General features: G+C 40.2%; 1 protein-coding gene across 4 annotated transcripts; it reads left to right on the top strand.

Moving 5' to 3' along the window:
- Window positions 1-26641: 26641 nt before the first annotated feature.
- MSH2 (MUTS homolog 2) lies at window positions 26642-64180 on the top strand. Of its 4 annotated transcripts, none has more exons than XM_087695961.1 (13): window positions 26644-26947; window positions 27074-27123; window positions 27207-27239; window positions 27324-28397; window positions 28686-29240; window positions 29321-29452; window positions 58412-58501; window positions 58598-58669; window positions 58835-58945; window positions 59091-59217; window positions 62689-62897; window positions 63124-63276; window positions 63480-64180. In XM_087695961.1, the coding sequence occupies exons 1-13, from the start codon at window positions 26872-26874 to the stop codon at window positions 63690-63692; spliced, it is 2895 nt and encodes a 964-aa protein (XP_087552087.1). In that variant the 5' UTR covers window positions 26644-26871; the 3' UTR covers window positions 63693-64180. The 4 variants fall into 4 exon arrangements, with proteins under 4 accessions (XP_087552089.1, XP_087552087.1, XP_087552090.1 ...); XM_087695962.1 differs by having other exon boundaries at window positions 26645-26947; window positions 29342-29452; XM_087695963.1 differs by lacking the exons at window positions 58412-58501; window positions 58598-58669; window positions 58835-58945 and having other exon boundaries at window positions 26642-26947.
- The last annotated feature ends 7909 nt before the right edge of the window (window positions 64181-72089 follow it).

The raw sequence follows: 72089 nt of genomic DNA, 5'->3' as shown, positions 1-72089 counted from the left end.
CTTGGCTTGGAGCAATGGTGGCTTGTGGATTGAAGAGGAAATGAGACCCCCTTGAGGATTGCATTACTCAATTTGTGAGACCACCAACACCTGCTCCTCTATTGTCACAATAAGGGGAGACAAGTGTAGTGAGACAAAAAACTGATATTTTTCATGTCCCAATTACCATTTTAATCCCATTTGTTTTGAATTAAAGGTTTTTTGGCATGACAATGGGAGAGAGGTAAGTGTGGCGGGTTTGTTGCAACTCATGAGATGCTTTACTTTTTGTTGCTTCATCGGCAAAAAAAAGAAATTAATATTCAATCTTGTGTGAGCATTGATTTGAAATTTTTATCAAAATAAAAGAAATTAATCTTTAATCTTATGTAAGCATTGATTTGGAATTCTTATCAAAGGTTTGCTTCTTGCACAGATTGAGAGCTTGCATTGACATATCTAGTTGAGGGCATAGACTGACATTATCCTTGGTTTCTTGATTGGTTGGGTCTCCAAGAATGTATGTCTATCCACCACTATACAATCTCTAATATTGTGCATCACAACTATATGGGCATCTTGTGAGTAGCACTTTATTGTCTTATCACTCAAGGAACTATTGCTTTATCATTCCAAAGAATTATGGAATGAGTGTGTACATATATAGTTAGGGTTAGTATGAATAAGTTGGCTACCAATTACATTGGCCTTTACCCCAACAACCTCCCACTTAAGGTAAATATGCCTTTAAAGGAGACAAAAGAATAAGAGAATGTGTGAGGTAAATATAAATGAGTTAGCCTTACCCTATCTCCAATAACTCCATACAATGTGCAAACCTTTCAAAGGGAAACTCTTAGTAAGAAGGTTTTTAGGGTTATTATCGATATGAACTTTGACAAGCCCAACTCCCTTGTTTTCAAGCACTTGACAAATGAATTGATACCTCACTTCTATATGTCTAGTTTTCACATGAAACAGAAGATTCTTTGCCAATACGATGACACTATGACTATGAATGTGCATTAATGGTATGTCTTCATGGAGGCCCAAGTCTCCCACTAGATGAGTAAGCCATATGGTGTCTTTGTATGCCTTTTTGGTTGCAACAATATGCTCAACTTTAGTGGTAGATAATGCTATGCATTTATACAAAGGAGACATTCATGAGACTGCACCACCATACAAGGTAAATACATATGTAGTGATTGACTTTTTTGTTAACATTCCCTACATGGTTTGCATCTCTATACCCAAACTCCTCCTAAAGTATATGCGCATATCTCTTGTACTATTAAAGTAATTTAAATTGTCTTTTATTTATTGCCAATGCTAGTTGCCAAGATTTGACATGTACATGCTCACTACTCCCACTATAAAAGTAATGTTCAAGCAAGTGGCAATCATAACATATATGGGACTGCCCACACATAATGAATATGAAACCTTGGCCATTTCATTGTATAAGTAGTGGTTTGCCTCACTTTTTTGGCGGCCATGAGATTGCATAAAGGCATCAAACTTATTATACCATTCTCATGGAGCTTGCTTTAATCTACAAAGTCTCTTTTTTAGCTTGCAAATAAACTTTTTTTTGCCATGTTCCATAAGACTCTTTGGTTATTGCATATAGATCTCATCATGAAAGTCATAGTGCTAAAATGTTGTCTTAACATTCAATTATACAAGGTCCATGTCATCCTTAGCCACTAGGGAAACCATGGTGTGAATGGAGTCAATTTCACCACACTGGCAAAAATATATCATCAAAATCCACACATTTTCCATACTTAAAACCTTTTGGTTACTAACCTTATCTTGTACTTTGGTTTAACATCACCTTTAATCTTTAGCTTTTTGATCCACTTGGATGGCAAAGCATTTTTTCCATATGGTAAAGCAACCAACTCCAAGTCATAATGGAATTCATTTCAAACTACATGGCTAGCTTCCACTTAAGCTTGTCATCATGAGTGATGGTCTCTTTGTAACAAGATGGATTCCCATCATCTATCAATATCACATAGTGAAATCTCTTAGGGAGATGAGAGATACAAGTAGATTTTCATAGCACAATGGGCTAACTTGGAGTGGGAATTTTAGGCTATACTCTTTCTTCCTAACGCCTGCTGCTCAATAAGTCTCGCTCACTTGTGCTCACTAGGTGATGCATCATTTGTGCCCTCTTTGTGCACACTAGGTGAACTAGTATTTGTCTTTTGCAAGAGTGAGACACACTTTATGTGGGAACTCCAACAGTCACAATGTGTGATCGTTATTCAAATGTCACTAAAAGAATAAATAATAAAGTGATACTAATGGACACCCACACTTGCAATATACAAGTGTGCGAGTAATGAATACACGAGCAATTAGACATATGTCCCTTTACTCCCAACATAATGCATGCAATTTGTGAATCAAAGAGTGTCTATTATGATAGATAGTTATTAACTCTAGATCTAAGGAGTAGCCATCTTTCAATTTGCTTGTCATCATGTGTGTAGTTAAAAACATGAGCAGTCTCAAAAATCATGGATTATATATACTCTAATATAGTGAGGTGCTTGAGTAACCATTACCCAAAGGCTTTGTCCTATATATCATGTATGGATAATCTATATCATCAGAGTGTGTTGGACAATCCTTATATTTCACCTCAAAGGCCATGTATTTCCATATGCCTATAAAATATAAGTAGAAAAAGGGTGTTTGTTACATAGGATCAGAAATCCTAAAAATATGAGATAGGAGAGCTAAGTTAGATTAAATTAGTAATCCCAAAAAATCTAATAACCCTTCAACACATTAGAATCTAGAAGACCCATAGCAATCACAATAACCATTTGGTTAATGCAAAGCTAGAATTTTAGGGTTACTTATGTAAATATAATAATAACACCCCTAATAGCATAGATCCAAAAGGACCATAGCTTTTGCACAAACCAGTTTTTTGGTGTGAAAGCTAGGTTGGGAGTTTCATGTGTTGATATAATCTATTAATTATTCAATCATCTATTTGACACTAGCCTAGTCAAGGGTTCGTAGGGATAGTGGGAGTTTGTGTGCTTGAGTAAAATTTTCCTTCAACCAAAACTTGAATCATATAGATTATTGAAAGATTAATAGATTATCTTAAATAAGTAATTCAATAAATCATATTACATTAAATTATCAATCCAAAAGAAAGCCCAAAAAATAAATAATATATGTACATTTTTATGAGAAAAATATCACCACCTATTTTAAAAGATAAATTATGCAATTAAGTAGTGATCAATTTGAGTATAGTAAAACATGTTACTAAAAGAGTACATATAATTGTTTACATATAACTAAGTAATAAACAAAAAAATCAAATGAAAAATTAGAAATAGATAAAAATGATAAATATAAAAATTATTTGAAACAGGTGATCTCACAAAGCTCCTAAAGAATAAATTACCATTGAAACATTATAAGTTTATAAAATTGTTGTAATCTATTGAAGATAGTCCCTGGGTGTAGCTTTTCAAGGCCTAAGTGTGTGAAGGGTCTAGCTATTACCTGCATCCATGCAAAAGATGAAAATAAGAACCTTACCACCTAATGTGTATTGTAGGTTCCAATGAGGGACTTGATTTCATCTCGATGGCACCTAGAAAGACACTAGAAGCACTAAACCCCAAGGACAAATATTAATTTTTTCGTGGATGCACAATGCACTATGCAATCCAAATATTGCAATTTTCTACAAAAGTAACTATGACAAAGTATCTTGGTTATTTATAGAATAACACCATAATACTTGTGCATAAAGAAGAGTTATTTGTCCGTAAACATCACTTTAGCTTCTATGCCATTATTCTAACTTTAGCATATGGAATATTTCTTTGCAAGTCTTTTCAACTAGGATGAGAGAAGTAAATATGCCAAAGCATTGATCACTCAATTTATCTAGTTCAACTCAGCAATGTGCAACTTGATTAGTTCAATAATGTTTACTATTGCCATGCAAACATCCAACAAATTAAAGGGAGCAATAGGTACCATATTTGTTTAATCCTAAAAACTAATGATCCAAAAGAATCCAAGGTAACTACTCACACTTAAATCCAATAGATAAATTTATATATCTTAAAGATGACATCTCAATCCTAAGATATCCTAAGCATACCTAGACATTTCGAAAACTCAAAGGGGTATCAAACATATTTTCAAAGCCCAAAGACATCATCATCACTTAAAAACTAAAACACTTCTTATCAAAAAGCACACAAGGTAACCAAAGTAAATAAACATCTTCCTAACAATGAGTTAAGAATGGGTCATACAGACCTTGTTATGAGCACCAAAGTTTGTCCTCAAGGCTATGATGCACTTGGTGAAAATGTACTAAATAGAACTACATGGTGTTTCAATTTTAACATAATGGTCAACTTGAATATGCTTACACATATCACTCTATGGCGTACAATAGAAAGCAAACATGCAATCCCATGAGACAATTTACAAGGCAATTCCATCAACTCACTTACTCTTATAAGTATCGCAACTTATATTACTTAGGAGGACATGAGTCTTTGTCCTAGATCCCTTCAAGGGCTTTGAGTTTTGACAATCATAAGATTTTTTAAGACCATAATAATCTCTATGAACCAAAGCTAGCCTTTAGGAGTATATGTGAGTCACTATACCTGAGAGATAGAGATATGTTGTCCTAATGATTACCATAAGCACCAATAAGCTATTCCGTAGAGTGTATGCCATAATTATCATAACAAAAATCATATCACAAGTGAAGAGTACCCTTGGACATCCCAAGCCAGCATACAAGGCCAAATTTGTTGCTAAGGGTTTTAAGCATAATCATGGTGTTGAATTTGATGTAGTACTTTCTCAAATAGTCAAGATGACTACCCTATGATTGTTTTTGGCCTTGGTTGCACATCTAGATTTGGACCTCTATCAGATGGATGTGAAAATAGTTTTTCTGCATGGGAACTTATATGATGATATATATATGTAGTAGCCTAAGGGCCTTATGGAAAAAGGCAAGGAACACCTAGTATGCAAGTTGAAAAAGAGCCTTTACAGCCTTAAACAGGCACTTAGGAAATGATATCGTAAGTTTGATGCCCTTATGTATTCACAAGGATACACTCATAGTCATATAAATCCATGTCTTTACACAAAGAAGGCTCATGATGGTAGTCTTATTATCTTATGTTGGGGTAAAAGGTCTTTGGGCCTACCCATGTATATTGTGACCGCCCATTCTTTATTCATATATAATATGATAGTGCAATAAGAGTGTCAGTTCAGTTGGACAACACCTACATTGTGCATGATCTTCTCTCTCGCATCTTCCTCTTCTCCTTCTCCACTGCCATTGCGTCCCCTTCAGCTAGTATCAGAGCGGGATCTCTGGAGCACTTCCCGGCCGTGCACGCGAGCTTCAAGATCTTCCTTCACAGGTATTCGCAGACATTCACAGGTACATCAGGGTTTCTTGAAGTGTGGCCGCCATTGGAGCTTCACCTTGAAGCTTGGCTGCTCGCCCCCTACCTTTGGCTTGTTTGAGGCCTTCCTTGGCTTTAACGGGACCCCTCCGAAGCTCGGCCACCATTTTTTGCAGCCCCAGGACCAGCATTTACAGTTGGCAGAACCACGCAGCCCTCCCATATGTGTCTTCAGCATTGACAATCACAACAGCAGCTCTCCCCCTCCTTTGGCACTTGATTTTGGCTCATTTGGAGCCCTCAGGCACTTGGCATTGAGCATTGACACTTGCATTTGACTTGGGTGATGTTTTGGGTCTAATTTGCATAGTCCCAAGACTGTTTACAATAGCTCACAAACATTACACAGCAGTGTAACATTGGCATTTGTTGCTTGGGCTTAGTGGCATTGGCATTTGATGCTTGAATGGTCTCGTTTGGTGCCCGGATACTCGGAGATGATGTGCCTATGGTTTGACTTGGGTTTGAGCTTCGATTGAGCACTATTTTGCTCAGTTTTCACAGGTTATATGCTGTTGTTATGAACAAGGCTGAAGCACAGTTGCTTATGGTTGATGGTCATTGGATACCTATGTATGCCCGGTTGGTACCCCCCATGCTTGGGAATGTTGTGCCCATGTTATGACTTGGTTTTGGTGCTGAGTTTGGCCCTAGATTACCTCTATTTAGCAGTCATTTTTCTGCTGTTATGAGCAGGGCTGAAGCTATTTAATGCTATACTCGGCTATGCCTATTGGTCTATGGGTGCTCCTGGCTACTTGGGATGATGTATGCATGTATTTGGATGATGCCACATTGATGTTTTATGCTCCAAAATCACTTTGAGCTGAAATTTAGAGCTCGATTTATGGTTTCACTATCATTTTTTATTTGCAGATGGCAGTCACTTGAGACAGTTCACTAGTACCTATCACTTGAGTGATGCTTGTACGACCCGTTAGGGAATGATGTCTGTAGTGGATGCTTTTGGGTTTGGCTGCAGGATGGCAGATGTTTCGGCTTCATCTTGACTTTCATCAAGTATTCCATTGAGCAATTTGACATTTGGTTGGCTTATTCCGTTTCCTCTTTTGATGCTATCTGGCCTTGGTGCTTCGATGTATGGATTATGATGTTTGGGTGATGCAGACTTATGTATGAGCAGTGATTGCTCTACTCTTTTGCAATTGGATACTTGAGCTTTGATTGCTCCTTGGTGTTTGACTTTTTTTTGGGTTCTTTGGTTGACTAGTGGACTTATTGACAGTGCTTGGGCTTCGCAGTCATTATGGCTTTTATGCTTCTCTGTTGCCTAGCCTCTATGCTAGTTGGGTTGCTTTTGCCCATGTAGATCAAGGAGTAGATGCTATGTATGCTTGCATGTCTATGCACATGGTCTACTGTCATATACCTTATAGAGATGCTTATATGGATGTTGTTATATAGGTACTTGGGCTTCTCTTGGAGCTTAACCATTGCAGGATCTTATGCCACTTATCGGTCTTGCATTGACTTGGATACTTCTATGTGGTTTGATCTACTACAGAGTCATGCTTACACATGTGGATATGGGCTGATTTCCTGGCCTCTTATGATAGATGTCTTGGCTTTTACACTGTTGTGGTTGGCTATGTCATGCAGTTACCTACGAGGCTTGTTCATCTGGGAGCTTTTGCATCTTTACTTGATGCCTCTATGTTCCCTTTTCTGTTACGGATGGATGAGTCCTTGCAGCACCATGCTTCTACCACTGATGCACTTGCAAATGGTTGTCTTGATGAGCAGGTTCCATCTATTGGGGCAGCCCTACACTCCTTGAGCTCTTCAGATGCTTCAGATAGTCCTACTGATGAGGCTTCAGTTGCTTCATCATCTTCTTCTTCTTCTACAGATGTATGCTTCCATTGTGGGAAGCTTGGGCATATTAAAAGGAAATGTTTCAGATGGATTAGAGAGCAGCAAAGACAGAGACAGACTCGACATGAGCAGAGAGTCAGAAATACAACAAATGCAACAAGTGATACCACTGCTACTAGTAGTGAGGTACATGTTACCCATGATGATGCAGTTGAGCATGTACTCCTGTCACATCTAGTTTCCCTACATCTTACTTGCTTAGTGATCAAGCCTATGCCTATGCTTGGCTTTTGGATTGTTTGGCCTCTCGTCATGTTACCCCTCATAGAGCATGGTTCTCTTCTTACAGGGAGGTTGATGGATGTATTGATCTGGGCCTTGAGTAGACTTATGCTATTGTTGGTATAGGGAACATACACCTAGCTTTGCCTAATGGGACTTCTCTTATGCTCAGGGATGTTCTACATGTTCCCATGCTCAGTAAGAGCCTGATTTCTGTTAATCAGTTGCATGATGCAGGTTACTTTGTTTCTCTTCAGGATAGGTCATGGAAGATCTGTCATGGTTGCTTGGTTTTGGCCAGAGGTTCTCGAGTTGGTTCTCATTACCCAGTGCATGTCTCTCATGTGGGAGATACTATGGTTGCAATTATCTGGATACCACATGCATTGTTATGGCATTATCGCCTAAGCCATATGCACCACAGAGAGATGGAGATCTTGTCTTGTTCAAACTCATTATTGCCTCCTATGTCACTTATAGATCTTGATGATTGCCCTGATTGTACTCTTGGTCCTTGCAGAGCCCCCTTGGCTTATGGCGATCGTATGAGGCATGCTCCTCTAGATCTTGTCGATTGTGCAGTATATGGACCTATGCCTTCCCAGTCACTTGGTGGAGCATCGTACTTTGTGACCTTTGTTGATCATGCTACCCATCGTGTTTGGGCTTTTCCCTTGTTGCAGATTGAGGATGATGCAGTTATGCTTGACAGGTTTATGGATTCTGCTGGTAGCAGGCCTAGGTGCTTGCAGATGGATTATGATAGTCGTGCTCTCTCTCCCAGCTTTCGGACCTCTTGTTAGCAGTATGGCATTTATTTCTTGTGCCCATGGTATTATGGGATTGCTCATGGCATGTGTCTGACCTTACAGGCAAAGGTTGCTTCTATGCTTACCACAGCTGGGTTGTCTTATGGCTTTTGGGCTGAGGCCCTTATGACAGCAATCTATTTGGTTAACAGGACGCCGTGCTTGACCTTGGATGGTATTACACCCCATGAGGCATGGAGTGGCATGCAACCCTCCTATGATTACTTGGGGATGTTTGGCTGCCAAGGATCTGTACGTATGCCACATGAGCCTATGTCACGTAGATGTATCCTCCTTGGTTATGGAGATGGTGATTTTAAGGCCTACAGATTATGGGATTTGGATGCCCAGCAGGTCATACACAACCGTCATGCTATCTTCTATGAGACGTAGACACCTCTTAGCCCTCTTGATGAGCGTTCAGTACGCTTTATGGCTGATTTTACAGCAGCTACAATGCCATTACAGCAAGCTATTTATGCTAAAAATGAGGCACTTATTGGCCTAGATGACGTAGCTATGCATAACAGTCAGGGTCAGGACGTTGGTGGTCAGTTGCTAGACCCCTTGCAGGCTCATAAGAGTCATTTTCTTGTAGTTTTGCAGGCTAGACAACCAGCCATATGTTAGTTTTCCGCTTCACTGAGGCCACATGTAGTCTTGAGACCCCGTTAGACGAGTGTTCGGGATGTTGGCCCTCTTTCAGTGATTGACTCTAGAGAGTTTGACTGCTCTCCGCTGTCTTATATGTGCCACGCTGATGCTATGCGTGACTCTGATGCTTTATAGTCGTGCACTGATGAGTTGTGCTTGCTTCATGAGAAGCATTCTTGGATTGCTCCGTTGTATGGACCTGCGGGATCCCTTATCTCCTGGATGTCATGGACTCAAGGATGCTTGATTCTTCTTCTACAAAGGTTTTCGACACTTCTTGCATAGCTCGCTTTTCGATTGGGCGTTGGGTGCGATGTTATGATTCCTCACCTTGTCTTTTTTTCTTTTCTTTTCTTTGTTTTCACTCCCTAACCACATTGGCCTTTTAGTGGGAGGTTGTGGGGTAAAAGGCCTCTGCACCTACCCGTGTATACTATGACTGCCCATTCTTTATTCATATATAATATGATAGTACAATAAGGCTGTTAGTTCAGTTGGACAACACCTGCATTGTGTGTGCTCTTTTCTCCCGCATCTTCCTCTTCTCCTTCTCCACTGCCATTGCATCCCCTTCATCTTGGTACTTTATGTTAATGATATGTTGATTGCTAGGAGAGCTCATGATGAGTTGGATGTTTTAAAGAGTTGGGTTAAGAAGAGCTTTGAGATGAAAAACATGGGATAAGCCTCACATATTCTTGGTATGCTCATCATCCATGATCATTGTAAGGGGCTCCTTAACCTGCCACACCAATCGTACATACAAAGGTGCTTGAGCAAATTCTATATGTAGTATGTTAAGCCTATTGGCTATCCTTTACCTTCCCATGTGAAGGTCAGTCAGGTCGATTGTCCCCAAATAAATCAATAGATGACTGAGATAGCTAAGATCCCATATGCATCCACAATAAGAAGTTTGATATATATTATGATAGCCACTCGCCTTGACATAGTGTTTGCAATAGGAGTTGTGGCACACTATATGGCTACATCTGGTTGGTGACATTGGGATGCCATGAAGGTTATCATATGATAGCTAAAAGGCATTGCAAATATGGGTATTTGTTATGGTGGCTAGGATATGATAGTCATATTTTGGGTTACATTGACTCTGACTATACATGGCATGCAAATAGTAGGAAGTCTACCTTTGGGTATGCCTTCACTTTTGCTAAAGATGTTGTTTCTTAGATGTCTAGGGTGTAAAAATGCATGGTCTTATCTAATATTGAGAGAGAGTATATTTTGCACTCACTAAGGCTTGCCCTATGGTTAGGCCATCTAGTGGCAGACCTTGGTATTGCTATTACTCCTACACTGCATTCAAATTCTATGAGTTCTATTCACTTAGCTAAGAATTTGGTCTTCGATACAAAGACAAAGTACATTGAGGTGTACTATCACTTCATCAGGGAGGTGGTAGAGAACAAGTATGTTGAGCTTATCAAGATCTCGATTGATGAGAATCATGTAAATCTGCTTACAAAAGTCTTTTAGCAAAACCTTTTGCCTTCCTTAGGAAGGTGATGGGTATGGGATGAGATGTGTCTATTCCTCGTCCTATTGTATTTTATGTACATTTGTACTTTGTTACTTTTTTTTCATCTCTCCTTACTAAAGGCACATTCACTTTTAAGTGGGAGGTTGTTGGGCACCAAGGAAACTTTATTGGAAGTAAATAGAAATGCCATGACATTGTCTTTTCTTGACTTTGATTAACATAGGGATAGTATTGCTATAAGCCATGTACTGTAGTTGAGGCATTGCTCTTGTAAATTTCTTTAGGAAAGTTAGTCCACTTAATTTGTAATTGCAAATAATGAAAAGAAATAAACTTATAAATTTTGAAGTAAAGGCCTAATAAATAATTATTTCCATTATAGTCAAAAGCCCATACTCACCATGGTGTGGTATAGACTTCATAGCACTTTATAATATTAGGTGATGTTGCAAATAGAGTTTGAAAGGTTAAGAGTGACTTTTTCAACCAAATTAATGGTTCAAAAAGATTGAATTTTAAGGCTAGAAGCAAATGCAACCTTTTTCTTGAACTTAGCACAATAGCCAACTCCATCTTGGCATGCTTCATGCCTCAAGGATATTAGTGAGAATCAATGTGTATTCCGTGTATATACAACCAAAGATGTTGGTGTGCCAACAAAACTCATTTTTGTGAGGCTTGAAAGTACCCATAAAATACAAAAAATTGAATGTTTGCATTAAATGAATATGAAAATGTATTGGATGTGTGATAGTAGAACATCCAAACTAACCGATGAATCCTTGTCCCAACCATTGAATCATTCCAACACAATATCAACTAAAAGTCTTTTGAAAAATATTGATGGATTTTTGGGTGGTTTATCTATGCCAAGAAATGAAAAATTCATTGAGAAACCTAGGAAAGTTGGTAGGTTGTGGTAAGCTAATATTGGGAAACTTGACATTGTCCAAGACCAAAACCTAGTTTCTTAGAAATATAATCCTCAAGATTGGGGATAAGAGCTTGAGTATCAAATTTAATCATGCTCAAGAAAGAGATGAATCCATTTCTAAGTGACTCCTTGGCTTCTAGGAGGTTAAATGGGCTTTCAAGAATATGATTCATACCTTCAGAGAGATATCCAAATTTGTAGAATTGACATGAGAGTACTCCTTAAAATAAAAACCATTGTTATATAAATGGCATTTGCAAGAGGTATGATTCTAAGTAAGTGTTTCATAAGGATTATACAAAAGAGATTGTAAGGGGAGAAGGAACTTCCGAAAAAATGTAACATCACCAAGAATGTGTGGTGGAAGAGGTAAATTGATAAGATAAAATAACTTTTTAAAGCAAGACCTAGGAGAAACCCATTCTAAGAGGGCATTACAAAAAGTGGTATATACGATAGATATTTTGGGTTTGCACTCGAGAGGCTAAGACAACCATGTGGCTAGTACATAGGAACTTGTGCAATTAATCGAATAACAATCTCATAGCCATCATATTGCAATCCTCTAAACTTGCACTTTTTCACTTCAGGCCTTTGTGAAGTTCCATGATTAGAGTTGGATCCTTGTGATGAGATTGAGAAGGTTCTAGTTCTAAAGTTCCTTGGTTTGTTATATCCCATAGGACGTCTACTACCTCCAAAGAGGATTGTGAAGATCTTTGTGTTTGTTGAGTATTGATATTGGTTGTAGTCTTTTGAGAGTTGAAGTACCTTGCTATCAAATTGACTCCATTACCTTTCAAGGGACCAAGCAATTAGAACCATCTCTTATATTATAAGATTCCTAGCTACAAAGAGAATCATATCCATGTAGTATGAGAAGATAAGTGAGGCTTTCACAACCTCACGTGCTTCATTAGAGATCCACCTAGAAAAAATAAGCATGGACCCACATAGGCTTTTGGCTGCAAAAGTAGTATAAACATTATGCATGATGAACTAGATTGCATGATCAAACCACAATATGGTGATGTTCTTGCATTTTAGCTAACACAACAACATTTCACAGAGATTCTCAATTAGTTAAAGACTGTAGACAAATTTTGAGTCAAGTTTATTGTCCATGGGCATTGTTGACTTACTAGAGACACAAAATCCAAATGGAGAAGAACACATGTTACTTTCAAACATGCTCATTGAAATGGGCTTGTTGAGAATGGAAGTCCTTGTAAGAGATGAAATTCCTTCATGGGCCATCATGGTGAAATATTTCTCAAGAAACAAATATGTATTCTTCTCACTAAGAAGGAGCAACCACATTTTTGAAGGGATAAGGGTTGCAAGTGTAAACACACCACATACCCAAGGTTGGTGGTTACATACTTGGAGGTAAACCTCCAACCTTCTAGGATGGATAAAGGAGTCCACATATGAGCCATGATCGAGATTTTTGACCCATTTAAGGGTATCCCAAGTAGTATTCAAAATTTCAACTTCTTCCTTTGTGGCATTGCACATGGGGACAAGGGCAATATATTCAATAGCATTTGGGGATGGGGTAGCAATATCAATAGATTTCTTAGGCTTTGGGTTTTCATCTTGAAAAGGATATTCAAGTGAGAAAAAATACTTCTGATGATACCTTAGGAAATTTATGACCATTGGCTCACATTCCTCTCATTTTTCTATAACGTTTTTTCAAGAGGTTTTGTGCATCGGCCGGGGGGGGGGGGGGGCACCACATGGCGCACATGGAGCCCCCCCCCCCCGGCCGATGCACAAAACCTAATTGATCACCACATGGCCACACATGCTTGCAAAGTTGTCGGCTTGCACACAAAGTCAACCACCTACTCAGAAATGCCCCAGCCTGCAAATATCCCCAGCTGACCAATTCTGGCACAAAGTGCCAAACATGAGGTGCCTCATCCTCTTTTATGAGAGGATCCAAATTGCCAAAGAGTGATCTTAGTTTGGACATATAGCTAGTTATCTAATAGAGCAATATGATATGTTTGACAAAGCACTTAGCTTAAACAAGAGGAGCTATTCAATCTGGCAATTGAAGCTCCTATTGTGGCACAAGGGTTAGAAGTCAAAGCTAGGGAGGACATCATTTGTAGAGAAATCAAAGAGAAAATGCATGTGCGTGCAAGGGAGAGAATGTGACTTAGAAGAGATTCAAATTTCCACAACAACCTATATCTTCCCATTGCACAATCATACCCATCTAACCATGCTAGTTGCCATTGCTCCATACACATGCGCTCGCACACGCACGCAAAGAGAGAGAATGTTTGTGTGTGTTTTGACATGCACATTAGATCTAGCCATGTTGAAGCTCCTACCATAGCTCCATGCACGTGTATATATACATAGAGAGAGAGAGAGAGAGAGAGAGAGAGAGAGAGAGAGAGAGAGAGAGAGAGAGAGAGAGAGAGAGAGAGAGAGAGAGAATGCTTGAAGCGCATATAGAGAGAGCCAATGTTTGAAGCACATATAGAGTCCATCCATGCTAGTGCTTAGAGAGGTGGGAGAGCCATTGTTGCTGATACACCCATGGAGAGACTGTTTACCTACAATTCATGACTTCAAAAGAAATAGGTTCAATGAAGAAGTTTTATTAAGCTAAAATTTCAAAAAGGGCATTATGGGGTGCCATGTGGTGCAGCTCCCTAAAGGTTCACAAATTGCCATATGATTACCACATTGCAACCTCCTCAAAACCTCTTCTTAGTAGATAAGAAATCCAACCATGCTAATGCTTTTGCCATAACTCCATGCATGTGTGTGTGTGTGTAGAGAGAGAGAGAGAGAGAGAGAGAGAGAGAGAGAGAGAGAGAGAGAGAGAGAGAGAGAGAGAGAGAGAGAGAGAGAGAGAGAGAGAGAGAGAGAGAGAGAGAGAGAGATGGTTGGGGAAGAGCCATTGTTGATACACCCATGGAGAGACCATTTTATCCACAATTCATGACTTTAGAAGAAATAGATTCAATGAATAAAATTTATTAAGTTAACTTTTCAAAAAAGGCATTGAGGGGTGCCACGTGGTGCAACTCCCTTCGAGGATTTCCATGTGGCAACCTCCTCAAAAACTCTTCTTAGTAGATAAGAAGAAGAAGAAAGAAGATCGTAGGAGGCTCAAAAATAAGCATTTAAAGGAGACTTGAGACGAGGAAAGAGAAGAAATGTAGCATGGGCAGCTATCATATAATTATGAAAATAGCATATTGGTTACAGGACACTATACTAAGAGATTGCAGAAAGCTCACTAGGCTTAGTACAATGCTAGTATAGGTTGTGGTGCCGATTGATTAAACTATTGTGTGCATCTATCCATAGGAAACAGAGGGTAGAAGAACCACATGAGATAGAGGATATAGAGGGAAGACTCTAAGTATGTGTAGCCAAAGATGGAAGAAGCTATGGTATCCAACGGGCAGCAGAGAAGCTTCACTTAATCCTACATGAATCATGATAATAAGCATTTAAAAAAAACTAGACATGTCACAAAAGTGTGTTGTGTAAAAACATTGTTACTCATAAAAAAATTTGTTAACACCGTTAAGCAATATATATACATCAAATTGATTACAAATGCACCATTAGATCGTCACATAAAAACAATAACATATCTATATGCTATTATCTATTGTGATGTATTTAATTAAACGAGTATTATTAAACAATATGCGATCATAAAAGTTGACCATGGAGAAAATGACAACACCAAGACACACAACATCCAATGTAGGGTTGAAAAGATAGGAGCTAATAGCATACTAGCACAATAACAACGACAAATGATTAGGAAGGATATGATTATTAAAAGGGGACACAAATAGCTAAAGTACCAAGCCAAAATAGCCTGCATCAATGCATATGCACAAAATATCATAGCAAGATTCTAGTATGTAGGAAGAAACAAATTTCAAATTAAACTTATTATAGCAGCTTGTTGTTGTATAATCATATAATAAACTATTATAGGAGAACCCAACTAAGAAGATTCAAAAACATTGTTATGGTTATTAAAAGAAATAAAATAGTTATAGTACCATGATAAAAAATCTGAGCACGATGAAGTTGATAAAGGCATTACGAGACTTCACTATATGTGCCAAGGTTTTTCAAGGAAGTAACCCAAGAGTATGACAAATAGAGAACATCAAGATTATCTCCCGAGTAGAAAAGAATGGAGAGACAGTGTCAACTTATTAGAAGAAAAGGTTGCATGATTGAATCTTCTACTAAGGAGGATGAGTGGGAACATGTTAGCATGATGGCTTAAGGAATGTTCCATACACTAGCATAGTAAGTAGTTTATGCTAGCAATGATGAGTAAAAGAAGGTTGAGAATGATAGTAGTCCCTTTTTATCAACGTCCAAGCACTTAAAATGAGGGTTTCGAGGAATCTGAAGACTAAAGTCCCCCTATAATTTAAATTTTTAATAAATAAACTCCCATATGAGAATGCTTAGATATGTATATCAATAAACAATTGTAGCTTGTTTCATAAGAGGCCATAGGCAAGCTATATATGTAAGACCTATACAGTTCAATGAATTACCAAGAGTAGCCCAAGTAAGTGTATGAATTACTTGCAAGAATAGCCCGAATAGCCTCTATCTCTACATGTTCGTGTGTGTGTGTGTGTGTGTGTGTGTGTGTGTGTGTGTGTGTGCGCGCGCGCGTGCATATGTGTGTGTATGTGTATGTGCGCGTGTGTGCATGCGTGTGTGCGTGTGCATGTGTGTGTGTGATCATAAGAGAGTATAAGCAAGGGGCATGTGCGTGTGTGTTCATCTCATTGAGTAAAAAGTGTACATGCATGTGTGTGTGTGTGTGTGTGTGTGTGTGTGTGTGTGTGTGTGTGTGTGTGTGTGTGTGTGTGTGTGTGTGTGTGTGTGTGTGTGTGTGTGTGTGTGTGTGTGTGTGTGTGTGTGTGTGTGTGTGTGTGTGTGTGTGTGTGTGTGTGTGTGTGTGTGTGTGTGTGTGTGTGTGTGTGTGTGTGTGTGTGTGTGTGTGTGTGACATAGTGTGTACGAGTGAGGGGGGGATAAGAGTACACACACACACAAATATATAGTGAATTTAGTGTGTCCTAGGTAAATAAGTATCATAGCGATGTGTGCATATGTATGTGTGGCTTAGACATAGTGGTGGACTTCAAGTACAACTAGAATCTCTACTACATTACCTCCTAAGACTTGAAAAGTTACTTGCATAAGTAAAGTAATTAAAGAGCAAAGAAGAACTAAAAGTTTGGCCAAAAAATAAAATAAAAGGAAAAAATAATAATTTAGCCAAAACTAAAAAATAAAAGGAAAAATAAAAAATTTAGGCAAACAACAAAAAAGTACATAGTGGTAGTACTGCAAATAAGCAATATGGTGACACCCCACTTAATAATTGATGCATCCAACACAAAAATCAATAGTTAGCATGTTAGTTGAGTAAATGTGATAACAAAAACATGTACTTTTTAAAATGAAATTAATCTTAGAGTCCATGCATTGGGTAAATTTTAAGCACAACATCACTCACCATGGACAAGGTGGCGAAATTAGGGCATTGAATGGCATGAGGAGATTAAGCTTTCACCATAGAGTCATGTGGAGTAGATGTGAAAAATAACTTTGAGGTGAACCTGTTAATTTATCATGTGCAAAGCTTCAAAGTCTACATGTAAGCTTATTTTGTAATACAAAGATGCACACACACAAATACATTATTAGCATATACACGACTCTATCAAGCAATGGATATGGTTCTAAAGGAGGGTGCAAAAAAACAAACTTTATGAATTTCAATGTGAATGAAATATGCTATAACAATTTCACCCATTGAAGATAGCATGGTAAAATTATGAGCTAGTATGCAACGAGGAGGTGACGGTTTCACCACATGCTAGGCTTTACTTTTACTACCTACTGACCTAGTGAAGACACAGTGGCAAAATTCGGGGCTAGCATGCAAAGAAGAAGTGAAGTTTTTAGCACATGGCCGCATGGAGTAGACTTGAAGTGAAAAGACAACCTTGATATGCACATTTTGACATGTGCAAAGCTTTAAAGTCTACATGCATGCCTATTTTGTCATACAAAGACCATACTTAAACCCAAGTTCTCCCCCCATCTCTCTCTCTCTCTCTCTCTCTCTCTCTCTCTCTCTCTCTCTCTCTCTCTCTCTCTCTCTCTCTCTCTCTCTCTCTCTCTCTCTCTCTCTCTCTCTCTCTCTCTCTCTCTCTCTCTCAACCCTAGAAAGCAACAATTATGGTTCTATAAGAGGTCCCAAAAATTTTAAAAACTTTAATGCAAATTAACAACCTTATACCACTCAATGTCTTCAATAAGTTCCATCTACATGGGTACTATGGTGGACATTTACATGATTGAAATCCATGGCTATGAAGAAGAGTAAAAATTTTCATTGACACCCAGTTTGTGTGTATGCATGCCAAAGGGTTTTCACACAAGTCCTTAATTGGTCAATATGATGCAAGGATTGTTTCTAATAATGGTTTGGAGGGTAGACCTATGATCATGTCTAGTTTGGGATATTCTTCTCAAGCGCATAGAAGGCTAGACTTTTAGGGGGTGTGCCTATAAGAAACCATTCATGTCAAGTTTGGATATTATTCTCAAGCATAGAAGGTTATACTTTTACGGGGTGTATCTAAGAAACCATTCATGTCTAGTTTGGGATACTCTTCTCAAGCATAGAAGGCTAGATTTTCAAAGGGTATACCTATAAGAAACCATTCATATTGTGTGTGTCCAAAGTGTACTAAAAAACACCCTTCACTTACAAGGCAATAGATGATGCATTTTTCTTACGAAACTTAACAAGTTTTATTATATCAAATGCAACTTTTTTGAATATGGTGATGGAAGTGAGACAGGCCATTGTCTTTGGGATTTGCAGCCATGATGTTGTGTTTCATGAGGATAAGATGCATAAGAAACTTGAGCAAGTGATTAAGGTGCTTCAAGTGATCTCTCAGGAGGAACCTCTTGTTATTGCACATTCAACTCTAGTTAGAGGGGCTACAAATTTTTTAAATGTTCTAGTGACCTCTAATGGATAGATAGGACATGATGTACTGCCTCCTAGCTAGTTTTATGATGCTCTACTAGAGCCTCATGTCCTCCTAATCATTATGACCCCTCTATGCATCATGTCATGGTGATAGATTTTTATGAGCTCCTTACTTATGAGAAGGCCTGAGCAAAGGTGATAATCCTTATTAGGAGAGAAATATACAATCTGAGTTTGACTCATTACATACAAATCATGCTTAGGATTTGGTTTCCTTGCCTAGTGGAAAACATGCATTGCCATGCAAGTGGATGTAGAAGCTAAAGAGCACCCCTAGTCATCCTGAGCCACCATATAAGGCCCATTTGATTACAAATGGTTTTAAATAGGACAAGAGAGTTGAGTTTGATGAGATCTTATCTTTTTTGTCAACATGACTACTTCTCCTTGTTTTTGGCATTGGTTACACAATTAAATCTCGACTTGTATCAGATGGATGTTAAGATGGCTTTTCTCCACGAAGACTTGCATGAGGACATTTATACGTAGCATCCTAAGGGCTTTGTGAAAAATGGTGGGGAACATTGGGTGTGCAAGTTGATGAAGAGTCTCTATGGATTTAAGCAAACACGTGAGGAATGGTATCAAATGATACCATGTGAGAGTGCACAATTGAAAAGGAATGTGAACATGGAGTGAATCGAGAAGAAGGATGCTGAAGAAATGTAATAGACAAATCGAACAAAACTGACAAAAGACTAATTGATATATGGTTGCAATAGTCAACCCCAATGCACGGATGGGAGTGTCAATATAGGTGCCAAATGGAGGTAGGAAGATGAGACAAAATAACGTAGAGGTTTAATTGAATGAATACTAGATGACAAACTTAGGAGGCGAGTACCTATAAATGGGTTGATAATGACAACAACTAGCTACCAACATTTAATGTAGGTCAAAAATGTAAATAATGAAACAAAGGCATATCAAATAGCCAAAATGTTGCCTAGCTACCTATAAATGTCCACCCTACCTATATGACAATGGTTGCATGCCCGAAATTTTGAGGAAATAGGTTGCTTAAACTAAAATGCAGGTGTGGACCTCTACCTAAAATGTCTAAGACAACTAAAATGATAGACCATATCTCCAAATGTACTTGACTAACTTAACCCGAGGCTCATGAAGGTAGGAGATGACAATGCATTGACACAAATGACTACTAACACGTGTTTACCAACCTCCTCACTATCCATAATCCCCATTGTTATCTTTCAATATATTCCAAGCCATGTCAAGGAAAAAAATATAATTTACATAAACAAAACAACTCAATAGGAAAAACCAAAATGCAAACAGAAATCCTCACTTGACACACTCACATGTTAAGGTTGGGCAAATACAAAAGCTTTCCCATAGTGATTAACAATTGCATTGTTGTGCCCTTCAAGTACCTCATGATATCCTTCATGGCATCCCAATGTTTCTTGCCAGGTGTAGCCATATAGCGTGCCACAACACCAATTGCAAAGGCAATATTTGGATGAGTGGCTATCATGGCATACATCAAACTGCCCACGATTGATGCATAAGGGATCTTGGCCATCTCGGCCCTTTGCTCATCTATTTGTGGACAATCGGCCAATGGGATCTTCACATAAGAAGGTAATGGACAGCCAATAGGCTTCACATACTACATATGAAAATGCTCAAGGACTTTATGAATGTACTCCCTCTGTGAGAGGTAGAGTAGTCCTTGATGCCTATCACGCTTAATGCGCATACCAAGAATGTGAGAGGCATGTCTCAAATCCTTCATCTCAAAGCTCTTCTTTAGCTGAGATTTAAGAGCATCAACTCATCATGAGCTTTCCATGCTATCATCATATCATCCACACAAAGTACCAAAATAAGCAATGAGCCATCATGGGCTTTCTTCCTTTAAAGACACGGATCCATAGCACTTCTCTGTAGCCCTGTGACTCCATAAAGGCATCAAACTTATGATACCACTCCCTAGGCACCTGCTTCAAGCCATAAAGACTTTTCTTCAACTTGCACACTAGGTGCTCCCTACCAAGTTCTGCAAAGCCCTTAGGCTACTCCATGTATATCTCATCATGCAAATCCCCATGCAAGAATGCGGTATTGACATCCATCTAATACATGTCCAAGTTAAATTGCGCGCGACTAAGGCCAAAATCAAGTGTAGGGCGGTCATCTTGACCACAAGAGAAAAGACTTCATCAAAGTCAACTCCATACTCCTGTTTAAAACCCTTAGCAACAAGTCTTGCATTATAAGTCGGCTTGGGTTTTCCAAGGGTACTTTTCAGCTTATACACCCATTTGCACGGCAAAGCCTTCTTGCCCTTAGGCAATGCAACCAAATCCCAAGTCATATTCTTATGCAGGGAGTCCATCTCAGACTGCATAGCCCTCTCCCAAGAGTGACTATCACCCATGCGCATAGCCTCATCACAGGTGAGAGACTCTCCTGCATCTGTAACCAAGACATAATGCATTGAGGGCTAAAATCTATCAGGTGGACATCTATCTCTAGTAGACTGTCTCACTGCAGGCTCTGTTGCATATCCAGTATCATGTCCAATACCTTAGCCATGTGTACCAACAACTACTGCAGGCTGCCCAATTGGCTGTGCAATAGCACGTGGCTCCTCCTAGAATGTAACCCTACGTATCTCTACCACCTTCTCAGGCTACCGATGCATCTTGTCTTCATGGAAGACTACATCATGGCTGCGGATGACTCTCCGCACCTGCGGATCCTAGAGGTGGTAACCCATATTGCCTGCATCTCCATAGCCAAGGAAAATGCATTTGACACTCTCAGGATCCAGCTTACTATGCTTGTCCTTGGGCACATGGCAGAATGCCTCATATCCAAAGACACATAGATGCGCATAAGGCGGAGGTTTCCTAGTCCATACCTTCTCTGCAACCTGGAATTCCAAAATTGGAAGGTGATCTATTTATGATATGCATAGATGTACTAACTGCCTCAACCCAAAAGCTCTGTGGTAGGCCTACATGGCTAAGCATACCGTGTACACACTCATGGATGGTTCTATTCATCTACTCAGCCAAACCATATTGGGGTGGGGTATAGGGGGCGGTCAACTAACACTTAATATCCCTCTTGTCACATAGCTACTCAAAGTCATGTGACACATATTCTCCCCCATTGTCAGTCCTAAGGCATTTCAGCATATGCCAAATTCGATTCTCAACCAATGTAAGCCATTTGACTTAAGCTTAATGGGATTAGCCCAAACTTACACGAAAAATCGTCAATAAACACCACAAAATACTTTGCACCACCCATAGACTGACAAGGCATGGACTCATAGACATCCGAATGTACCAATGCCAAGGGCTCACTCATGTGTGTCTTACCAGACTTCTTATGCGTATTCCTAGTCTGTCTGCCATAAAGACAATGCTCACATGAATCAAAACATGCATATCCAAGGGGCAGTAAGTACTTCAAACTAGAAAGCATTTTCATTCCCTTCAAGGACATATGGCCCAAATGGGCATGCCAAAGAGATATATGTGGGATGGAACCCACTGACAAAACGGTCAACAGAGGACCCATCAACTACAAGAGGATAGAGGTTGCCAGCCTTGGCACCTCTAGCAAGTACAAGTCTGCCACGTGTGATCTTGCAAGCAGATTTCCCAAATGAAACATGAAACCCAGCATCAACAAGCTTCCCTGCAGACATAAGACCGTGTGTAAGTGCAGGTACATGATGTACATCCTGTAACAAAAAAGTATTACCAGTAGAGAACTGCAACCGTACATTCCCAATGCCAACAATAGTAAGTGACCTGTCATCATCCAAACGGACGGAACCAAAGATAGTGCGGTAGGAGTGGAACCACTCATAGCATGGTGTAACGTGAAATGAAGCACCAGAATCCAAAAGCTAGCACTGTGCATACATAGAGTGAACCTCGGTCAACTACGCAGCATCATAAGAACTAGCTGTAAGTATGTACTCCCAATAAGAGTCCTTAGTCTACATGACATTTATCTCCTTGATTTTCACATTGGATTTTGTAGGCACAATGTTTTAATTAGAGGACTTTTCCTATACTTTGTCTTTCCCCTTCTCTTTGCGCTTCTCATTGCGGAACTCATGATATTGTGGGCATATATGACCCTTCTTGCCGCAATGGTGACATGTCACATTAGAATTTCTCCCACGAGACTTGCTACACGACTTACCACACGACTTAAACTTAGACTTCTACGAGTCTCTGCCACGGCTATTCCCATGGTCATTCTTTCCATTACCATCTCTGTCTCTAACAGTCAAAGCATGCGATACATGAGAGGCATCCAAGTTTTTACGGTCGATCTCTTCCTACAGAAGAGCACTCTCTACATCAAGCAAGTTTAAAGTAGTAGTAGAAGCACATAAGGTAGTGCGGGATAAATCCCATGACTCACTCAGAGTCCCAAGCAAAAACAGTGGAGTAACCTCATCATTGAAAGTAATGCCCTATGAAGTCAATGTTTTTGAGAATGGCATGGAATTGGCTCAGATGAGCAGACACTGTCACATTCTCCTTCACGTGCAAGTCCATAATTTGCTTCAGCCAATACATTTGACTTGCTGGACTTTTCTTGTCATAGAGGTTCTTGATCTTATTCCAAAGCTGCCAAGCACCCTGTGCTTCCTCAACCACATTGTAATGCACGTGTTCAGTGAGAGACAAGATGAGGGTGGACTTGCATAACTCATCAAGCTCCATCCATTTATCATCGGTCATAGTTTCAAGCTACTCTCCACTCAACCTTAGTGGCTTCATATGTGATTTTTGCACCAATACTTGCCAAACTTGGCTCTTCCAATAGGCATAATTCGTACCATCAAGCTTAGTGATGTTGAAGATGGCAATATCAATGGAAGAAGATGCTAGTCCAAAACAATGCAGACGATTCAAAACTGCTTGCAGTTTTTTGTTGTAAACAACCAAAATACCACCAAAAAACAAGGCAAAATGACCACGAACTAATAGTTAATGATGATACTACCCACCAAGTACCATCAAAAGTACATAAAATTTAGAAATTGCATAAGCAAGCATGTCAAGATCGGTCAGACATAAGTGAGGTACATATCAAAGTACATCCAAAGATAGAGATTCAAGTGCTACAAAGTAGAGCTCAAGCACAATCAATGATCCGAAGCAATATCAAGTTCTATGTTGATCCTCGAGAATCACTACATCAATGTATACACCCAAGACATAGCCCAAATCCAATAGGCATATCCAAACATAAGCAAACGAACTTCAGCCCTGAATATTCTAGCAGCAAATAAATGTCCAAAACTAAGCAAACAATGACTCAATCTAAGCTCAAAACCATAGGCATACTTTCCCATATGTATAAGCACCAACCATGCATAATTGGGCATCAAATGACCATGTAATATAAGCATAAAATGTAATGACAGGGGGCTGCCCTATTTTGGGCTGCCTATGGACTGTGTTAAACAATAAACGGCTAAGCAAATTCAGCCCCAAAAGCATCTCACATCATAGGCATACAATCCCTTACCATTCAGGACCAACTGGGCAACCAATTGTCAATGCCAAAGTGGTCCAGACATAAAATGCTAATGTGGCACTACTATGGACTGCCTATAAACTGTGTATAACAGTCCCAACTTGAAGTAAATCACATCAATGCTCAATGTCAGTACTCGGGATCAATGGCAAGCATAAACCAAGTGTATAGTGCCCAAATGAGGCTGCTAATGATTGGAATGAGACGGAGGAGATCAAACAACTGATCACATGCTGTAAATGCACTTGGCAAAATGGCGCAAATCAGCATGGGCTACCTATAGGGGGGTTGGGAGCTACCACAAGCTTTATGGTGGTTGCCAAGCGGCCAAAGAAGGCCATAAATCAAGCTAGGTAAGCAACCAAGCTCTCCAATGCCTGGCACAAGCTCAAACACTGTTGTGAACCTGTGAGTTGAAAACCGAGCTAGAGAAGAACTCCCATACCTTGTATCAATGCCGGGAAGCACTCGTGAAGGTCCCGCTCTGATACTAGTTGAAAGGTCAGAAGGATCGAAGCTTGCTTGGAAGAGCTATGGCGGGAGAGCAAGAGCAAGAAAGAGAGAGACACAAAATGAGAACTCCGAGAGTCACAATGTATGATCGGGCCTTCCTTTATTCAAACTGTCACTAAAAGAATAAAGAATAAAGTGACGATGACAGGCGCCCACTACTTGTAGTGTGCAATGGTGGGTACTGTTAGTGTAGTAATATACAGGTGGTTAGGCAGAGGCGCCTTTACCCCCAATATGCATTGACCACTCCACTTTGTAAAGTTTTCCAAGCATACATTCACAATCTAACATCTCTACAAGAGTGAATGTAGCAAGCATGTGGTTCTCCCTTCATAGGTTAGAAAATCTAATCATATCCCCCCCATAAAAGAAACCACAATGTCAAGCCACAACAAAGTTTTTGGGCAACATATTTCATGTGCACTAAGGTGGGTTGTAAAAAGGTGATGATGTTTAGAATGGACCTTAGACACAAACACAAACACATACACACAAAGGAGGAGGAGGAGGAGGACAACAACAACAACAACAACAACAAAAGAAGAAGAAGAAGAAGAAGAAGAGGAACATGAAGAAATAAGAAAGCAAGAAAGGAAGGAAGGAAGGAAAGTTATATTAGTGTTTATAAAAGGCCAAATCAACTTATGAGACTAAAATATTACATTTGAAAGTCAGGGAAATTTCCAAGTCCCAAAATAAATGTCACCTAATGCTATTACTAACTAAATGGAGAATAAACAATAAACTATTAATACATTTAGAAAGTTAGGGAATTTTCCAAGTCCCAAAATATATGTCACCTAATGTTATTACTAATTAAACGAAAATCAACAAAAAACTATTAATACATAGCTCATGAGTACAAAATGATGTCTAACACATTATGCATCTCACTCGTACATTTAGACACTCTTATTGTGTTTTCATTGTTTGAGACTTTATTTATGTTAGAGCATATGCTTTTACAATAGTGTGGTGTCACGACAAATCATTGTTGAATGTTTAGTTCTAGTTTTCTCGAGCTAAGAGGTAAACTTTTGATTAAGTTAGCAATCTTTGCTTTTGTGAATTGTAAATGTCCTTGCTTTAGAGAGAAGAAGAAGAATAAAAAAAAAGCAACGCTCCAGTGCATTTGTTTTAATAATATCTAATCTTTCATGCCAGGTCTATAACATTTTGCTAGATAAAAGCTACTATTGCGACACAAAAGTATGTGCTATAGTTGTTCCTACATATACTTTGCTTCCATAACGTGAATGAAAATCTACTTGTCTCATACTATTTGTCTTCTCATAATGAAGTTGCATCATCTTTGATTGTGAAGTAGCATATGTGTCCAAATGCAATCCATCCATCAAGCTCGCATAATTCACAAAGGAAAGGTAGGAAAATTGGCATGCTTATTTCTTGTCAACCACTCATTTTGGAATTGTGCTTTAAGATATGTAGGCAAGGCTTGGTTCTCTCATTTACTTATGTTGCATATTAAGAGTAGAATGATGGGTTGATATTAAGCCCACCACATACATCAAGAGATAGCTAATGAAAGAATGGAGCAAGAGGGTATGCGAGAAAAGAGAAATAGGAACTTTTTATGATGCTTCATTTGCATCCCCTTTAGTTGCCATATTAATATTTTTTGAATAGGACTAGCTAAAAAATTGTTTTCATGTACGGGGCGAACTTATTCCTCACAAAATGAATGAAGTTTTTAAAAATAAAAAGTGCAATGCCATTATTTTGTTGAGAATTGGGATGATGGCCTATCACTCGAAGGGTCATTTCATCCTCAAAGATTCGATGTCGTGGGGTCTCTCAATTAAGGGGAGGGAATTGAGCGACTGATCACATGGAACTCTTCTAGTTGAGCTAGTGCTGGTTGACACAATGAACGAAGATTGCTTGGGGGGGACATGTTGAACAAAAGTGTTGAAAGAAGATTGCTAAGGGGGGGGGGGGCATGTTGAAGAAGATTGCTAGGGGGGGCATGTTGGACAAGCGAGATGGGTTAGCCATGGCTGCTAACCCACCAAGGAAAGTAGGTTCTATAGGAGCTTCATTGTTAAAGAACCTTTGAGAGCACAAACCAAGCAAGCAAACGAGTTTGATAGTCCTACAGTATTCTTATAAATCGCGGGTCATTTTTTTGCGCGCCAAATTTTCGCCGCCATCTGCCTTCCCGTCGAGAGAGAGAGAGAGAAAGAGAGAGAGAGAGAGAGCATGGCTCCCGCTCTCATGGAAACAGACGAAGGCTTGGATGACAGGGAAGAAAACAAGCTTCCGGAGCTCAAGCTAGGTGTGAAAGACTGACAAATGCATTCATTTTTTCTATTTTGTACGCTTCTATGTCATTATTTCAACGATGGATTATACTCAGTTCTCAAGTAGCCATGGTGGTTTTCTTTAAATAAATTGGATGCAGATGCTAAGCAGGTTCACGGATTTTTGAATTTCTACCGTAAGCTCCCAGAGGTTAGTTTCAGGCTGTTATGCATCCTTTTGCATATTGCTGAAGATTCATCGGTCATAATCTCGGTGCTGTTCTCGTGCTGCAGGATGCACAAGTGGTTCGTTTCTTCGACAGGAAGGTAAGGACTAAACAGCCTACTCCTTTCATTTCTCGCGAATTCGCTTGAGAAGCACGTGATTTTACTTCCTGTTGCCTTCCCCAGGATTATTATACCTCACATGGAGACAATGCGTCGTTTATTGCGAAAAATTATTATCGTACAATGACCGGCCTTCGCCAGCTGGGCAATGGGTCAGAATCACTCTCTAGTATCTCTATCAGCAAAAGTATGTTTGAGACTATAGTTAGGGATTTGCTACTCACCAGGACAGACCACACTGTAGAACTCTATGAAGGAAGTGCGTCTATCTGGAGACTTGTCAAGACTGGAACACCAGGGCAAATTGGCAACTTTGAAGATGTCTTGTTTGCAACCAATGACATGCAGGATACACCCGTTGTCATGGCTGTACATGCTATTATCCGTGAGAATGAACGACTGGTTGGAATGGCCTTTGTCAACCTCACAAAGCGGAGCCTGGGTTTGACAGAATTCCTGGATGATGACCACTACACAAATTTGGAATCAGCTATGATCTCTTTAGGATGCAGGGAGTGTGTTATCCCTCAGGAAACTGGCCGTACTCTGGATGGGGACCGCTTGAAGGATGTAATTGCTCGCTGTAATGTGCTTTTGACAGAAAAGAAAAGAAGTACATTCAAATCAAGAGATGTAGAACAAGATGTGGCCCGCCTAGCCAAAGGCTCAAGTGAACAGCTAAAAGATTTGGTTTTGGCCTCTGAGAATGCAGCTGGAGCTCTTGGTGCTCTTCTGTCATACACTGAACTACTAGCAGATGACTCAAATCATGGCAAGTTTGCCTTAGAAGCATACAGTCTAGACACGTTTATGCGGCTTGATGCTGCAGCCCTGCGGGCATTAAATGTTTTGGAGAGTAAGACAGATAGTAACAAGAGTTTTAGTTTGTTTGGATTGATGAATAGGACATGTACTGCGGGTATGGGAAAGAGATTGCTGAACCGGTGGCTGAAACAGCCCCTGCTAGATGTTAATGAAATAAACAGCAGGCTTGATTTGGTTCAGGCTTTCGTTGAAGATACAGCTTTACGACAAGACACAAGGCAACATCTAAAGCGGATCCCAGATGTTGAAAGGCTTTCAAGGAAAGTAGACAAGAGAAGAGCGGTTTTACAAGACATTGTAAAGTTGTATCAGGTCAGTGTAATAAATTAATTTATGGTGTCTATGAGCTTATCGGGTTGTCTAAGTGAAGCTTTATGTGGTTGAAATCATATTGCTAATTGGGCATTTATATATTTGAATCAACCGCACTACAAACTGAAACTGCCCGTGCAACTGTTCCATCAAAGCCTTGGATAGAACATTCCATTTTCTGTCTATGCAGTTTTAGAAATCCCAAATGTTATGCTTCTCAAATTTTATAGAAGTGATTACATCTTGGTCATGATTGCCAGCTAAAATAACAGTAAGTACTGGTGGCAGGCCAGTGTCCGCCTTCCTTTCATTAGAGATGTGCTGGAGCAATATGGAGGAGAATGTGCCCCATTGGTAGCAGAACGCTATGTTAGCCTATTAAGGACTTGGACCGGTCCTGACCATCTGGGTAAATTTGAAGGACTTGTTGAAGCAGCTGTGGACCTTGACCAGATTCAAAATGGGGAGTACATCATCTCTGCAGGGTACGACAGCAATCTGCAAACCATAAAAACTGAAAGGGATGCTGTAGATGATAAAATGCGGAAAGTACATCAGACAGCCGCAAATGAGCTGGATCTTGCCGTTGATAAAGTACTTAAGCTTGAGAAGACCACCCAGTGGGGCCATGTTTTCAGAATTACAAAAAAGGAAGAACCTAAAGTCAGAAGGCAACTGAATGCTAACTACATAACCTTGGAAACAAGGAAAGATGGCATCAAATTCACAAATGCAAAACTAAAAAGGTTGAGTGAGCAGTATATCAAATATACTGATGAATATTCAGCCACTCAGAGGGATCTGGTTGGTAAAGTGGTTGAAGTAACCTCGACTTTTCTTGAGGTGAGCTCACTGTGTTTTTTGTGACAGTTCTTTGGTTTCTGACCTGTCAGGATGATGTTCCACTTAAATATCCTAGTCAGTCTTGCTTTGTCATGTGTCAGGTCTTTGAAGGGGTTGCAACTTTGGTTGCAGAGCTCGATGTACTACTTAGTTTTGCTGAATTGTCTGTCAGTAGTCCTTCACCGTATGTGAGGCCACTTATCACCTCTTCGGTACAGTTACCTCTTGCTCATCTGAATTATCCATGGATTATGCTATCTTTATATCTAATATTGTGGTGCCAGGAGATATTCTTTGTTGTAGATTCCATTGTGGGCTGTCCATATATGAGTGTGGAGGATTGGGTTGACATTTGTAGATGACATTGTCACAAAATTCAGCATTTGACTTTCAATTTCTGCTTTTTGAGGGAAAAATTGCTGCATCTAGCTTTGCTTTGGTGATCTCGTAGAGAGAGAGAGAGAGAGAGAGAGAGAGAGAGAGAGAGAGAGAGAGAGAGCTATAGGGCAAATCAGATAATTCATTATATTCCACATCAGGGCATCAGTGCCATGTGGACACATAAAAGTAACAAGGAAGTATGAAAAAAGACTAAACTCTAAGCTCTCATGGCTCATGAAAGCCTTGATTACAAACATTGGTTTTCATTACAAGTGTAAAGGATAGCTAAAATACATCACAAGAAAGATACTTTTGGGGAGTTGGAATGTTGAAATCTTTGATGATTGCTTTTCCTCGTCTATATACTACTCATTTTGCATTCCTTCTTGCCTCTCTAACTTTGGCTAATTCTACCGGTTGATTTTTGAGTTGATGGGGGGGTTAGCTCATCTATGATCCACACTCTTGTCCCTTGTAAGGACTTAGTTTGTTTGATTGCTGCTACCTTATTTGTCATATCCATATGTGTAACGTTGGCTTGTGTATCCTTTAGGGTAATGTGGATAGGGTTCCCCAAGTTTATGAACAGGACAACCTTGTTTAATTGTGCTTTTAGTACATTTGTTTCCAAGATGATATTTTGCTCAAACTTTGGAGTGAACTTCTCCTTGTCCCATCCTATGGGGAGGTCACTAATCCTTATCTCACTCTTAATGCTTTCAATCCTCTTGTTTTCCTTTATTACTTACACGACCTCTTTATAATAACGTGTTGAACCTGATGAGTTCACTCTTTGTATCTAGCTGGTCACTTTAGCTTGTAATGACTTTGTCATAGTTTCTTCCTCGGCCTTTTGTTGTTGCTCCTTTATGCTTTGCAATTGTTCATGCACCTCCTTGATATACTCTTTCTTCTTGATCATTTTTGTTTGATTTTTGCTAGCTTGTCTTGGAACTTTTTAAAATTCTTGTAGCAATTAGGACTCATGTGATGAAGGTTTTGATGTCGGTGGTTTGATTGATGATGCCTAGAGACTAACTGCTGCAATGGTCTTTTTTTTCATTTGTGTTGCTGAAAGTAGAGGGAAAAGTTTATCGAGTGTATCCCCAAGGGGTTCCCTCTCCTCCCTTGGGTCAGTTAGAGGTTGCAAGGGGGGAATTCCTTTCCTACTATCTACTATGAGTTGGTGGTATGGGTGGGACGGCTTGGGATGGGGCAGTGTGAAGAAAACTGCTAGGGTTTGCATTGAGGAAACAGAGAGTGTACAACCATGGCAGAAACACAAAGAGATAGACACAAGCACAGAAAGCAAAACTCAAACCCTAAACGCCAAACTCAAAACTCAAACCCTAAACACAAAACTAAAAACTCAAACAGAAGACGAGAGAGAAAAACACAACTTTAAAGTGAATGAATACTGCAATGTCAGAGTGCAGCGATGCGGAAGCGTGGGACCAAGACTGAGAGAGAGAGTGAATGCAGAGAGAAGAGGGAGAGAAAGAGACAGTGGAAGATGAAGATCTGCTGTATAAAGTGTGCTGTATACAAAGGTATGCAGATATGTACACGGGCGCAGTGCACGGGACTGCGTGTCTCCACCTCGATGATGCAACCTGTTGTCCACCTCGAAGTCTGTTGCAGTTTGCACAATCTCCAGTCTGTAATCTGCACGAGTCACCAGTCTGAGATCTGTAAAACAGAAGTGTGGGGAAGATTGCAGAATGTCGGCTATAAATAGCTAGCCAAAATGCGCCCTGAAAAACAGGTCGGTTGCATTAAATGTAGCTGACTGACAAGTACAGGTCGAACTACCACGTGGCAGTCCGACTGGTCAGTCCGACCAGGCTGCCGCACTGTAGGGCCAGGAATGTGATCGCTAACATGCAAATGAATGTAAGTTTGTACAGATACTGAAGGATAAAGCAGTGTGTCAGAGAGTGACTCCCACCGGAGACGGATCCCAAGTCTGTCCCAAGTCTGTGACCACCAGTCGGATTGAGGAATTTGCAAAACGATGATGAAGAGGGTTGGCAGTTGTCGCTTGGTGTGGAGGAGTTGCCTCTTGATGGAGGAAGTTGTTGCTTGATGGAGATGACACCAAACGCAAGCAGTTGAGGGTAATGAAGATACTGGCAGTGGTTGGAAGATGCCAAACGCAGCCTGGAGGAGGGCGCCAAACAGTGGTGGCGACAGCCTGGAGGAAGGCCCTAGGGCATTGCAAGGGCTGATGGAGAGGTGGCAGCAATCTCGAAGGTTGGACAGCTATGTAGAGGTAGATTAATGGCTGAAATTTGCACTCAAGGGTGTGAAACTTGCACAAACGGGAATGAGGTTAAATGGGGGCAACCTATCTATTTATAGATGTTGAAGGAGTGTCCCAAATAATTAGGGTTTTTGGGGGACCATTGAAACTCTCTCGTCCGCTCCCATTTTTAGGGTTTTCCATTAATTAAGTGTCTTTGGGGCTGTTTAAGAATGCTTATCAGTTGAAAAGTGTGTTTTAGCTCAACACCTTTCTTGAGCCCGAAACTGAGCCGAAAGGTTAGGCTAGCCACTTTGATTTTTACTTATCCCAAGGCGCCCCATCCCAAAGTAGCCAAGGCATCAGACGAAGGGTGCACGGTGGCTGCCTAGTGGCCTACCAAGACTTCAGAGGTGATGGTTATTTTACCAAGGGAGTCCAAGTAGTCACCCCAGAGAGGACATGGCATTGGACAAAGGGTGCACGTCGGCTGCCTAGTGGCCTACCAAGTCCTAGGAAGGCGGATGGAACAACATTGAACTTATTTTAAAAAAAGAAGAGTCAAAATTTATGGGATGCGGCTAATTGAGTAACAATGACCTAGAGGACGGGAGTAGGGAGGGTGTACCCAACACATCACAAAATAGTACAATCTTACCAATCCACTCAAGGATGCTGATGGCGAGGAAAAACAGGTGATGAGGTATTCGGGTGATGAAGGAGTATGGTGGTGTGGTGACAACAGCCGCCAATGGAAACAACTTAGAATCCGCTCAAGTGGTGCTTTGCACAATGAGATGCAAAGTATACTACATGCTGAGGAATGCTCATGCAATAGGTGTCACTTGGACAATGTTCCTTGTGGGGTAATTGTTCACATGCCCAAGCGCCTAGTACAACGATGATAAAATCATGCAATGCAAAGCGGAAGGTACAACAGGGGAAAAAAGTTGGTGTTGAAGAGAGAGTGTTGAAGCCTATAGAATACCAAGAAGGGTAGAAACCCCCTCTCAACTTGAATGTGGATGTTGAAGAAGGAAGAGAAGCCTGATTTCGATCTTCGTGTGGTGCCAAGAACCATAAGGAATGGAAGAAGATAATGAAGATGAAGTGGATGAAGCACCCTGTTGAAAGAGCAAGACAGAAGTCACCTCCATGATAGCATTGAGAGAGATATTGCACGATCCGCCTGGGGAGGGGAAACCTTTATATTGGAAGAATGACAAGCACTCCTAGGAATGACAAGTCACCTCCATGATAGCATCGAGAGAGATGTTACACGATCCGCCTGGGGAGGAGAAACCTTCATGTTGGAAGAATGACAAGCACTCCTAGGATGATGAAACCATGAAATGAATGGTGCGCAACCCCACGTCTCTAGCCAGGTAGGACCAAAGTAATCTACAAGTTAGCCCTATATTGAAAGACAAGACCTTGCAAAAGAGATGAGAATTTGCAAACACAGAGGTCAGTGGTGAGATGCTCCAAAGCAAAACATAACAGAGAGAAAATCTAACTGAAAAGACAATGCAATGAATGTGTATGTGTGTGAGTAAATGCAACGGAAAACTTAAGAATGGAAAGCCTAAGGATAATGAATCTTATAGGCCCGATTCTAAGAGTGCAAAAAATGGATGCTAGATTGACCTAGGGTATCTCGAAGGACCTAGAGGTATACTAGTCTAAGGTGTCCACCATCGCGTACATCCAGTAGCAGGGATCTGCCAAGGGAATGCATGACGAGGTGGAGAGGAAGGTGAGATGGATGCATGAAGTGCAATGTAATCAAGACATGCAGACCAATTAGCCAATCCCTCAGGGGCAGTGAAAGAGACTGTTTGTTGATGCTGTGCTTGGGCCACATGTCTAGCAGCAACAATGGGTGCTAAAGGAGTAGATGAAGTAGGAGAGAAAGGCATAGCCCCAGTGGACTATTGTGCAATTGCAATGGTTTGCTGAGGCGTTTTAGGTGGAAGACCTTGGGATAGGAACGATACTTCTCGTCCACATGGCCGGCTCTCTGGCAATGTGTGCAAAACATGTTTTTCTTAGGGAGTTGCTGCCAGTTAGGTCTAGATTCTTTGGTTCCATTTGAGGAAGAGGAGTCACCCTTTGATTGGCTTGCCTTTGCATCTTGTGAGTTCTTGCCAGTGTTGGTTTTTCCTCTCGAAGAAGAGGCAACCAATCTCCTCTGCTTTGAATAAGACTGTGATGAGGATTTCTTGTGGACTTGATCATGTAACCTTGCGTAACTTAGGAACTGACACTCAAACTCGTAGAAGGTTGACAATTGAGGCTGTGAGATGATGTGCTAAATGAAATTGAAGTATTTTTCAGGCAACTTATTCAAGAAGAACGTAACTTGATCGTCATTTGACTTTGGAGAGCTAGTAGTGGCGAACTTTGCTAGTAATTGCCCATATTCAGCTAGCTTGACTTTTAGATCATCCCCTTTCTTAATAGAGAACTTTTGAAGCTCAAAGTTAAGATTTACGTGCCAAGTACGATCTCGGGCCGCATAGTGGTCGAGAAGGGGACTCCAATGCTCTAAAGTGAGTGGGAAGTGTTGTAACTGAGAGTGAAACTCAAGAAGCAATCCTTGCATCAGCTTAACATTGGCTTTGGCATTGCAGGCTCTCCATTGACGGATGTAGTCAGGGTGAGCTAGGCATAGGCTCTAGACCAATGACGAGGTCCCAAAGACCCTGAGACTCGAGCACTTGTTGCATGAAATTCGACCAAGTGGTGAAATTTGACCCTTTAAAACGAGTCTTATTCGTAAAGGCATTCTTGACTGTTGCAATAGGAGCAGTACTGCTCGGAGATGGGTAGTGTGAAAAAGTGTAATGGGGATAGGATGGGGGAGTGGAGTGCATTGGGGAATGGGCCCTAGAGTGTCCACCAAGCATGTGGGTAGTGTGCAAGGTGGATCCTTCGGTAGGGATGGGCTGATTAGGCATGGACATGATAGCTGTATGAGTAGCCCATGGTGGAGGTGGGATGGGAATACGTGGAGTAGAAGATGGAAATCCTTGCATAGGTGTAACCCAAAGTAAGTGTGAAGACAAACCATAAGCTGAGGACTGAAACCCCTGCGTCTGAGTGGCCATGTGAGATATGAATCTAGGGATAGTGAGGGGGATGCCCATCACAGTCGTCCTAGGTGCTATGGGAGTGCTCATTTGGAGAAATGTGAGAGGCATTGTGTTGAAGGATGGTATTCCCTCTAACGAAGTACCATGGTGCAAAGAGGTAGAGAAGGAGAAGGTGCTAGGAGTGGAGATGGAAGATCCAACCCCTAGTGTGTGTGAAGTGAATGTGGAGTGTAATCCGAGATTTTGAAAGGATGAAGAGAGATGATCAAGGGTGGAGGTAGAAGAGGGTGGGATGGGAGGGAAGTGAGAAGTGTGTGTTACATGCTCAAATGAAATAGAAGCTGTAGATGTGTGAATTTTGTCTGCTTCGTGAGCCCTCTCTATTGAAGTTCACATACGCAAAGGCATGTGGATCCTGTACCTCAAAAGAAGAAACAGGCGAGGGTTTTGATTCATGCAACTCAAAAGGATTGTATAAATTTGACATTGGACCTGGTTGAGATGATGAAGATGGATCGCCAGATGTTTCGAATGTCGTATATCCTCCATGATTAGAGACGTGGCTAGCCTCACCAACCGGTTCGAAGGTGGTAGTAAAACTGGTAGGAGGGGTGTAAACATCACTATACTTGTTGCGATAGTACTTCTCAAAGTCCTCCTTTGTCACGTTAGTGAAATCTGGAGACTAGGAGTAGAAAAAGAAGGTGAAAGTAAAAATGGAGTGTCGTCCTCCTCATGAGTCCATAATGTTGTCTAAGGGCCTCCAGTGATGGAGAAGCTTGATAGGATATCATAGGAACTAGAGAAGAGGTGTTTGGGACATTGTGATTCAGTTACGAGTCGTATTGTGTGCCTCGCACAAAGACTAGCTCTCCACAATATCCGTAGGATACTCTTTACAAGAGCGTCGGCTCTGATACCATGTGAAGAAAATTGCTAGGGTTTGCACTGAGGAAACACAAGAGTGTACGACCACGACAAAAACACAAAGAGACGGACATAAACACAAAAAGCAAAGCTCAAACCCTAAACACAAAACTCAAAACTCAAACCCTAAACGCAAAACTAAAAACTCAAATAGAAGACCGGAGAGAAGAACACAACTCTGAAGTGAATGAATACTGCAAATGAATGTAAGAGTGTACAGATACTCAAGGGTAGAGTAGTGTGTCGGAGAGTGACGTCCATTGGAGATGGATCCCAAGTTTGTGACCACTGGTCAAAGTGAGGAATTTGTAAAACGATGATGAAGAGGGGCTGGCAGCTGTCGCATGGTGTGGAGGAGCTGTTGCTTGATGGAGGAAGTTGTCGCCTGATGGAGATGACACCAAACGCAAGCAGTTGAGGGTGATGAAGATGGTGGCGATGGTTGGGAGATGCCAAACGCAGCTTGGAGGAGGGCGCCAAATAGTGGTGGGCGATAGCCTGGGGGAAGGTGCCAAGGCACTGTAAGGGCTGATGGAGAGGTGGTAGCAGTCTCGAAGGTTGGACAGCCATGTAGAGGTAGATTGATGGTTGAAATCTGCACTCAAGGGTGTGAAACCTGCACAGATAGGAATGAGATTAAATGGGAGACAACTTGTCTATTTATAGATGTTGAAGGAGTGTCCCAAATAATTAGGGTTTTTGGGGGACCATCGAAACTCTCTCGAATCGCTCTCCTTTTTAGGGTTTTTCATTAATTAAGTGTGTTTTGGGGCCTGTTTAAGAATGCTAATCAGTAGAAAAGCGTGTTTTAGCTCAACAGGCGGGTCGAGTCTAGAAAATGGGACGAATCAGGCTAGGAGAGGGGAGATAGGTTGGATTTGGGATGGGGAAGGATTGGGGTAGGGATTGGTCTACAAAAGGCAAGGGTAGGGGGTGCAAAGGGCGGGGGTTGGTCAGTGGGGTTGTTGGGGCGAAGAGCGTGGTTGGGGTGGGAGTACTGGGGTGGGGTGTTGAGGGAGGGTAGGAGTGTAGAGGGGGATGGTAGGAGTGCTAAGAGTAGAGGTATAGGGCGGTATCACCCCTTGCTTGGATTGCAGGATTCTTCCCAATGGTTGGACTAGGCTTTTGTGAATCCAGGGGAATTTTCGGAACAAATTGCCAATTAGGTTTATTGCAAAATAGTAGGAAATAAGAGATGGGTGATTGAGAAGGTGAATAAGGTTTGGTTATGCATGGAGAGTAGAGTTGAGTGGTAACTTGCAAGATTGCTCCCTTCAATTATGGATGTCTAAACTTCCTTATGAGGGAGAAAGTCTTTATTTGTAGGTTTCTTATAGGGGTCTCCACAATGGTGATGTGCTGTAATGTCTCAAGTTTCCTTGCTAGATGCATTTTTTGCATCACATGTGATGAGACTTAGGCTCATCTCATCGTCTCCTACTTAATGGCTAGATAGATTTGAGTTTTGTTTTTCAATCATGAACTTCAATGGCATGGTAACAGACAATCATCCTTTTTTGGGTTTTGAGGAAGATGCCATCAAGAGTTGCTCTATAGCTGGAGCATCCTTGTCTCTTTTATTTTTTGCATTGGACTAGTCTCTTGTATGTTAGAAGGGCTTGCAATGTCTTCACTTTTGAGTCAACCTTAGGTATCTGTGGTCATGTGGGCTGAGTTCGAGGACTATTATTGTGGCAAGTGAGTACTACGATATGTGTGACTCAACCTTAGGTACAATATGCAATGTAACTATTAGTTGTATCTCGTTGGGGTCGATCATGGATGTGGCCTTTTGAGAGAGAGAGAGAGAGAGAGAGAGAGAGAGAGAGAGAGGGAGAGGGAGAGGGAGGGAGGGAGGGAGGGAGGGAGGGAGGGAGAGTATATGTTAACTCAATCAAGTCTAGTTGCCAATGAAGAACCCTTTTTCAAGTGGGCTGTATGACTTTGCACGCCCGATGAAGCATCAAAGATGAATGCATTCCTCGTGGTCTATATATGTCAATGACCCTAGAATTGCAAGAAAGGAAAGAGCACTTTTGTATTTGCTGCATAGGGTCCACAAACTTGGGATGTCCAAAGACTTAGTCCTTTGGAAGCATCGATAGCCTAACCAAATGGTGATAGTAGTGACCAAATCTTCCTCTTGATCGGGCAAGTAAGGAACCAATGGTAGGGGGTTTCAAATTGACGTCTGGCCAAAAAGGTTGCAACCATTGGAAATTCTTCGCTCGGAGAGTGTTGAGGCAAGGGGAAGCACACCAATCAGCATTTGTCAAATGAAAGTCTTGGATTGGAAAGGTGTTTTGTTAAGCCACCCTGTCATCACCACATATTTCCACCACGCTTTGTCTTTTTGGAGACCATAGGTGGTATTGCCTTTTTGGACAAGCCAATTTTTATCACGAATAAGTGAATGATATATTTGATTTGTGGAAGGACGGCCCAAAAGGAGCCTACCATTAATCAACTAGTCTTGCCAAGGGGCCTCTTGGTTCAAACAAGGGAGAGGTTCCATGGTTTGTAAGGAGGTGGAAATGGCATTCCACAAATTGCAGTAGTCTTGGGGACATGAAACTAGTGTTGGGCAGACTTAGTAGGACATTACAGTCCCACTGACAAGTAGGAGAGCACTAGTAATAGTGAAAAGTCCTAGGCACGCCATCCTATTCAACATTGGTCTTTGTTCCTCTTTGCGTAGCTAGGAGAGTAGTTTCTTTTGCCCCCCTTTAGTTATTTTGCTTCCTTTGTACCTTCACAATGATGTCTTTGATTTTATACACAATGGCCTAGAGCCATCGTGTATTTTGTAATCTTGTGCTTTTTTTTGTAATTAATACAATTACCTTATATATATATATATATATATATATATATATATATAGAGAGAGAGAGAGAGAGAGAGAGAGAGAGAGAGAGAGAGAGAGAGAGAGAGAGAGAGAGAGAGAGAGAGAGAGAGAGAGAGAGAGATTCCATTGGGTGGGGTGTGGCTTCCTAAGCATTGCTCGATTGAAAGTTTTCACTTGTTCATGACAAGTTTTATGTATTGAACATCTCATGGCTGGCCAATACATGTGTGCCTCAAAATTGCATAGATGGTGATAAGTATGATCTCATATTTTTTAACCTTAGCTTCCTCAAAAGTGATTGCAAGAATTGATGCAGCCTGTCCATTTTATGGCTTGCGAAAAGCAAGGAAATCATTTGGGTTAGGTGTGAGTCTCTTGGCAACATGTTACCATTCTACAATATCTAGTTGATGTTGTCTAGTTGGATGTCAAGTCTCATGACAACGTTGTAGATAGCCTTGTTGTAGTCCTTATGTGAATAATAACATTCTTGGGCAGGCATTGCTATGACTTTCATTGAGGAAGTACATATATTAGATGGCTGCATCACTTGAGCTCCAAGTGGGGCAAATCCAAGCTGTATTGTAGTGATGGGAGGTGATTCATGTGTAATCCATGTAACTATAACCATGCCTTTGTCCGAGCATACCAGTTCTTGGTATCCCCTTGTAATGTTGATTTTTTGGAGAACTCTAGTGTAAGCTAGGAGTATCTCTTTCTCAGCAAGGTCCAAAGCCTATGCAGAAAAGTTTTTTGGAAGAGGGCCTTTGCTGCTATGGGTGGTGCTCCTATCTTTGCTCTAATAATCTCATGGGTTATAGAGAGCTTACTTCGAATCATCCGTGAAATCATCGGTACTAGGGTTCTCTCCATCTGCTCCCATCCCTCATATATCTCTTTCCCCTTGGGTAGTGGTTGATTCTATGTGGCTCTTGTGTGGTAGAGGCTCGATTTTTGTATGAGGGTCCCATACAGGAGTGTTGGTGTGACCAAAGTGTTGAAGAGCCAAAGCTTTGTTTGAGGCTCCTGAAAATGTATGCGTGAGCACTGGCTCCTGAAAATGTATGCGTGAGCACTGGCTCTCCATTGATCCCAGAGTCACATGCCAATCTATCCTCCCCTGCTCATCTCAAAGTGAATTTGAGTATAAAGAGAGAACAATTTGGTCTATTCGTGATAGTAGAGCTAAGTGGGATGATTGGTGAATCTCAATATAAAGAGAGAACAGTGTGGTCTAACTGTGATCTTAGAGCTAAGTGGCATGGTTGATTGCTTCAATTGTGGAAGTCTAAGCTTCCCTATTAGGGGAAAGTTTTCATATGGGGGTTTTTGAACAGGGCTCTTCCCACAAGGGGTGTACTATGCGGTCGCAAGATCTCATGTGAAGGGATTTCATTTCTTGAGTATGGACTTCAATGACACGTTAGTGGATGGTCACCCATTCTCAGGTTTTGTGTAAGAAGCCATCCTCAGCCATGTTACAGCCCCATCATCCTTGTCTCTTTCATTTTATGCGATGGATTGGTCTTTGGGACATTTAATAAACTTGCAATGCTTTCATCTTTGACTTGGCCTTGCTGTGCGAAGGTTGCTATTATGGTAGATTACTTCTAGGGTTTCAATTGGTTTGGTATTTGAAGAGGTGGTTGTCCTATGGCTGAATATTATTCGCACCACCCCTATTGTGCTCACTTCATGATCCCCTTCTCTTGTCCCTATAGCATCGTATTTTGTCTCCTTTTGGAATCATCAATATTTTTTGCATATCTATGATACTCGATTTTGCTTGGTTGGCAAGAATGCCCATCGTAAATACTTTGCTTCATTAATTCAAACTTCTTACACACGTGCGTACGCACACACACACACAGAGCAACTTTTGACAGGATTGTAGTAGATTACTTCAAGAGTTTCAATTGGTTTGGTATTCGAAGATAGCATTGTATTTTGTCGCCTTTTAGTATCATCAATATTTTTTGCCTATCTATGATAATTGATTTTGCTTAGTTGGCAAGAATGCCCATTGTAAATACTTCACTTCATTAATTCAAACTTCTTACACGCGTGTGCGTATACACACAGAGCAACTTTTGACAGCATTGTAGCCCAGGGAGCCCTTCCCTACTTTTGATTCTGATTGTCCATGGCAAGATTGGGACCTTGCAACTTGACTTCATTTGGAAAAGGCTTTAGCTAATCAAGTGTATCACCTTATGACTAAGCACTAGGTCACCAAGGCCAACCTTGTTTGGGGCTTGCATAAATCTTGGGCTTGGTAGAAAATAATTGTTGTGGAGGGTTGGTTTAACAAGACACCGCATAAATGTAAAGTCTTTCTTTGGCGTGTGATGGTTGGTGGGCTTTCTCTTACCGCGGCATTTGCAAAACATCGAATTTCGAGTGGCAATAGCTTTTTCTTGTCTCACCAACGTAGAATCTTCTCGCCATTGTTTTTTTTCGTGCCCTTTGGCTTGGAAAATTTAGATCCATTTATTTGATATTGGAGGGCTATTGTTGGCATGTCACTATATCCCCTTTGAATGGGTCTTTGCTCTCGACCCAAATACCCCACTCTAGCACAACCACATATGAAGATTCTATTTGCTTTTCTCCATTTCTCGGCTTGTTGGCATAATTGGATTACTCTTGTTTTTGGTTCCGCATCTAGTGTTTAGAGACATCTTGTTAAGCTGAAAGGTCTCCTACATTGGCAGTTGGATCTTATTCAACACACTGATCTTCTTTCAATGGGGAGACTTGGTCCCTAAGCATACAATAATTTTTGTTGCTTCTTTGCTGAGACTTTTGTATTCTTTTGGTCATGTGACTTTTTGTAATCTTGTATCATTTGATATAATATGCAATATGCATTATGAGAGAGAGAGAGAGAGAGAGAGAGAGAGAGAGAGAGAGAGAGAGAGTGCTGCAGCTTGTATTGCACTTAATGGAGGGATCACATATGAAATTGCCTTGTTTCGGTCTCTTCGACAAGGTTGCCGCTTTAGTCACTCACCTGATGCTCTCATTGTTGGATAAGTTGGCTGATCAAGGCGAGATTGTTGGTTTGTCTGTTTCCAGTGGTGTCTAACTTTTGAGTCAATCTTTGGCAGATGATTTCTTTATGTTTCTTAAGGTTGATCGCACTAATGTTAATCGGGCAGTGGTTGTGTGGAATCTTTTTACTATGGCATCAAGACTTCATATTAATGCTCAGAAATCTACACTACTCTCTTGTACGGAGAATGATTTGTAGGCCTTGGGTTGGCATGGAGTTGTGATTTCTAAGAGAGATATAACCAGACACTTGGGTTATCCTATTGGTGTGGATGTAACTCCCTATGCCTTGCTTGATTGGATGTCATCCCGTATTCATGATCTGTTCATGTATTGGAAATCTCAAGGTTGGTCTCTTCATGTGAGACTTAAAGTTGGTCAATGCATCATGATCAGTATGATTTCGTTTTTTTTGCCATTACTTCCTTGGACTAAGAAGTCTCTTTTGGAATTGGTTCATCCTATCTGATTCATGTTGTGGAAAAAGACAGGCAATCATTTTGGCCAGGTGTGGATTTCGTGACAGCATGTGACTACTCCTAAAAGGATGGGGAGAGCAGCTTTATTGGATGTTAATTTGCATATGGTTGTTTTGAGGCTAGCTCTTTTGCAGGCACTGTGTAGAGAGTCATCCTTGGATAGATATTGCAAAAATTTTCATAGAAAGGACTAGCATCTCTCATGGTAGCATAGTTATACATGCTTCTTGGTGGCATTTGCTTAATTCCATGAGGCCTATTAAGGTCTCCTAGTCTTTTTTCTTTCTCATTTGATTGCATCTTGGTAGGAGATGTTACCTTTTGCAGTTTGGTGCCCTTCGGATTTTTGTAAGGAGGAGAATTCGTTGCAAGGAGAAGTATTGGCTACCTCTAGGTTGTTGGATTGACCTGATAAAGATTTGCAGCAAGACAAGTTTAATCGGATGTGTAACGTATCTGCCTTTATTATGTGATGAGTAACATTTTAGTAGTTGCTCAGAGTTTACCTTCTAGCTGTCGCCATCCGTACTCTAACCAGAATGATCGGATTTTGTCTGACTAGCTCTATAATCCTAGGTCTACCTCGCAAGGAAAGCGTCCTGCTGTCATCCACGGAGGACCGACTTGAAGGTTCTTAATTGACCTAACAATCACCTATCAACAACTAGCTCACATCCGGAGGTGTCCTTAGAGAGGCTTCTTGTCCGGAAGGAGTGACTACAATTACCCTTGGTTCATGGAGTATAATGCTTTTTTCCAGTATAGCAGACTAAGGATTTATGAAATCCCTTGCAGTGCTTTGGCACAGCCACCATACCTTTCCCTTAGGATAATTACAATTTAGGTTCTGAGACCATAGAAACAAGGAACGGCCGTTCCAGCTTATAGGAACGGTTTAACGCGTTCCAGATCCTTGGAGGAGGTGAAACAGCCAGGGAACGTTCCCTGCCATTCCCTGGGCTGTTCCCTACCGTTCCCTGCCGTTCCCTGTTTGGAACGGCCATTCCAAGCCTGTTGACAAAAAATTTACATTTTTCCACGTTTTTTCTTTTTGCTTATATCACACTCCTTCTACTACATGTTCACCTATCTCCATTGCCTAATGTGCACACACTAATCTCTCTCTCTCTCTCTCTCTCTCATATTCAAAGTGTCAAGACAACCCACAAGCCAATTGGGAGTCCATGTAAAGCTCAAATTTGATGCATTATGAACTCTTGCAAATCACAATCAAATTTTAGTCTATTCTCAATTCCAAGGTAATTATCCATTTATGTTGTCTAATTTCAAGGGAAACTAGAATAATTGGGGCAATTCATGAGCAATTTGGAGCTGTGGGGATAATCGAGTCAATTTTGGGACATTTGGGTCAATTTGGAGCATTGAGGGATATTGGGGCAATTAGAGGGACATTCTTTGGGGCAACTTGATCATGCAGGGCATATTTGGGGCACTTAAGATATGTGCCGTTCCCCCCCGTTCCCGTTCCCCCCACCTTGGACGTTCCCCCCGTTCCAGGGGGTCCCGTTCTCGTTCCCCGTTCCAGGTAACTATACCTGAGACCAAACCCTAGGTAAGTTAGTGAATCGGCCCTTCTTAGAGTTTTTTCCTAGTGTTTGTTTTTGGGGAAATCTCTTAGCTAATCGAGACCACCTTGCCATAGGATTGGATTCGTCGGAAATCCATCCACCCACTTCCCTCTATGAAAGTTCTTAGTTATCTAATGACCTAACACATTACGTGAAACATATAAAAACAACTTCATTAATTAAGAATAATCCTTTTATGCACAGTTGTTCGTTTGCGTAATTTACTTACGGATATACAATCAGAATAAAACAAATTCATTGATTATGTTCCATAATGTGTGTTCTTCTGTCCATACAGGAGAAAAATTACAATTTCACGTGCTGCCTCATCCGGCGCATTTGCATGTCACCAAGATCAAATCCACCTACAGCTAGTGTTTTTAGGTGTTCCAAGTAGAACTCGGGCTATACAGGGGACCAAGTAGTTCCTAGGTGCGTAAATGAAATATTTATATAAGTAAATAAGGAAAGCAATTGTAAAAAGTATCACCACTTGGTGACATACTCCCCTCTTGAAAGAAACAAGCGACCTCGATTGCATGCCACACATGCTAACGGATGACAAAGGACAATAACAAGATTCTTCATGTTATTAGTGCCATTGCATGTATGACTTGCTAATAGATGACATTGGGCGATGGTAGGAGTTTTCTCCCTACCATTTATGTCATTGCAAGTTTAAGTCTCACATAAGGGGAGGATCACATCTTGTATCCAACTATGATTACTAGGAGTCTTTCTAATATACATGTTTTCGGATGCAACACGGCGATAGCACGTATCCCCGAACTATTAGTGTCACAACATGTATAATCATTCAATTGAAGTGTAACAAATATAACTTCAAAGCACTGAGATTTTATTCAATGATACACATGTTAATGCTAACTGTAAACCATACATCGTGCATTATTCAATGAGATGTAGTATTCAATTGTACAATAGAGAATGTACATTGCTTCAAAAAGCATTCTAAGTCACCGTAGATTCCAGCAAGAAAGCTTCTCGGTAAAGTTGCAATAACTGAGGCGAATTTGCTAATTTAGCCTCTTCCATCCATTTGGCATGCATCCATTGGTGAATAGTTCTTAAACTTCACCAAAAATCTTCTTATAACTCTACCTTTCACTTTCCTATCCTTATGTGCCAGGATTTGCTCAAGAACTAGACTCTCATCTAATCCCTCTACTTCAAGCTGTTCCTCTTGAACCATATCTTTTGGCACTTCACTAATAAAAGGCCTCGATAGGCTCACATTGTCACAACTCTATAGAAACAGAATTTGTATCATTTTTCAATAATTTGTCTATATAATAATTTATTAAATTTGTTTCCTTTGCACTAATTAGATATAAAGAACAGTGCATTGGAGTTGGCCACCACTGATGAGTGGTCACAGGTTATGGTGGACCCATGCGGTGGGTTAGAGAAAAGATAGTTCACACTTCCACCTATATAGCTCGATTGGGCGCCTGTGACCAGAACTCATGCATATCAGGGTTAGACTCGCACACAGAAAGGATTGATGCCTTGAAGTGTGGGCTAGATCCGCCAGAACAGATAGTTACAATCAACAAGATGGCATGATCATGAAATGCTTGTACAATGTGCATGTGTGGGCTGAAAGCTTGAAATGCACATTTCTTTGCATAGGAAAGTCACATGAAGATTCTGATACCGTTTTTGCGATGTACACGGAAAAAGCTTTCATATGACACCCATATTAGAGGGTCCCTAAATTTTAGGAGCCTCGAATTAGCCTAAAAATGCTAGTCCTAAAAAATAGGGATGTCATTTTAAAAATAGTAAATTCTGTACTCTGACTGTGCTTACTAAATTTGGATGTTTCTATTCTTGACAGTATTCAGCCCAAAAAGGAAGGCCATAGAGAAGAGACAAGTGTCAATCACACCAGTTTCCAAGAGTCCTACCACTTGTCACATCTCATGGACACTTGTCTTGTGCTACTCCACTTTCCCCTTTTGTACTAGCTTTTCCCTCTCCTATAAATCAGAGCTCGTTTTTCTTCATTCAGCATCATTTTTCTTTGCTGTAAACTCATGTACAACACCCACAGATAGCCAGAAACTGGCCCCATCCATCTCCATCATCATCCCCCACTTCTCCATTATCAAATTCCTCCATATTCCCTCTTCTATCACTGCTGTTTTACAAGACAACAAGTTTGTAAATTCATTACAGCACCTCCTTCTCGAGCTCTTTCTTCCATTCTAGCAACAAGAAGCAAGCCCTATCCATGTACTGTTGATCAACGATGGAGAAAGGCCGATTTCCCCTCTTTCTTCTCTCATACTGTAAAGAAATCAGTTCTTATCATTGCATAATAGATAATGGATGTGTGTTTGTGCATCTTTGCATGATCTTGTGAGAGTGAGAATTACTTCTCCTCACTCTCAGGTCGATTGTAACTGAGCTCTTCCCTAAGGGACTTGGGTTGAGCAGAAATACATTCCTTCGGGGGGGGAGGGAGGGAGGGGAGATTGCCCATCTTCAACCCTCAATCTTGTCTCCATTACTTTACATTTTCATGGCTGTAATTTTGTGAGTAATTTTCATTTTCAGCTTTAAGTGTTCATTCTCTTTTACATTAAATCTAAAAAACAGGCGAATATCATAATTGTTAAGCATACTACGTTGTTCGGGGCGATTACACACATGGAATGCATTATGAGTTTTTCAATTCTCTGGCAATTTCAGCCTATGTGTCATGCCATTGATCTTTTTTAAGACTTAGCTTTGGAAACAAACGTTCCTTGCCCTTTTGTTTTCTCAAATGTGCCTTTTCAAAACGCAATAAGACCCAATCATCCTTTTTGAAGCTCTTTTTTGTTTAGCTTTTGACTTTTCTAAGGGATACTTGATCTTTTTATATGCTGCTTTCCAATCTTTTACATAACGATTTGCTTCAAAAATGTTATCTTTTGTTTGCAAAATGGGAGGCAATTTCTTTCCACCTTCCACAATCTCGAAAGGTGCTTTGCCAGTAGATGAGTGCACTGTATTATTGTATGCATACTCAACCAATGGCAAGTAGTGTTCCCAAGAAGTCTCATGATCTGAAACATAACACTTCAGTAGATCTAAAACAATTGATTTTGCTTCTTCAGATTGTCCATCAGTTTGTGAATGGAAAGAAGATGAAAATTTTAGCGTAGTGCCCATGTTTTCAAATGATGCTTTCCAAAACAAGCTAGTCATTCTTGGGTCCCTATCACTGACAATTGACCGTGGCATTCCATGGTACTTGAAGATATTATACATAAATATCTTTACCATGTGTTCCGACTTAATCTTTTTCCTTACAGAAATGAAATGTGCCTGTTTACTGAATCTGCAAATGATAGTCCAGATTCCATTATTCCCTGAAGAAGTTCTTGGAAGATTAAAAATGAAATCCATGGCAATACCTTTCCATGGCCTTTCTAGAATAGACAGTGGTTGCAATAACCATGGTGCCTTCTGTCTATCAAATTTGACTTTTTGGCATACAAGGCAAGATCTGACATATGCATCAACATTAGATCTTAAGGCTGACCAATAGAAGAAAGTCTATGTCGCTTTGACTGTAGCATCAATACCACGATGTCCTGCATACGGTGGAGCACGACTTTATAATAAAACTTTTGGCCTTAGCTGTTTTGTAACACATAGTCTTCCATGCATCATAATAAAGCCTTCTTTGAATATATAATGATCATGTTGTTGGCCATTGATCAACTGTTCATAGATTTCAGAGAAACCTTCGTCATCAGCATATTGCTCTTTCATATCATCCAATTCATGGTGATAAGAAATTGAAACAGTTGACGCTTGTGGTTTGCGAGATAAAGCATCTGCAACTACATTCTTCTTGCCTTCCACATGCACTATTTGAAAATGAAACATAGATAGGAAATTTGCCCAACGCATGTGTTTCTCTGACAATTTAGCATGTGTAAGAAAGTATCTAAGTGTTTGATGATCTGTTTGCACTACAAAATCAGCACCAAGCAAATAGTGCTTCCGACTAGAGAGTGCATGGATCACAACCAATAACTCTGTCTCATAAATTTGGTAAGTTCTTTCAATGACAAAGAGTACTCTACTCTCGTATACCACAACTCGGCCATTCTGCATTAATACAACACTAATGCTGTTTTCACTCGCATCACACTGCACTACGAATAGCTTAGACAAATCTGGCAAAATAAGTACTAGATCTGTAGTCATTTTTCCCTTTAAGTATCTAAATGCTGATTTCTCTCTACAGTCCATTTTCATTTGACATTCTTCTTTTCAAGTGCATGTAAAGGAGAAGTAATCTCTGCAAAGTATCTTACAAATCTTGTGTAGTAAGAGCATAAGCCAAGGAAACTGTGGATATCATGAACAATTTTCAAGTCTAGCCAAGAGACAATTGCTTCTATCTTTGCAGGATCCATCTTCACACCATCTTTAGAAACTATGTGCCCAAGGAAGTGAATCTCTTTCAAAAAGAATTCACTCTTCTTGCCATTAATGAGCAATATGTTATGCTTAAGCTCATTAAAGACTGTAACTAAGTGTTTTCTATGCTCCTCTTCATTATTTGAAAAGATAATCATATCATCAAAGAATGTGCCAACGAAACTTCGATAAGGGCGGAAAATTCTATCCATCATCCTGTTAAACGTAGCAGGAGTATTGGTCAATCCAAATGGCATGACTAAAAATTTATAAAGACCAAATGTCATTCTAAAAGTAGTCTTATGGATATCCATTGGCTTGATTCTGATCTAATGGTACCCACTTTTCAAATCTATCATGCTAAATATTTTTGCTCCTTGTAATCGATCAAGAATGTGATCTATCCTCAGAATCGAAAACCTATTCTTGATTGTGTTCTTATTCAAGGCTCTATAGTCAATGCACGTTCGCCAAGAGCCGTTCTTTTTCTGAACTAGCAACATAGGTGAACAAAACGGAGTACTGGGTTGAATTAGTACCTTCTCTAAAAGCTCATTAACTTGTGTCATAATCTCTTTCTGTTGCGTTGCACTGACCTTATACGGTGGCCTATTGGGCGGACTAGTCCTTGGAATAAGATCTATGGTATGATCTTAAACTTTCATCTAGTACAAACACATTACTGTCAACTTCATTAACTTGCTTTGCAAAAACCAAGTACGCAGAAATATGATTTTTTATTACAGAAGTAATTGCAGAAGTAGAAACAACTTGGACAGACTCTCCTTTAAGCTTCACATCCAACACATGAGTCTTGTCCTTATGTACAAGAGTAATTGTTCTGCTGTAAGTATCCAAGATAGCATGTTGCCTGTGGCACCATGGAATACCCAACAGAACATCATAGCCCTCTAAAGGCATAATATGGAACTCCTCTGTGTCCACATAGCTCTGAATGTGCATACGGAGTTTGCCAAGAATGGGGGTGATAGGTTCAGTATGTCCTGAGCATGCCAAATTAGCCTATCCAACTGGTCCCATTTCCTCAAGACGTATACCCAGCTTAGTTGCCAATGCCGGTGAGATAAAGTTTGCATGAGCCCCAGGATCAAAGAAAATAAGCACCGTGGAATCTTTGATCTTTCCCCAAGCTTTGCATAATTTTGTAGCATCATCGGTTGATTGATCTCCCACCATATTAGGCACTAAGCCAATGCTGGGCTTCTTTTTATTTGGCGCATCTTTATCCTCCGCATCTTTAGAAGATTGCAGTGGGCACTTAGAAGCAATATGGCCTTTCTGTTCACATATAAAGCATTTCCCAACCATCATTAAAGCTTTTCTTTCTTCAAACGATTTGCTAAAAAGTGGCCTCTTTTGTCCTTTGCCCTGTTTAAAAGAAGTTTGAGGTTGCTGCTGAAATATTTTATTCCAAAAAGACTTCTTTGTAAAGCTGGTCCTTTATGGAAATTGCTTCTTCTTCTCGCCAGGATCTTGCTTAAATTGAGAATCCTTCTTTTTAGTGCCTTTAAAGCTGTCAGTTTTTTCTTTCAACAATGCATTTGCCACACTAGCATTTTGAATTAACTATACCATATTTGTAACCCTGGTCTTGGTACAATAATCCCTGATGGCTTCGAGCAAATTGCAACAGTACTTTTCAATTTGTTTTGACAAGGGGATTGTCCTGTAAGAACTCACGCGCAAAAGTGCTTCCCAAAATTTCTTATTATACTCTTCTAAATCTGTACAATTGGCTGCGTCCAATTTATGCCATGCAATCATGACATCTACTTCAAATGTGTTAGTTAACCATGAGGTTGCAAACAACTGTTTGAAATGGATCCAAGTGGTAGGTGCATATCCTTGCATCAACAATATGTTCCACCACTGCAAAGTATTACCTTTCAAAAAAGGTGCAGCCTTCCACTTCTTAGAAGTCTTAGTAAAATTCCCTCCAGTGTAAGCTGCATCAAACTACTGTATAAATGCCAAAGCTTTTAGCTTATCTTGCATACCACGAAAGGTTTCAAACTTTAATGCCTGACCATCCTTTTTATAGTCTTTAGGCTTTGAACTTTTTGATTTCAGGTTATCATAGACAGGTGGTTGTAAAAAGGGGAGTCCCTTAGGTGCATTATTAGTATTCATTTCACCTGTCTTAGCTGCCATATGCCCACTAGATTGAAAAAAACCAGCCGCTGCATTTTGTACTCCAGGCATCAAATAAGGACTCTGCAAAGTCTAATAACTGGGCTGTAGACCAATATTAGCATAAAGTGGGTTCACTGCCTCAATAGGCATCATTCCTGGTGGCCCTGTAGGCAAGTATCCTTGATAACCCATGGGTAATCCAACCATTGCTTGAAAAACCGACCCATCACCAAAGTAACTAGGATAAGTAGCAAATTGAGGAGGAATAGTCTGCTGTGCCACTTGTGTATAACTGCCTTGACCATTCACTCCCTGGTCCTGTGCTTGTGCTTCTTGTTGCACTGGACTTGTCTTTATGTTTGGCATCTTTTCCACATCCTCACACATTTTAGAGGTTTGTCTTTTTGAGCGCTCCATGGTATGATGTGATGACTCAGCCTGAGAATCCTCATTATGTGACTTCAAAATTTTTTGCATCTGAGGATTCTTTACAAGATGTTCGAAAGAGCCAACCATATTGAGGAGCTGTGCCATAAACAAGTTCTCTTGTTCTTGCTCCTCATCTTGTGGTTCAACGTCGGTTCTAGAAGGTGCTGACACCTGTGCACCAATACTCTCTCTTCGGTGTCTATGAGCAGAAAAACTCTCTTCTTCATGAGGGAGTTTTCCTTTGCCTTTGTCTATGTTTGCCATCTCTCTAGTCCTATAATCTTTGTAAAATTTGTGTGTATGGCCTTTTCACCCAAAACTGTCCGAGCTTAAATTCCTACAGAAAAGAATTCAAATCCTAGGGATGGAACCATGAAACCGGTCTATGACTCACATAAAGCAGTAGTTCTTTCATTTAATACTTGGTCTTTTCACACACACACACACACACACACACACACACACACACACAAACAAAGGCTTCACTCCCTCGTTCAACACCAGATTGGGCTTGAAGACCGGCGCTCCTCTCGGTATTTCTTTATCAATTAAAAGATGGAAAGCTACAAAAATGAAATGTTCCAAAATACATAACCTATGAACAGTTGGTTTTCATTTTTGTTTGAGTAAATCCCAGCTGCATAAGGACAGTTTAGCATGACCAGATCAACATCCCTTTTAGGAAAGCATTTTTTGTAACCATAACTCTGATTCACGTGCAGAATTGCACGGAATTCACCGTTCTTATTGTCCAACATGTTTAGAACAACATCCCTTTTAGAAAAGCGTTTTTTGTGACCAGAACAACACTAAATTCGAGTTGAAAAACCTTGTTTCTATGTGGCATGGTCATTACTTCCTTTAGTTCGTGCATTGGAGAAGCCAATAGTTGCTCTTGAACCTGGACAGTGAGGCTCTTGCCTTAGTAGAAGTGCAAAGAAAACATAGAACTATATCTTCGATGGAATCAGCCCATCATGTAGAGCATTTCCTTTGAGAATAGAGAGAGAGAGTTGACCAGAGAGAGCAAGCTCTACCTCTGTACATGAGTCAGAGACGAAGAAGTACTCTCCATAGTTGATGAAACTACAACAATTTGCCCTCAGCTCCTCAAAATTTCATTCTCAGATTTGCTCCTTATGTCTATTACATGGCATACGTGTAACAATTTTCCCGTTTAAATCTTCCGGTCTAAAATTCTCCATGATCGTGCAAAATTTGACCTCTGTATAGACCAGAGAATTAATTCTCGTGCAAAAACAAAGATAATGACACGAATAGATTTTGGGGTTCAAAAATAGTAACTCCCTAAATTTTAGGGACGGTGACCCTTGCATTCCTCGAGTTGTTCTGAGTAACTTTTATCATTGCAACCACATCAAAAAGTGTAATGTGGCTTAGTTACGGTAACTTTTATTCCGTGAGCATTCTCACATGTGCATCTTCTGTCTTGGCCAGACTCATTATTCTGCACCATCTCCAGTGGCTAAGCACACAGTCCCAAACCATTGGCATTCTATTCTTCAGTGCCCATTAAATATGGAACTGGTTCTAAGGCTCAGACAAACCATTAGTCCAATTTGTCCCAATAGCTGCCTCTTTTGGCCATGCGAAGATCCTGGCATAATCCAAGAGAACTCTGGGGGTAAAAAGCAAAAGTAACTAAATAAAAGAAAAATAAATATTTATATAAGTAAATAAGGAAAGCAATTGCAAAAAGTATCACCATGTGGTGACATCCTCCACTTGAATAGGCTAAAAACTTCAGTTCTATTGAATCCATGGCTTGGAGCTTTCAATTTTTGGCACGCTTCTCGAGGTTGTTGTTAAACCCTAATTTTTGCTGCAGATTAGGGTATACAACAGAGAAATATAAAATTTCTCAGCCTTTGTTGATCTCAATGTTGTAATCTTCGGAGCAAGGTTGTAGAAAGGTTGGGAGATAGGAGAGAATGCTGAGGAGAGAGAAAATTCAAACTTTCTTTGCTAAGAACTAAAGAAAATCTGTCATTTAATGCTGTTGCCTTGTCTCAACAGCTTGTAGATGCAAAGAACTGAAGAAAATCAGTCATTTACTACTGCTACCTTGTCTTGTCTCAACAGTGTGTAGATGCTGTCATTTGTTGTTGATTGGTCTTTTCCTATCCCTAGCTGCCTCAAAAGGTCATCCAATGGCTGCAAATATTGAAAATTAATTTAATAATTATTTTGGTGCGTTGAAAAATGATCTCACTGGCTAATAATTAAATTGGTTGGACAACTTTCATTCCCAAGTCTCTATGTCATCTTTGATCATTAGATTGGCGTTAGGTACCATTAAACGCCACTTCCCTAGTGTCACCGACTGACACTTATGGCCAAATGAATGACCTAGGCCAACAATTGGCACTAGATACCACGAAGTACTTGTGCGGCATATCTTATAGCAACTTTTGTCTTTAATATCTTGTGATTTCCTCGGATCTCGGGCTCGTAAATTTACTTTAATCCTAGTTACACCTCACATGTGTAACATTTACTTAACCATGTGATTAAAAATTAATCCACATGTTAAGTGAGGTTTCTAAAATGCATGTCCTCATGACATTTAGAGTTTTGTTTCTCGTGTGTGGTTCTCGGCGACTCAACATCGGATATTAGCTCGTTCAAGGATTATCGGAAAGATGATCTCCATGTCTACTTTGCATTCAGATTGTTTCTGCCTTTTCCATTTCCTTAGATGGATAGCCCTGTGGCATATTTGGTGTATTCAGAATGCCTTTATTTTTGATTCAGTATCGGGCATTCATGGCCATGTGACCCGTGTTCGAGGTTTAGTGTTATGGTAGATCTTCTCTATGGTGTCAGCCTATTTGGTTCTTGACATTGTTGCTCCTTGGTTGGATACTGTTTGCTCCATACTAGCTGTTCTTTCTGTTATGTGTTGGGGTCTTCGTAGACTTTCATTTGTGTTATTCTTTCTTTGTTGACTTGATGGTCTAATGTAAATATTTACTACTTAATTAAATTATCTTTACGAGAGAGAGAGAGAGAGGGTTTACGAAAAAAAAAAGAGAGAGAGGGGGGGGGGGGGAGGGAGGGACTAGCTTTTGATAGCACTGTAGCCCAAGGAACCCTTCCTTGCCCTTGATTTTGAATGTCCATGGCAAGATTGAGACCTTGCAGGTTGACTCCATTTGGAAAAGGCTTAAGCTAATCAAGTGTATCATCTTATGATTAAGGACCGGGTTGGTTCAACAAGACAATGCATAATTGTAAAGTCTTCCATTGGTGCATGATGGTTGGTGGGCTTCCTCTTATTGCGGCACTTGCAAAACAGTGAATTTCGAATGGCAACAACCTTTTTGTCTCACCAACGTGGAATCTTTTAACCACCATTTTCTTTCATGCCCTTTGGCTTAGAAAATCAAGACCTGTTTGTTTGATATTTGGAGGGCTATGGTTAGCATGTCACTGCATTCCTTTGAATGGGTCTTTGCTTAGCCCAAATACTCCCTCTAGCGCAACCAAATATGAAGATTCTATTTCCTTTTCTCCATTTCTCGGGTTGTTGGCATAATTAGATTACTCTTGTTTTTGATTCCACGACTAGTGTTCATAGACACCTTGCTAAGCTAAAAGGTCTCCTACATTACTAGCTGGATCTTATTCAACACACTAATATTCTTTCCATGGAGGACTTGGTCCCTTGGTATATGGTAATTTTTGTTGCTTCTACTAGACGACAGGACTTGTGGGATTGGTTGGCAGCTTGCTTGTCTCTTGGTAGACTAGGAGTGTTGATGGGAGATTTCAATATGCGTGTCCATCATTCGCAGTTTAGCTCCGAGCACTTAGTGATGGATGCACTTGAGAGATGTGCATGGCATGACTTGAAAATGGATGTTTTGAAATAGAACATTTAGTCTTGGCTCCGCTCATCAAATTCACTTTTTACTTTTCAATTAGCACAATACTTTGCTACATGGTCTTGCTTGGATTGCATGTATGCTATGCACGATGGTGCTTTCTTGCCAGAGATTTTGGACATTTGGGTGTTGTAACAATATGTTTTGTCGGATCATTTCCCTTTGCAGTTTGACATGCTTTCCCACCTTGTTTCCCCTTTTCCACAATTTTGGGTACGGCTTCCATTGTGTATCAATTCATCTTATTTCCCCTTTGGGGGACATAGACTCTTTTGAGCAATTGCTCCATAATGTGCAGAGGGTTGCTAGACATTATGGTATTCATCATGCTTCTCTTTGTAGGTAGCGTCAACACACTGTTAAAAGCCATGCTAGCAGTGGTCCGTTCCTTGCTAATTGATTCTTCAAATGATCCGTTCTTGCTATCACCGACCATAAGGTTGACAAATCTCATTCAACAGTTCTAGTTGAGATCATACCAGCAAGCCCAAGTTGCCAAGCTTGATTGAGAATTTACAAGAATCAAGATGCTTTATGTTATTTGCATAAATTTTCGAGGCTTGCATGCCTCTCTTGCTTGAGAGAATATGGTGCGTCTCCAATATGCGCACGGCTCGATGGTTATGGATCCGTAGTTCATTGTGCATATGTGTCGAGAATACTTCCTTGACATTCTTGGTTCTTTGTCTCCTACTTAGTAGACAACCTAAGCTAGCTTAGTTTTTTGTGCCTTGGTCAAGGGTCAGGTGTCAACAGGTTTGGGAAATTGAAATTATGCTTGCCCCGTGGAAGGTGGGAATCATTAAGTTGATTTCGAAAGTGCCGTTGCCCTTGATGTTGAAACATTGGTGGCAAGTCTCTTTGATGGGATCTATATACAAAATATCCTATAAAGTATGGCTAATCATCTCCACAAGCACCTCCTTGGCCTTTGCACCTTTTAATCAATATGGATTTATCAAGGGTCAGAATATCTTGCACAATGTCTTGAAAGTCCAATTGGTCATTGACTATGTGAAGCACTCTAAGCAAGTAGTGCTAGTTCAATTGCATCTCAAAACGGCTTTTGATCATTTGGATGGGTCTTTTGTGGTAGAGCTCATGCATGTTATGGGTTTTGGTCTGCGCATGTCCTATGTGATACACACAATCAACACAGATGTCTTTTTGCGGGTTTGTCAAAAGATGACGTACTAGTGAGACAATAGGGTTTATGGGGAGGAACACGGAGTGAACTCGGCAAACATGGAGAAGAGAAGAGAAGAGAAGAGAGAAGAGACTCTGATGAATGGAATGATGAAGTTCTGAATCATGGAGTGAATGTGATACAAGGAAACAAGGGTGCCGAACCACGAACCGCAATGTCCTCTTGAAGGGGTGTGAGGGTAGTGGAGAGGCTAGAGAGAAGAGGTGGCGGACTGAATGAATCAGCCGTGAAGAATGAGTGAGAGAGTGGCTTATAAATAGGCATAGTCAGTCTAGGATGGCGCCCCTTTTTGGAGCTGCAAACCCTAAACACAAAATGCAGAAATGTAAAAACGCAAACTGCGGGTGAAGGGTTTCTCAACAGGTCATGCTGAATGGTGGGGTCACTGAGCCATTCACTCTTGCATGCTCTACTAGACAGAGTTGCTCTTCGAGCCCCTTGTTCTTTCCCTTGGTGACCTATCCGGTCCTCTCCATGCTCTGTCATTTGGTGGACATGGGATAGTTGACTTGCCTCTCTCTTCCCTTTGGTGAACGTTTTGTGGGCCAATTGTTAGCAAATGACATGCTCATGATTCTCAAAGTGGAATGAAAGAACCTCCACAAGGCATTGGATGTGTGAAAGCTTTTTGGACATGCCTTTGGTTTTCGTATCAATGGAGCCAAATCTTACCTTATTAGCTATATTGAACCAAATTTGTAGTCTTTACGATGGCAAGGTATGGTGATCCCCCATGGGAATGTTATGTGGCATCTAGGTTACCACTTGGGCATTGATGTTTTGCCCAAGCAATTGTTGCAATAGAGTTCTCAAAAATTGAAGGCGAAGTTTCTTTACTGGAAATCATAGGCTTGGCCTTTTTATGTCCACCTTAAAGTGGCATAGCCCATCATGCTCCCGAGACTCACTTATTTTTTGTCACTCTTGCCTTGGATTGCCTCCAGCTTGAGGGTTCTTATTGGAAACATTTGCTTTATGCTATGGAAAAAGGACACTTTGCATGTGGGTATCTTGTAGATCTCTTGGAGCTATACTTGCACTCCTAAAAGTATGGGTGGTAGGGTTATTTTGGATGTGCACACTCAGGTGGTTCTTCGATGGTCTCTCTTTTGTGCCATGTGCACTGGTTAGGGGGTCTTTGTCGTCCAGTTCTTTTTGGAAGAGCAAGGCATGGTTCATGGTAATACGACCATTGTGGTCCTTGGTGGTAGATTCTTAATGTTGATGCTTCCTTATCCTTATCCTCTTCCTTCCCGGTCACTCAATTCGTCTACTCGTGGAAATTGGTTCTTCAAAAGGCCTAGTGGCACCTTGCGGAGGATCGTTTGGTCATTAACTCTTTTTAGATGGAATTGTTGGCAATGTCCAAGCTGATTTTGTGGGATGGGAAGCAAGAGGCTTATCCTAGATTTGGTCGAATGGCACCAATGGGCTTATCTTTAGTTTTTGATGTCACTTTGGTGAGTCTTTGGGATTGATGTCTTTTCACACCACTCGGAGGCTTTTTCACATTTCTCGAGGTTATAGGGACTTGTGTGCCCTTTGACAACATTGTAGCTTAGAGAGCCTTTGCTTGCTCTTGATTTTGCTTGTCCTTGGCAAGATTGGGACCTTGCAGATCTACTCCATCTAGAAAAGTCTTCGCTAATCAAGTGTATCACCTTATGATTAAGGACCACCCTTGGCTGGTTGCTAAGGCCAATATTGTTTGGGGCTTGCATAAATCTTGGGATTGGTGGAAAATGACTATCATGGAGGGTTGGTTTTTCCTACCTCACTAGTGCGGAATCTTCTCAGCACCTCTTTCTTTCGTGCCCTTTTGTGCGGAAAATCTAGTCCCTATTGTCTACTATTTGGAGGGCTGTGATTGGCATGTCACTATGCCCCTTTGATTAGGTCTTTGCTCGGCCCAAATACCTTACTTTGGCACAATGACCTATGAAATTATGTTTCCATTCCTCCGTTTTTGGGGCTGTTGGCATGATTGGACAACTCAGAATGCTTTTGTTTTTGGTTCTGCATCTAGTTTGTAAATGCACCTTGCTAAGTTGAAAGGTCTCCTACATTAGCTATTGGACCTTATTCAGAATGCTGATCTCCTTTCTAGGGAGGACTTGGTCCCTTGGCATACAGCAATCTCTGCTACTTCTTTGCTGTGACTTTTGTACTCTTTTAGTCATCTGACCCTTCGTAAAAGAAAGTTGAGTCTATGCATGATGGCCTAGAGCCATCTGGCATCTTGTAATCTTGTACTTTTTTCGTAATTAATACAATTACCTATGTGAGAGAGAGAGAGAGAGAGAGAGAGAGAGAGAGAGAGAGAGAGAGAGAGAACCTCTTCATGAAAAAAAAAGGAGAGAGAACCTATTATGAAAGAAAGGAGAGATGTATACCTATTTGTTTTTTGTGATTAGGACGAAGGAGACATTGTTTTGAAAGGCAGCAGGCACCCGTGTGTGGAAGCCCAAGAGGGTGTGAGTTTCATACCAAATGATTGCCATCTGGTAGGCACCGTTTGTATTGCATAATTGCAGTCTTTACATAGTAATATGCAGGTAAGGTCAATGGGAGACCTTATTAATTGTTTGTGTAATCATCAGGTACGAGGTAAAAGCTGGTTTCAGATAATCACTGGTCCAAACATGGGTGGAAAATCTACTTTTATCCGTCAGGTTGTTTCATCTGCTTCCATTTGTAGCTACTGTTTGCCTGCAGGCTGCGTTGCATGACCAGACACTTATTCAGACGATTGCCATGTAGCTGATGTTATTAGGTTGTACATAACTGTCATTTAGCTATCCACATCTCAAGTCCTCAGATAGCTCTTGGTTGATCAGGTGGGAGTAAATGTTCTTATGGCACAAGTAGGGTGCTTTGTGCCGTGTGAATTTGCAACAATCAGTGTCCGTGATTCTATATTTGCTCGAGTTGGAGCTGGAGATTGCCAGGTGGTACATCTGGTCTCATTAGGAATTGAACTAAATATATCAAGCTAGATTGAGCATGGTTGATTGGAACATTATCAAATACTTTTATAAGTTTAAGTCTGTTAAGTACATCAAACTTATGCAAGTTTCCTGTTCCATTTTGCAGCTGCGGGGAGTGTCAACTTTCATGGCTGAAATGCTGGAAACAGCAGCAATTCTCAAGGCAGCAACAGACAAGTCATTAATAATTATTGATGAATTAGGGAGGGGCACATCTACCTATGATGGATTTGGTAATGAATTGCCTCTTACTGTGTGTAGATATCTGACTACTTTAGCTTGTGTTACTGATACTAATTTAACAATAACTACTGATCTCCCTGCAAGTCAGTCTCTTTGATGGGTTTCTTGAAAGTGCTCCGTTTAGTTGCATAGGTTTGATACAGAATAGGGGGTTACTTATTTCTGTAGGTTGGCCGCCACATTTTGTCGAGAAAATATAGGCTCACTAAATCGGCTGTCATTAGGCATTTCAAGCTGTAAAAGTTTTTAAATCATTATCTGTGGTTTCACCATCCCTTTCCAATGATAGCTATCGTGCAGAATTCCTATAGGAAGAAAAGGACGCAACCAAAAGTGTTGCTTTACATCACGATCATTTCAGGTATACTCGGTTTAATTTCTTAGCCAACGAGGATCAGGGTGCTGTTCTTTCTCCTCTCAAGGTGGGACCAGAGGCCTCACCTATTTCAACACATTGTCTTGGTGAAAGAATTACTTGAAGCAAGGCCAGACTAGAGGCGTAATTTGATGAGACAAAGTTCTCATGGCTGTGGGCACAAATGAAAAATGGGGAGTACGTATGCAGCAGCAATTGGTCGAGCTATGTACTCCCATTTTCTGTGTGTCCGTAGCCATGAGAACTTTATTTATAAGACTCAAGGTTCTATTGTGCGCATCATTGTGCGATCACCGCTCTTGGACTCTTGGCCTGTAGGCCGGTGTGTCTGCAAATGGGGATAGTGTGGGTTGGTGGTATGGTAAAGCAGCTCTTGGAATGTGGTCGTGACCTGGTTGCTACTAGCTCCTAGGCTTGGGAGTGACCCCTTTGGTTCTATGGCTGGGAGGTGAGTCTGATGTCTATTTCCTTTATGTTCTTTGCTATTTGGCTTTTGTCATGTCTCATGTGTATGTTGGATCCTAGGGGAAATTTCACCTAACTTGTTTGAACCTGTTGTCTTGGTAAAAGAATTATCTGAAGCAGTAATAGCCAGGGGTGCCTACATGTCTTTGGTTGAGACTCTTCCTGATTAGATGTATATGATAGCAATTGCTGGAAGGAGGCACAAAGATGAGGCAGGAGGATTTAGATGGCTTCAGCAAGAACACAAAACTAATTGGAATGGCATCTGGTGGTCCAATGCGTCGCAAGATCTCTATCTACCAGAAGTGGCTTTAAAAGAATGTGATAAAGTCATTGCTAAGGTCTAATGTTTGTAACCAGTATGGCTCTTCTACTCTAGGGATTGTGAGGCTGAAAATTCATGGTGATGCACTAAGCTCATTGTAATGTTAAGTGTTACAGAAAAGATAACCTTGTTGGATTTGGCTGTAATGTCTCCATGATCAGACACAAATCCCTTTAACCCAATTCATGATTGTGGTCAGTATTTTGGGGGCTGCATTATGCAATAGCTTTTCTGCACCTGCTGATTGAAGTACCCTGTTCTTGGGTGATAAGTCTCTTTACAAGATTGCAGAAAAGGCTGACAATCCAAGCACACAATGGGGGTGTCTCAAGTGCACACAGCTCAAGGTGTGACTATGGTGCAAACTTTTGCACACATGGGCAGTAATGCCTCCCACATGTGGCTCAACGTGGGGGGAATAATCTTCAATGATATAGCCCTTTTTTATATTGTAAAGTGGCTGCGATGGTCTGCTCTCAAACCTACCTGACCTGGCTAATCGCTTGGCTTGCTTTATTGCATTCAAGATTTCACACATGAGCTGTGATTATATGTCACACGGGAAGTTGTACAAAGGATAAACTTGAACAATAGGAACAAGTGGCCGTTTTTATGGACTGTAAATTGCCGAAATGATCCAATTTCAAACCTGTCCAATGTGGCCTGTGCTCTATGAACTGTTGCTGTACGTCATGTTTTACTTCTGCCCCATGTCACAGGTAGAGGCATGGGGTAGCCAAGCAAATGCTTAATATTAATCCCTATGGTTAGGGCCGCCTGGATGGGGGCACATGCTGTGTCTGGATCTCCAAAGCTTGATATCATCGTGCCAAGGGGGATGGTTGGTGTAATGATATCAAGCTTTGGAGATCCGGACACAGTATGTGCCCCCATCCAGGAGGTCCCCCATCCAGGAGGTCCTAATCATGGGGATATCGAGGAGGCCCTAACCTCTGTCAATGATGCAACATGAGGCTCACCAGGGTAGAACAATCTTCAATGATATAGCCCTATCTTATATTCTCAAGTGGCTGCAACGATTGGATCTTAAATCTGCCTGACCTGGCTAATTGCATGACTTGCACTTGATTGTGCACAAGTTTTCACACATGAGCAGTGTATATATGCACATGGGGCATCATAGAAAGGATAAACTTGAGCTAAAGAAACAAGTGCCCTTTTTTATGGACTATAAGTGGCTGTGATGGGCTGATCTCAAACCTGTCCAACTTGGCTATTTACATAGCCTGTGCTCTATGAACTGTCACTGTATGTTGTGTGTTACTTCTGCTCCATGTCTCAGGTAGTAGCATGGGGTAGCCAAGCAAGTGCCTCTTCTGTCTCTTTGGTCAGGCTCTGGAGTTAGGTTGGAGATCCGGACACAGCATGTGTCCCCATCCTAGAGGCCTAACCACGGGGGTATCCGAGACCCTAACCCCTGTCAATGATATAACATGGGGCTCATGAGCCATGGGGAGAACAATCTTCAATGATATAGCCCTTTTCTATATTCTTAAGTGGCTGCAATGGTCTGATTTCAAACCTATCTGACCTGGCTAATTGCATGGCCTGCACTTGATTGCTTCTAAGATTTCACACATGGGCAGTGTACAGTTCACACAGGGCTTCACAGAAAGGATACACTTGAAGAAAAGAAATAAGTTCCTTTTTTGATGGACATCTTGGATGGGGACACATGCTGCGTGCTGATCTCCAAAGCTTGAAAGGAAGAGCTTGAGACATCTCTGGTTAGGGAGTTCCATGATATGGAAGAGTAGACCAAAAGTATCTCAATGGAGGCAGTAGAACCCCTTGGATCTCTTGATAAATTGGGCATTTGCAGATGGTATTGCTCCTATTCTCTTCCTCTAGATGGCATAGCTGGCATTCCTAGTATAATAAGCCGTTGCTCTTACTCCATTTCTTTCTCTCTCCACCCACAGCGGGATTACATGCAGATTTGGCCAACTTCAGCAAACCAAATCAACCAGCCAAACCATGTGACATCTGCAGACTTAGAATGCATAAAATGTTATGTTCAGCTGAATTAGATTTTTCAATGTCAGGCAAAGTAACAGGATCCGTACTATAGATGCAATTTTTAGATGTGAAGTTGGACACTTGGTAAACTACTTGGTTTACTGGGGTTATGAGCATCATAAGCTGTTCTTGGCAGAGTTAAGCTTCTGTACTAAAGTTCTAAAGACTATTCAGAATGGGGATGATTAGTAATGATGTGCAGAGTCTTGCTAAGTAGTCTAAACTGACAGGCATTTTTTGTTCGCCACATTGCAGGCTTGGCTTGGGCCATATGCGAACACTTGGTTGAGGTAACACGAGCACCCACTCTATTTGCAACGCATTTTCATGAGCTCACTGCTCTTGAAACCAAAGAAGCCCCTTTGGCTTCTGGTTCTAATAAAGTAGCGGCAGTAGGGGTTGCAAACTATCATGTCAGAGCTCACCTTGACAATGCATCTCGGAAACTGACCATGCTATACAAGGTATGCAACTTCTCTTAGTTCATTTCTTTGGCAATAGTGGCCTCTCTAAAAGTTCAAGTCCATACTGGATTGTGCCAGTGTTGATGGTATTGAGACCTAGGTGTCAATATGGTGATCTACTGTTCTTGAGTCTAGTGTCTTTTATTTGCTAATAGGTAAAACAGCAGATTTTGAGTTTTATCTTGGCTAGAGTTATTTGTGTGAAGAATCTTTGATTGTATGACAGGTTGAGGAAGGGCCCTGTGATCAGAGCTTTGGTATTCATGTAGCAGAGTTTGCTCATTTCCCTGAAAGTGTGGTTGCTCTTGCAAGAGAGAAAGCTGATGAGCTGGAAGACTTTTCACACGTTCCAAGAACAGAAGATAGTGCCAAGGAAGAAGTAAAGTTTCAGCAACTAACTTTTCAAGTTTCTTTTGTAATTGCCTTGTCTACAGTTGCAAAAATAAAAATTAGATTTGGGGGCTTTGTAAAAATTGTAGTATTTTCTGGCCTGTGAATGCAAGTGGAGCCTGTTGCTTTTTGTGTTCCAGTACTAGTTTTTCAGTGGTAAGACAGTTCAGTAATGGATTTTGCGGTCAGCAGGTTGGAACAAAGCGCAAACGTGTGTGTGGACCAGATGATGCAGTGTGGGGTGCAGCACGAGCGCGAAAATTTCTTGAAGATTTTGCTTCTCTTCCTCTAGATAAGATGGAGTATAAGGATGTTGCTTCTGAACTCAACAAGTTGAAAAGTGACCTTGAAAGAGATGCTGCTGGAAATGCATGGCTTAAACAGCTGTGTGAAAGTGTTGTGTGAAGCTTGCTCATCTTGTCTTGCACCTGGTAGTTGTTCGGCTGTGTAAAGATTTCTGCTGTGACATATGTGAGGCTGGCACATTTGTGTCAATTGTTAAAGCTTGATGAAAGTGTAGTAGTACAGTGTATTCTCAAGAGTGCAGGCTTCGAATCATCTCTGAAGCATCACAGGATGCATTGAATGTTCCACACCATGTAAGTGTGAAAACCAATTTCGAGCAAGTTTTGAATTGAGAGGTAGTTCATTGGCGGCCAAAACTTGCTTCTTACCACTGTGGTTTGCCTTGATTAGCTTTACTGAAACTCGAGAGATAGCTCAAGGGAAGGGACAAGTGAGATATATCACTCTTGATGTTATGCAGAAGCCTTTTATAAGACCAATCGGCCTGCAACACGGCCATTTTGTAACTGGATCTTATTGGAATACAACCATGACTTGTATAGCAAAGAGCTTTGTAGATAAAGAAGCTTTTTCCCGATTCTTCTGCATTCTACTTTATGGATCTTATTGGAATAGAACCATGAGTTGTATAGGGAAGAGCTTTGTAGATAAAGAAGCTGTGTCCTGATTCTTTCTGCATTCTATTTCATGGATTGCTTTTGTATCATAATTTCAACATTATGTCTTCTAAAAACCAACAATTATGTCAGCTTACAAGATTTCCAGAAAGGTTCCCTTGTTGAAGCTATTACACGAATCACCTTCCAGTGGAAGCTTACTCCTGTGAGCTAGGAAAATGCGTCTCTTAATTCTGCATTCTACTTTGTATGTTAGTTTCATAATTTCAACACCATGTCCTTTAAATCTATAACAAGTGTGTTAGTTTACAGGATGAATTCTATCAGGGTCGAAATTACATGAATGGGCTTACAGCAGAAGCTTACTCCTGTGAGTTTGTAGTTCTGCTTTTCATCTACAAAAAGATGATTTCTATCAGGTGTGCGCCTAGAAGTGGTCATGAATAAGTTAAGATAATATACTCTATTGCACCCTTATGGTAGAGAACAAGCCTTCAATAAGCCTGTGCATAAGCTTGCACATGCACATTCACGTTTTGTGCTGTAAAAGTGTCACACAAGGATGAAATTGTGCAGTTTTTGACAGATTTGTCAAAATTGCATTCTTGTAGTTGAGGGGTTCTTCGGATGTGCAAGCATGGAAGGTGCATGCAATGTCCTATGCTGACAATGTTCTCTCACAGTTTGGATATGATACGATCCTTTCAAAAAATTTTTCTTCTTCCAAACTGTTACATGGTTTTTGGTCGTGATAAAATAGCAGCAGTTGAACTTGGTGAAGTGGCATTTACTCTATTGCAGTCTGACATGACTTTCGTCTGTGACATTTGTCTGACATGACATTTTTCTGTGGACATTTGTCTGGCTTCTTAGTCTGACAAATGCACAGTTTCAATAGTAGGATGAATTGATCTCACAGTCCAGTTGTGAAGCCATCTTCGATCATTGAGCTCCAGGGAGATGAGAGATCTTATGAAAAAACAACCAATCACATTTAAAGAGTTGGGCTAAAAGCACAAGGTAACAACCCTCTAAGGTCTGTGCTAAGGGGAGATGGGTCATTGAGAGCTAAAACGTTCCACCAAAGGTATGCATGTACATCTTTTTATTTGCAAGTGTTCGATTGGAAACAATGATATTGAATGTAGTCCAAAGCTTGTAAAGCTCTTTCACAAAGGTCTGAAGGTAGGCTTTGAAACCTTAAATTACATTTATAATTACCCTTTTGGATATTGTTCTAAGTTACAAAGTGTAAAAGCTCAACGTCTGTCCACAAACAAGGATGGTGGCTTTGGTATGCCACGTCCATAGATGGGGTGTAAGCTCTACTATTTTTAAAGCTAAGATACTGTGCATGGCAGACATTCAAAGAAACAAGATTAAGCTTTGAATAACTTCACTAGTTTCCAAATGCCATCAAATTGTACGTTTTTGATCATTTTGAGTATCTTTTACAATTAGGGTTGTGAACCTTGCTAGGTCTTTTGAGTAATCAAAGAGTTTATAGGTAGGCAGATCCACACAACTATCCATAGTTTTAAGCAAGGATTCATATTCCTAGTAGGCAATAAATTTTCAACTTTCAAGTAAGGGTGATAAGTTTATGCAAGTAGAAAGTTTGGCTAAAGGTGGCTCATTTATACAAAATTGTTTGGAATGATCTAATGCTTGCATAAACTTACTCGGCACAACAGTATTTTCTTCAAGATTTTTGTCATTCTGTAAATACATTGGGAATATTGGCATTTGTGGGTATGTTTTCAAGGAAACCACCCATTTGCTTTTGTAGTAGGCTCTGATGGTTTGCCTTTTATGTGTAAGTTCAAATCATGTTGGAAATAGTCAATAACTCAAGGTCGAGCCCCTGACAATTTATATATCATTGAAGGAATTGTTGACCTTAAACACAAGGAAACATTTTTTATTAAAAGATTTTGGAGGCTTTACATGAAGAAGAAATGATAAGTTAGGTACTTCTATGATCTTATCAACCCACATATTTGAAAGATATTGCTAGAAAACCTTTGAATAAGAACCCTTTGTTGATATATCGTTGAAGGACTTGTTAACCCCAAACTAAACATAAGGAAAACATGTTTGATTAAAGATTTTGTTGAGGCTGTACTCAAAGAAATGGTAAATTTGGTATTTCTATGCTCTCATCAACCCGCATCTCTTTGAAAGGCCTTGCGAGAAAACCTTTGAATAAGAATATAAAGTTAGATGTAAAAAAGTCACCTCATTGTATGTCAAATACCAGAGGCAAGTTGAGAAGATGTATGTACAGTACGAGTTACCTTGATTTGTGAAGGCAAGTTGAGAATATGCTCAATTTGATTCAAATTAAGGAAAGGGGACTTATTGGGATTTAGGATGGTATTATTGTTATTTGGTTTTAGAAGGAAGAGGGGGCAAAATGAGTGGCTTGAGAATTGGGTAGAAGCAATAGGAAGCAAATAGAGTGGCTAGAGAAGGAAGGTTATAGAGCAAGTGTTTGAAATTGTGACCACCAAGGAACACCAATTTATATGAGTGGAGGCTTGATTGGTTTGAACTCTAGCAATCTCAAATGACGTTCTTGCCCCAGAGGTTTTTGTCATGTTGAGCTAGTGGCACCATAAATCCTTTTGACATATTTCCATCAACCTTACTTGCCATTTCTATGAAGAGGCATTGAGTTTGTAGGTAGACAGGGTTGTTACATTGGGCAATATTTTAGCTATGAGCCATGAAAGATCATATACAATCCATGCAAGGTTTGTCTCAATGGAGACTACGAGGGTATCTTTTGTGTCCACATTAGAGGTGCCGTGAACTTAACGGTCCATGAAAGGAGAGAACAACAAACAATTTACAATGTTTGGCTTCTCTAATCCTCCATAGAACACATGCTTGTGCTTGCATACAAAATCTAGTAGAGTAGATACCCTAGACCTGCCTTTCTAGGATAGATTTGGTGTCTTGTTTTGTTGGTGATTATTTTATTCATTCCTCCAAATAAATTGATTTGACTTAATCATTTAGCCTTGCAGGATTGCTTCACTAGGTTTTTCTTATTACTTTTTTTTTTTTTGTTGGGCTTACCATTTGATCAATGCTAGTTTGGCACCACCTTTGCTTGCAAGTCCATTATAAAGCACAAGCTTATATCACAGAAGCTCCTTAGTGCTAGTTACAACACCACTTTCTTGGATATCGGTAGCATTTGCTTGAAAGGTCTGGTGCTTTATTGGATACCCTTTGAAGAATGTGGCAATTTCTAAAATGTTTGAGTAGGGCTTCATCCCAAGCTTTGTGGTGCCATTACCCTCATGCTTTAATTACTTGCAATAACACCAATCTCAATTAGGTCTAGTCTAATATAATGGTTAATTTAGTATACATTAATGTGCAAATATGGGAAATATTCTAATATAAATTTCCAAATTGACATGAAGAACTATGATTATTCACAAGCTTCTTGAATGAGTATTGAGCACTAATCTTGATATTAATTATTCACATTGCTTTGTACCGATCACTTCACAATTTTAGAGACATGCAAGAGTTGGGGCAACATGATAGTGTTTGTGAAATCACAATTCATAAATGGAGATTTTGATTGTGACCACTATTGTCATCATGTTGTTGCAAGTCGAGAATGTGGCCTAAATCAACACACACATTCATGATAATAATGTTAAGGCCGTGCCTATACAAATACAATGCTTATTGAATACTCTATACTCAACATTTGGAGTTGGGCATCAAAGTACAATCCTCATTAGCCTTGTAAACCACTCTTCAACACAGATGACTTGTCTCACAGCAATCCGAATGTTTTGCAGGTCATACAAGAACATGTGAAAACTATAAACCACATCAATCTTCATCTAAATGTTGTTTTTTTAGGGTAGACCCTTGGGTTTTTGTTACATTGTTGTGTTCTCATAAAATTGGCACATCTTATTGTCCATTACGAAGTGAATAATACCTAATATCTCAAGTATGTCTTCTTATCATTTTCAACATTCACATATACAAACATTGGTAACCTTTTTAGTCACTATTTGGTAACATACACATGCATACATAGTAGTACAAATAAGCACATACATGTTACATGCTTAGGATCACACAAACAAATGCACATTTATAAATAGCACCTTACTTGCTTATATGCATGGTTGCATATGTCTATACATATGAACATTTGAGAACTTTAGAAATCACTATACACATGAACCCACACCCACCCACCCACCTACCCACATAGCCATGCACCCACACCCCACATCCCCTTCCCTCCCCCTTGCACATAGATAGACAGACAGAATATGGGTGCCACCTAGCATTTTGGGCTATGGGCACATCCTTTTGGACCCTTTTTGCAATAAATTAGGTGCAATAAAACTTTCTCAAGTGGAAAAGCTTCTTATGGTGTACTTCTAGCAACATATTCATCTCTATCCTTTGACTCCAGATTTTTGAAGCCAAGGTTTGTATGCATAAGTCACCATTCTACAACATTACTTCTCCACATAATATGAGGAGATAGAATGACCTTTGTATAATCTTGGTTTGGAAAGGTTGTTTTCTATCAAATATTAATCAAATGTCTATATAATTTCTTCATTGTAAATTGATTTAGTTTAACCTATAAAACTTGTTGCATGTTGGGCAATAATTCCTAGCTTTGACACATGGTGTGATCACTAAGTTTCCCATAGATAACTGTAATTACCCAAGAAAAACCCTAATTTCTCTATTCAAATCCCTATAGTTAGGGTTTACTTCCATTTTCCTTCTTTCATACTTGTTGTCTTCATGGAGCTACCTTGCCTCAAGGCTCAATTTGCTACCCCTTTGTGTTTTCCTGTTAGTAACCAGATGCCTTATTGTTGGCCATGTATTTTGTCTAGTAAGAAATCTTAGATTAGATCCTTTTCATTAATACCTTGGATGGATGTTATTGCTAGCAATTGATCCTTAGTCTAGCTTGCAATAAAGCTATAGTTTCACCCTACATCATGATCAATCGTACTTTAGGCCCATCCCATTTGGCAAATGGTATGTCTCTCTAGCTACCTCACAAAATCTTCATTCTGGTTTGATTTTTTTGTTGGTCCATTCTCCTTCATATGGATACTACATGTCCTGCATTGGTTGACTACGTCTAGCATTTTTAAATGCTCATGGGTTCTTGTGCTAGCTTATGCTTCAACTCAAATCCTAATTATTTATTGTGTAGATTATAGGATGTAATAATGATGGGAATTGAACTATGAACTATGTTGGGTCTATTATGCCTCATGTGGGCATCTCTAATGTATCAATTTGTGAATTTAAGTAGAATCTGCATGCCATTTTGTGGCTCTTTAACATTGCTATATGTGGAAAGATTATTTTGATAATCTATTTATTATTATTATTATTATTATTATTATTATTATTATTGAACGAATTTTAAGGGCTAATAGCTTTGGATAACTCTTACTGATTTAAATTAACATGTGGTGGATTTGTTATATTGATTGGAATTGATGGAGCTAAATTTAGGGCCCTTTTTGATAGGGAAACTATTTACCCTTTATGATTGATGGTGTCATGATAATTTTCATGGTTACATTACTTGTTTCAATGATTCCATGGAAATGAGGGCCAAGTAAACTGGATTTTCTTATACCTTATGCAATTTCCCAATTTAGGTATTTCTTTTACAATACTATGAAGTCTACGAAATGAAGGTATCTCTTTTGCATATTAATGCAAATTCCCAACCCTGTCTTATTTCTAAGTCCCTATGTAGATCTTCTTAATTATGTTTAAAATTATGAAGGTTGGTGCTACTAGTTTAGGATTTAAAATTATGAAGGTTGGTGCTACTAGTCTACGAAATGAAGGTATCTCTTTTACATATTAATGCAAATTCCCAACCCTGGCTTATTTCTAAGTCCCTATGTGGATCTTCTTAATTATGTTTAAAATTATGAAGGTTGGTGCTACTAGTTTAGGATTTAAAACCATGCTTGTCTTCTTTGAATGGAACTTTTGACCTTATGTATAGATAACTATGTTTGAGTTGCTGAATACTAATGTATGCCTTCAACTTATGAATGTTTTTTCATACCATGTAATAAGTATGGCTTTTTAGATAACAAGGATATTACTAGATCTAATCGTTTTGATCTAAGAAAGTAGGTAGTTCGTGTCAAGTCTAGTGCATAATTAAACAAAATGGCGATGCTCTATTGATCATGTAACCATAGATTAACCATCCAAGGGATTTTTACTAGAATGTAGCCTTTGAAACCTTTACCCCTCCTTTTGATGGGATAATGGTTTGGCTCTTACCATACTTTCCTTTATGGCCACATGCCTACAAATAGCTTTGACTTCTCTACACTCATGCCCCAAACCTGCTACTACTTTTTATTACTCCATTCCATGCCCTAACTACTACCCATTTGGGTTTTGACAAATGGAAATGATTGAAACAATCTCATGGCTAAGGGGGTAATTGGGATAGCAAAACAAGATGCCACCAATAACATCTACAACATAAGCTTGATTAATTAGTCCTTACTAATTATCAGCTTATTCAATTTTGCACGTAATAGACGATGTTTGTCCCCCTTGTGTGTATTTCCTTATTCTATGCATTGTAACTATTCTTGTAACTTTAGCATGGCCTTGTGGGATTAAGAAAATGTAGTTGATCCTACTTGGACACTAATTTAATTTTTCATTTGAATTGGTCTACTTAGACTATTGTTCATCTTGTTTTATCACACACACACACATACACACACACACACACACACACACACACACACACTCTCTCTCTCTCTCTCTCTCTCTCTCTCTCTCTCTCTCTCTCTCTCTCTCTCTCTCTCTCTCTAGCACATACATGAATGTAAATACTATAGGATGTAGATAGTAAGGCTATATTAGATTTTAGATGGGATAGTAAATAATAAACAAACGCTAGTACACGTATACATAACCTCTTATGTATAATTGCTAACGATAGCTAATACTCATAAAGTAGTAAACTTAGGCATGCTCTTCTAATGTAAAACATACTTTCATTAGGAAAAAAATGGACTCACAAATGGACCTTTTAGCCCCCCCTCTCTCCTTAAAACAAGGAAAAGAGGAGAGAAGAATAGTAAAATAACCCTCCTCTCTCTCCACTTTTGCAATCTCATTTTGCCTTTTTTATATTATCTACAAAGATATACTGAGATTCCTTCTCTCTCCTCATTCAAGAAGTCTTTTTCAACCAAATTTTATATTAAAAAAGGAGTTAGTTATGGGAGTGTGGTGCTTCGTTTTCAATGCAAAATGATTAGTAGATATGAGGTAATTGATTTTTTAATCGAGAACAATGAAAATGAAATTTTAAAAGTTCATTTTAAGATATTTTGGGGATTTTTTATATCCTAGATTTTGGTAAAAAAACTAACCAACTAGTCAAATTTCGTGTTTTTTGGAGATGTTTTTGGAGGCAAAATAGAAATATCTAAAATATGAAAAGTCTTGGACATCCCTACCCTCTAAGCTATTTCTCCCCATATCTATACTCTCTCATGGCTCTATTGTGACCTCTTCTCTGTGTTTATGCAACCTTCATTAATAGAGTGGATTACTTACGCCCTCCTTTCCCTTGGCACCTTTGTGTGCCTCTCTGTGCATCTCCACTCTACCTCTTGTGGCAACCAAGTAGGCACCCCGTTTCTATTAATAGTAAAATTGGATACTATCCATGACATTGGTATCTCATATGAGGAGGCAAAGGCACAATTGGACGACTTGAGAAAGATCAACATCAAGCTAACACAGGAGCACAAATGAAAGAAGAAGCCAATCAATGAGTTAATTGTGAATAGTGGCCAGT

The sequence above is a fragment of the Lygodium microphyllum genome, chromosome 16, assembly GCF_053477565.2.
Source record: "Lygodium microphyllum isolate KBCC chromosome 16, Lygodium_microphyllum_v1.1.10, whole genome shotgun sequence".
Classification (NCBI taxonomy): Eukaryota; Viridiplantae; Streptophyta; class Polypodiopsida; order Schizaeales; family Lygodiaceae; genus Lygodium; species Lygodium microphyllum.
This window is presented reverse-complemented; position numbering and strand designations above follow the sequence as displayed.

Bases quoted from the DNA above. Each gene is read 5' to 3' on its own strand.
- MSH2 (XM_087695961.1), top strand. From the start codon at position 26,872: ATGGCTCCCGCTCTCATGGAAACAGACGAAGGCTTGGATGACAGGGAA. The intron at 58,502-58,597 runs GTAGGCACCGTT...TGTAATCATCAG, and splicing joins TACCAAATGATTGCCATCTG to GTACGAGGTAAAAGCTGGTT. The intron at 59,218-62,688 runs GTAATGAATTGC...GCCACATTGCAG, and splicing joins ATCTACCTATGATGGATTTG to GCTTGGCTTGGGCCATATGC.